This window comes from Mustela lutreola, chromosome 1 (genome assembly GCF_030435805.1).
Source record: "Mustela lutreola isolate mMusLut2 chromosome 1, mMusLut2.pri, whole genome shotgun sequence".
NCBI lineage: Eukaryota > Metazoa > Chordata > Mammalia > Carnivora > Mustelidae > Mustela > Mustela lutreola.
In genome coordinates this window covers 84036499-84108587 of record NC_081290.1, presented here as the reverse complement: position 1 = coordinate 84108587, position 72089 = coordinate 84036499, and positions in this window count along the sequence as shown.

Below are 72089 nucleotides of genomic sequence, written 5' to 3'. Positions count from 1 at the left end.
AGTGGTATTCCAAAAATGTAAATCCAGTGGCCAATAATGTGTTTTAATATTTTTAATAGCCCTAGGCTTTATAATAAATTTTTGTAGGGTGAGAGGGTTTTTTTTTTAATACATATGAGACTTTTCTCTTTAAAACCAGTCACTGTAATTTAATACTTAATGCCTGTAGACTATAAGTAGTAAGATTTAAAATTTAATTGATTATTTTTCATGTCCTTTGGAGAATATATTTTCAATTATTAACAGTGTAAAATATTGCCTACTCTTCCCCTCATTAACACATTCCATCAAAAATGCTAAGTCAAGCAGAGAAAGACAACTATCATATGATCTCCCTGATATGAGGAAGTGGTGATGCAACATGGAGGCTTAAGTGGGTAGAAGAATAAATGAAACAAGATGGGATTGGGAGGGAGACAAACCATAAGTGACTCTTAATCTCACAAAACAAACTGAGGGTTGCCGGGGGGAGGGGGTTGGGGAGAAGGGGGTGGGATTATGGACATTGGGGAGGGTATGTGATTTGGTGAGTGCTGTGAAGTGTGTAAACCTGGTGATTCACAGACCTGGGGATAAAAATATATGTATATAAAAAATATATGTTTATAAAAAATAAAAAATAAAAAAAAAAAAAATCATCAAAAAAAAAAAAAAAAAAAAAAAATGCTAAATGGGGACTCCTGTTAAAGTCTGATGTGATAAATCAAAATTTTATTGCCAGTTCTTTCCACAATCAGTCAGAATATCAGATTTTTTAGAACCAATTTAAAATGTAAATAATGAAATTAAATAATATTGAGGTACAAAGAGTTAAAATTTATATCTTTATTAAAACCAATATTATCCTAATGTTCTAAATCTTTTGGAGAATTTCTATGATATTACCCATAATATTATGCGTAGTAGAGATCCGTGACCTTCAGTAATCCACTGAAATTTCTACTTCTTATTATTCATAAGAGAAATTAGAAGAGTATTCCATAATTATAAAAGGGTTTTCTTTGCAAATATAAACCAATATGAAAATTAAGTGCTACTTTAAAAAATTATTTTAAGTCATTTTTCAGTTTTAAAAATGCCTGTTTAGTCCTATTAAATTCAAAACACATAATCTCTGTTTAGTGCAAAATTTTATTAAATGTTCATATTCTGAGTTAATTCAAAACCAATATACTCATACTTAATGTTGATTTGTTTAAGTTACACATCTATCCACAACTGCCTGATTTCAGATACTTAAAAATCTAGATCTATTTATAAAAGGAGATTATTTTTTGGTATGGGTTTACATTGTTCACTAGGGAAAAGAAAAGAAAAAATATGTTAATATTGTAGAGATTATGAATATGATGGCAATGTCATCACCAAGTGTTGTTTCTATATAAAGCTCTGTAATAGTGCCTATAACTTCATCATTTTCCCTTTTTAATTAAAATGGCATTTCTTCTTCCTACTTTGTATATTTCCTTTGGTCATCTGTATATTTTTTCATCCCAGTAAAAATTCTTTTGGTTTAGCTTTGTAGAATGGAAAATCTAAAAGTCAGATTAAAATTGCTAATCAAAAACAAAAACAAAAAAAAACACCTGCAATTTCAAGGGTACAGAATCTATTACATCACAGGATAGCATTTGTCCATTAGAATTCACTATCTCTGAAGCAATAAAATGCTTTTCTGCATTTTCTGAAGACACATGTCTAGAGATATGTATGTTAATCAAAGAGCTCTTTTTAATCTTTTTCTTTAAAATTAGTAGTCGAGTTGATTGCTTTTTGTAAATGAACTCAAAATTGCCTGACTTACGACCTCAATTACAACCAGTTTTAAATAAACAATTTCTTGACTCCATAGTTGAACTGGTAAAGGAAACTGTAGGTAAGATGCATGTGTGGTGGTGTGTTTCTCCTTAAAGTTTTTGGATTTCACATCAAGCAAAATGAGAGGGGCTAATAACGCCATAATTCAGAATTGAAAATTGTAAAATATAATGCATAGGTTTGTTTTATTGTGTTTTGCTTTTTGCCCCAGGTACTTAGTGGTCATAACCTTGAGTACATTGAAATATATAAAATCAAACTTTGAGTCTTGATAAGGAAAAAGAAGAAGATAGATCCTTAAGAAAATGTATTTGCTGTCATAGCTTGCATCGACTTTTATTTTTCTTTTAGTTTTTTAGAGATTTTTATTTATTTATTTGACACAGAGAGAGATCACAAGTAGGCAGAGCAGCAGTTGGATAGAAAAGAGGAAGCAGGCTCCCCGCTGAGCAGAGACCCCCCCCCCTTTAGGTGGGACTCAATTTCAGGACCCAGAGATCATGACCTGAGCTAAAGGCAGAGGCTTAACCCACTGAGCCACCCAGGCGCCCCTGCATCAACTTTTAGAAAGCAATGTGAACACAGTTCTATGCAGATGTCATTAAAGGAACTTGAAACAGAATTAGTTACTGTAAACTAAGTATAATCGATTCACTCACTCACTCATTTATTCATCCATTTATTCAACAGGTAAATTATTCAGTACTACCAAGTACCTGCTTCTATGCTAGGCAATCTATACAGCAGTGGAAAAGAAATATGTCTGCTATTCAGGAGCTTAAAGTCTAATATGGGAAACCAATATTAAACAAATAATGCTATAAATAAGTGTATAATTATGAGAAAGCCTGTCCTGGGAAATACTGGCCGCTGTGAAAGAACACAGACAGGAACATAAAGGCAATTTGCTCATTCTTTGGCTAACAGATCAAAGAAGGCCACCCCAGGAAGCAACATATAAACTAGGGCATTATAGAATGGTAGAAGGTAGTCAAGTAACAGTAAAGGAGAAAGAATGTCTTGTGCAGAACAACTCTTTAAAGGGCCCTATGGCATAAGAAGCTTGAAATCATTAAGCAACCTTAAGAAGTTGAGTGGAATACTAATATGTAAGGCACAGGGTATAAGAGGTTGAAGGTAAACCAAAAAAAAAAAAAAAAAAAAACCTGGAGAGAAAGGGAAAAAAGCAGTGGAGTGGGGGTGGGGCACAACAAATTATGCAGAACCCTGTTAAAGATTTTGAGTATTATACTAAGAGTCAAATAGAGGATGAGAAGATTTGTCTTTGAACTAAATCATTCTGTTTGTTCCACAGAAAATGGGTTATAGACTGGGATTATGAAGAAGACTAACTAGAAAGTTCCTGGGGGGTGCCTCACTGGCTCAGTCAGAAAAACATTCTACTCTTCATCTTGGGGTTGAGAATGCCAGCCCTATACTGGGTTCAGAGATACTTAAATAAATAAACAGAAAGAAAAGAAGGAGTGGAGGGGAGAGGAGAAAAGAGGAGAGAAGAGAGGAGAGGGAAAGGAAAGGAAAAAATAAAAGTGACAGGGAAGGAAAGGAAAGGAAAAAGGAAAGAAAAGGAAAGGAAGACAGCAGGCAGGAAGGAAGGAAAAAGGGAGGGAGGGGGGTTAGGAGGGTGTGGGTAAGAAAGGGAAAAAAAGAAAAAAGGGAAAACATAAGGAAAGGAAAGGAAGAAAGAAAGAAAGTGTCTGTAGTATCCAGGGAATAATTAATAATGGCCAAGACTTATAGTGTCAGCAGAGGAAGCAATTTGAGACACATTATGGATGTAGACTTGTCAGGACTTGCTAACTTAATAGACATGAGGAAAAGGAGAAATTAGGGCCAAGACTGAACCCATCCTAGTACAAATGAAAGTATTTATTAAGGTAGGAGATGTTGAAGGAGAAGCATATCTGAGATAGAAAATCAACACTGAATTATTGAGGTTGCAATGAACTTAATATATCTCTACAAAATTCCTATGTTGAAATCCTAATTCTCAAAGTCATGATATTAGGAAGTAGGGCCTTTGAGAGTTAATGCATCATGAAGGTAGAGCCCTCTTGAATGTGATTACTGCCCTTTAAAGAGGATCCAAGAGTGTGCTCTCAACCCTTCTGCCATGTAAAAATAAGAAAAAATAGCAGTCTGCAAAACCAGAACCTGTCAATGATGGCACCTTGACCACAGACTTCTAGTCTTCAATCTATAAGAAACACGTTTCTGTTTTTCATAAGCTACCCGGTCTTAGGTTACATTAGCTACAGTCAGACTGCTGTAACTACTCTGTTATAGCAGTCTGAACCTAATGAAGGCAGATATGCTTGTGAGACAATTGATTACTGAATTTAGGTAGGGAGTCAGTAGGATAAGCTGTCTGGAAATCAAGAGAAGTCTGTGCTTTGTTATAAACACACAAGTTGTGAAAACAAGGACAGTGGTTGTAATCACTGAGGTTTCTCCTCTAAAGCCAACAGAGGGAACAAATGTGCTGTACCTGCTATCACTTTGATTTTGACCCACTGAAACCCATTTTGGATTTCTGACTTTCAGATCTGTAGGATAATACATTCATGTGATTTCAAGCCACAAGCATAACATCTTACTTGTTCCCTCATTAATTGATGTTAAATAAAATACTTGACAAGTGCTCATTTTACATTTTTATGAAAGTTATGATTTTTTTTTTTTTTACTTTTTTGAAAGTAGATTTTAACAGAAGAAAAGTCATCAAAGGAGTTTCAGGAAAAAGAAATAGAAAAATAATAGCAGAGAGAGAATGGTGTTCTGGAAGCCAGAGAATAAGAAATACATGAAGTGTTAATTGTGCAAATACAACAAGCCGGTTGAGGATTTAGATGATTGATTGGGATATAACTAGTAGGAAGAGGGAAGTATTCGACTATAAGTTTTAAAAGAATTAATTTAATTAAGAAATCAATGGGACAAAAGGAAAAGAAGAAAAAAGAACCAGTGATTCTTATAAAATTTGGGTAAAGATGGAGAGAAAAAATACACACAGTGTAGCTAGTAAAGAAAGCAACATTGTGAGAAATAATCTCTTCTGGGTGTTAATAAAGGAGTTGGCAAAGAAGAAAAAGACAAGAGTTCAAAAATACAGGGAATATGGGGTGCCTGGGTGGCTCAGTGGGTTAAACCGTTGCCTTCGGCTCAGGTCATGATCTCGGGGTCCCGGGATCGAGTCCCGCATCAGGCTCTCTGTTCAGCAGGGAGCCTGCTTCCCTCTCTCTCTCTGCCTGCCTCTCCATCTACTTGTGATTTCTCTCTGTCAAATAAATAAATAAAGTCTTTAAAAAAAAAAATACAGGGAATAGGAGAGGGACGGGAATTGCTGAGGCATTGTCCTGAGAGGATGCTTAAAGCACAGCTGAAGAAACTTCATTGTGAAAGAGAAAGAAATTGTCTTCCACTTCAACAGAAAGGAAAGAAGAGAAGTAAACTAGAGGTTTTAAAGTGATTTTACAGCCAATAAAACGTGTTTCCTTATTGGCTTCTGAAACAAGATTTGACCTAGGACAATGGTAATAAAAGGACTCATGCTGAGAATGGGTGGGGATTTTAATAGAAAGTAAAACAAATACAAGGAAGGTGAATAAAATCACCACGAAGCATCACCGGGGAAGAAAACAAATTAAAAACTGTGTTAAAATCAGACCAATCAGGGTGCCTGGGTGGCTCAGTTGGTTAAGCGTCTTTCTGCCTTTGGCTGAGGTCATGATCCCAGAGTCCTGGGATGGAGCCTTGCATCAGGCTCCCTGCTCAGTGGGGAGCCCACTTCTCCCTCTCCCTCTGCCTGCTATTCACCTCTGCTTGTGCTCTCTATATTAAATAAATAAAAATCTTTAAAAAAATGAAATAAAAATAAAATCAGACAAATCTGCTTATCTCTCATATTCTCACATCTGCTCTTCATAATCTTATAAACGTGCAATGTTCTTCAGCATCTACTTATTTCAAATGTTTATTCAAGGTCTGATGTTCACTTTTTTAGGTTAAGCTTTTTTTTTATAGACTTTATTTTTTAGAGCAGTTTTGGTTCACAGTATGTTGAGCGAAAGCAGAGATTTCTCATCTACTTTCTGACCTCACACATGCATAGCCTTCCTTGTAATAACATGTATGTGTTGTGGTGGATATATAGCATTATAAATTTGTCCAAATCCATAGAATATACACCAGAAGTGAAACTTAATGGAAACCATAGACTTTGAGAGATAATGATGTGTCAGTGTGTATCATTAACTGTAACAGAGGTTTAACTTTTTAAAGGCAAATTATTTCTATAATATTCTCTCATTGACAGATCTTGAGAATCTTTCTCCAGATCCCCATCCCAGACCTACTGAACCAGAAGCCTCAGATTGGAGAGCCCAAGAAGCACCAGATGCATCTTTGCTAAGACAATTCTGAGAATCATACTCTGCCCCAACGGGGGTTTGTGAAAGAGCCCCAAACTTCCTCGCAACATATCTTGAAATGTCTAAGAAGGTCAAATTATAAAACTGAAAATATATGCTTCAGTTATAAACTTTTGGTTACCACAGTAATGTAAAAGGAAAATTTGGTCAGCTGTAATGATGTCAGTCCTACAGGCAGTGTCTTGGGTTCTTCAGCAGTTGGAGAGTCCTCACTCTCCATTTCCTTTTTCTTTACCTTTGGCTGTGCCACAAACTCACAGAGTCACTCCTGTGATCAGGCATATGCCGTAGTCCTAACTGCGTGAAAGAAGTCAAAGACAGGCACTGTATAATATCACTTTTATGTGAAATTGAAAAAGCCCAACTTGTAAAAAGAGAGTAAAATGGTGGTTACTAGGGGCTCTGGAGAGGGAGGATAGCACAGATGTTGTTTAAGGGTCTGAACTTACAAGGAATAGTAGTAAGTCAGTCCTAGAGATCGAATGCACAGTATAATGAACATAGACAATACTATTGTATTATAAACATCAAGTTTGCTAGCAGACTAGAACTTAATTATTCCAACCATTAAAAGAAACAATTTTGTGACAAGAAGTGCTATCACTATCACTATAATAGCAATCACATTACAGTACATAAATGTATCAATCAACATGTTGTATACCTTAAAGTTCCATAGTTTTATATGCCAAATCTATTTAAATATTTTAAAAAAAGAAAATGTTAGGAAACATAATTAAAAACAATGTGTATGGATTTAAATATAACAAAGATTTTTAACTACTTTAACTTCATTTTTTTCCTTTTTAATTTCTGAGATATCGCTTTTTTGTATATTTAGATTTTGAAAGACCTGCAATAAAGACAAACACATATACTTTTTCATATGGTAATGTGAAACTCTACTTCCATCTAGTCTAAGATGTTTCATGGTATTTTTTTCTGCTGCCATGTGATTCATCCATGGAAATCATTAGCATCTGAAATCACTTACTGTCTGCAGTATTTTCCAATATGACTACAGAATACTGAGTTACCTTTTAAGAAAAATAAACCCACCTATGGAATCCATCTACACAAAACCCATCACCTATTTCAGAATTTTAAAAAATACTACTTTAGCATGAACAATAGAAAATATGAAAGAAGGTATCTAGAAAGAACAAATATGAAAAATAAGCAAAGTGAAAAATATAAGCAGGGTGGTTTTAAAGACTGTTTTATTTAATCTTCAAATTCTGAATTCTTACAAAAATGACTATAGTTTTAAAATATTAATTAATGAAAAAATGTAAATAAAACTTCTATTTATAATCCAGATTATACTATTAGAAATTATATTAATTCTTTTTAAAATAAAACTACAGAAAATTAAACACTGTCCAAATGCTTAGATAATTATCAATACGAACTACCATCTCTTCAAGGATAAGGAAATCAGGTTCCGTAGTCTAAATTTCTAAAGCATTTCTACAGCCATGGTTCTCTGTGTGATAAAGAAGGCACATACACAATTTAAAGGATACATCAATTCAGTTCACAAATGAAACCAACTTGGTCTTTAGTCCCAGCTTCTTGGCTCTCTTCTCCCCTGCTGAACTAGTAGTACTAGCATACTGACAGCAACTTTAAGATATCCATTATTCAGACAATAAAACTAAGGTAGAGAGGAGTTTGGTAACTTGCCTCGGGTCACATAGCTTCTCTGAGAGGTTTTGGATCTAGACAGTTTAGTTCCAGAGATCACATTCTTAACCATTATACTCCACTGTTTTTCCTAAAGTATTAAGAAAGCTTAACTAGAGGGGGAGACACAAAGCAATTCAAAGGAATAAGTGCCAAGATTTCATATCATAGGGAAAAAGGTTCTCGGAACTCATAGCTCCTTTCTCTGAAAAAACCCTACCAGGGGCCAATTATAGCATATTAGACCTTCTACTCTGGGATAAGAGCCCCTGCTAGATTACTTGTGAGCATCAGACAAAAATAACAATGCTACTAATAATGCAGAGTCACTTCACTATGCCCAGGGCCTCTATAGGGTTTGGCACTTCCATGTAGCTATGGAAATCATAGTCTGCATGTTACTGCTCTATCACAAGTCTACCAATTAGAAATTTAGATTATTTTTCTAAAGAAAAATGTTCACAAGATTTTGATTTACAAACAGTGTATAAATAGGCACTTGCAAAGCTAGCTATGTGAAAGTCTTAAAAACTTCTGTGTTCTCAATGTTTAATAAAAAAAAAAAATCGGTTTAATTTTTTCTTTCCAGAAAAATCACTGCCTTGACTTAATTTGCACATTTTGTTAATCTAGTAAACATTTCTGTTTGAGTTTTGTTCATTTGTAAACTCGTTTAGTGAATTTATACTTGTCCTTTACTCATTTTATATTATCATATTCATACTTTTCTTATTAACTAATAGGATCCCTAATTACTAATGTCATGAGCTCTATATTTATCAGTTACCTTTTTAATTTGAATTATGGTAATTAGCTATACTTTAGTATTTTTGTGTACTCAAGTTTGTGAATTTTTTTCTTCAGGTATTAGGTATTAGAAAATCTGAGTATATAAATATTCAGTTATATTTTGTTCCAGTACATTTTATGTTCAGTTTTTCCATATAAATATTTAACTCATCTGGAACTCAGTTTGGTATAGGTGTGAGGTTGTTTCCAATTGGCTTCAACACCATTTATTCAATTATCCATTCTTTCCTCACTAGCTTGAAATGTCACCTCTATCATATACTAAAATTCCATATATAGCTGTTCTATTTCTGCATTTGTCTTCTGCTTCACAGATCTTTCTGTCCTGTCTGGCACAACCCCACTACATATTATTTTTATAGTTTAATAGTACATTTTACAATCTGGTGGGGGGCATTGCTCTTCTTTAAAAATAAAAGTTCTGGCTATTCATTAACTTTTTTCCAGATAAACTTTAGAATCATTTGACAAGTTCCAAAAAAAGTCCCACTTGGATTTTGATTAGAAATGTGTTAAGTTTATAGCTTAACTTGGAGAGAGTTGATTTCTTCCTCTCCAGAAACATCTCTCCCACCACTATTTCAAAAATTTTCCTATTCTGTTCCATAAAATCTGGCCATTTTCTTCAGATAGACATGCGTTTTTCTTGCTAAGTGTTTTCACATATGTCATATGTATTGTTATTATTCTTAAGGAACTATTTTCCTAATATATTTCCTCTTTATGTTTTATGTTTTCTAATAGATGTGTTAAAATGGAAAAAATACAGATTCTCAGCTTGTGTCTATTCTTGTCCTTGTTCTTTAATGGCCTCATGAACTTCCACAAATTCTAAGTACTTCTGGCCTTTCATTTATTTTCACGGGAAAAGAACCTACTTTGCCCCATTCCAGATATATCATGTATATTATAAGGCTCAAGTAAAATAACACTTGAGTAAACAAGTAAAATTGATAGCATACTATTATACAATATAATACTAAATTATATACATTGTGTATAAAGAAACACTAACTGTACCTCTAAAAAATAAAATTAAAAACCAACATTTAAAACCCAAATAATTGAAGTAAACTATTTGTATTGAGATTACTCAGAAGAATATTTATACATTCCACTTTCCTTTATATGTATGTTCAATGCTTTAAAAATGAATAATTTAAGAACTATAAAATAATTAAAAATAATAGGATTAATAATTTATACTAATATATTTTGTATCCATATTAGTCTAAAGGCATATCACAAAAACAGAAATCTTATGAATTCTCCAACTCTTCTAAAAATGGAACCAAAAATGGTATCACCAATAGAAATTCATTTGTTTTTATTTAATTTGAAAAGTCATAGTTTGTTTTTTCTTTTTTTAACTTAGATTACATATAGAATATACAAACATAAAAGACAAATGTGTCTCATCATTAAAAATGGCATTTTGTTACATGTAAGTCTAATAAACGTTAATTGTGCAATAACTTTATACTGATATAATGAACCACAGTTTGATATTCCTATGACAGTACAATCACATAAGTGATGTAAGCATTTAACTGCAAGTACACACATTACATATACACAAATAAAAATATCTTACAAAAATTCTAAACAACTCTATGGCTAATTTAAAGAACAAACTGAGTAGTAGTATCTTTTTAGATACATGAAAATGCTGCAAAATATGCAGACGCTCTGAGTTAAAACTAGTTTAAAACGGACAACTTATTAGAAAAGCTATAAGCCCATCTACTATTGAAGGGAATTGGTCCAATAATCAGGAAAAAAACAATTACCTTGAAAAAAAAAAAACCCTGCATTTTATTCTTTTGAGCTACATTGATGTGTAAAAATTTTAGTTTTTCTGTCTCCTTGAAACTAAAAGTACCTAACATCTCACTCAGTACATATCTATCTATATATATATAGATAGATATAGATAGATAGATAGATAGATTCCTACTTTCCTTGTTATTCAGGTTTATCCAATAATAAAAAGGCCACCAAGTACATACCAAGGCCATAAAAGTAGTATGTATTTTAACTGGGAACTTCATCTTGACCATGTAATATGTAGACTGTTGCCATACTTTTCACTGATCACACTCTTAATAATAATAATCATTAATTTTTCAAGGACACCATGATAAATTCTTTCCTCATTGCTATACAACACAAAGACAAACAAGAAACAGTTGATTTGAGGAGCTTGAATGACACATCATAAACATGAACTCTGAGGGGAAAAAAATTATGCTTGCAAAACACAGGCATCTTCAAAAAAAATCTCCTACCCAGTAATCCCAACTCCAACACACTATATCCAACCATACTGTTGCTCTGAAGACTGTTCCATACTAAAATTTCAGATCTGCCAATTAGATGGAAAGTGGCATTTTCCCATTTTTTACTTAATTCAATCAATGAAGAAAATTAATTTACATGAGGGAGGAAATTATTTGAATACCTAATACAATTTGTTATTGTCATTTTGTAGTAAATTTTTGGAGTGATCAAGCTTACAATTTTCTTTGATTTGAATAAACAGAATATTTCAAATATCTAGACTTTTTCATTCATTTGGCTATAGAAAAGTTTACTTCTTAGTCATTACTTCTCAATGTACTCTAAAGGCATAAAGAATTACTGAGTCTAACAATTTTACATAATTGAATCTATCTTATAACATATTCTATCTTTCAGATAAAGATGAATTTTCCTCATGTCTTAAAGTGTTTCTGAATTATGTAAAATTTTATTATGATGCCTTCAAAGGAGTCATAAAGCTTCGTCTGATAATCAAAATATGTATTATATTCACTGTGGGTACTTTGATATAATTATTCTCTGGACTCAGGACTGAAAGAATAATTTTACTTATTGAATTTTTACTCTAAAAAATTTGTCAAAATTTTAGTGTCTCATGAATCTTTCTTGTAAGTTTTTAGTCATTGAGAAATTTTAAGTGAAAAACAATTTTAAATTAAAATAAAAGGATCTGCAAGCAAGATGTGATAATACATCTAATTTAAAAGGGAATAATCATTACCAATTTAGCATCAAAAGAATTGTCAAACCAAAGGAGTTCCATATGGGCCATGTCATGGAGGGCTGAAAAAGATGTGGCACTTACCTCCCCCCTCTACCCAACTACAGAGGAAAATAAACAAATACTAGAATCTCAAAAGAACATGTGGATTTCCTCTAGAATCATGCCTCTACAAGTAGAATCAATACTATCAGAGTCTCTGAAAAGCATGGGGATTCATCTATAATCCATATTTTCACTACAGAACACTGAGGAAGCCACTTTCAACATGTCCATTCTGCTATCCACATGTGCTTACTCTTTTTAGAATTTATTGGATTGATTTGATCTATTCCAGCAGTGACTGTGGCCATGGGGAAGCTCTATTTCTCCTTCCTTCTGTTCTACTTTCCTCTCTAGTTTGTTCACAAAAAGTGTCTTAGGGAAGATTAAAACATAAATGTTTTTATACAGAAGTGGGCAAGCACTGAGAAGAAAAGACAAGAGAGTGGTAGAATTATGAAACCTGAGAATTCAACGAGTAAATTAAGTGACTCTAGAGTTCTATAAATCTAAGTTGTAAACTCCCCTAAATCTACTTAGTTACTGTAATATTGGGTGTGAGACTAAGTCTATCTGAATCTTAATTGTCTAATCTGTAAAATGGGTTGGTATACCTACCTATTAACATAGTTAGAAGGAATGAAACTATAACAAAATCCTTAATGTATAGTAAGTTTTTAATTAACAATGGTTTACCATGAAGTATTTTGGAGAAGGGGTTGTAAAACAGGAAGATAAAGATTTATCTATTTATAACACAGACCAAAACCAAATACTTAAGAACAGCTTAATTATAGTGTTTACATAGTAATATATAATGAAGCTATACCCAACTATATTTTCACAAAAAATATTTGAAGTTCTTAATTATCTTATTATATGCAAGGTAAAAAATAGTCTTGTATTTGTATAACATTTTCATGTTCAGGAGATTATAAAATAATTATAATAAAAATAAGTCAGAAGAATTATAGAAGCATATTATTTAAAATATTTTATTTTATTTATATTTATTTCATTTTGTGCCCGAGATTTATGCTGATAGGGGCTTTGGAAATTTTTAATTTATTAAAATAATTTATTCCACATATTAAGCAGATCCTCTAGACAGATAAAAGTAACATAAAATATGTGCTCAGGAAAAGCTGAGAAAGAGAAGATCTCACAAAGCAGAGTTAAAGTAGATATACCAGAATGTTAATTGACTGAATTTTAAACAGCCTAAAGCTTCATTATTCTCAATAATACCTGTTTGAGTACTTTGAGTTGCTGGTAATAGAAAATTCAATGCAAAACAATTTAATCAAATAAGAGGATTTAGTTTTGCATATTACTGAAACATCCTGAGGCTGGTTTCACATGGGATAAGATATAGATTCTAGGTCCACATCTCTACTATTTCTCACCTCTGCCTTCGTATATGAGCTTTGCTTTTAGATTGGCTTCTCTTGGGGTCATAGTATGATGTCATTAATAACTGTTTTCATAATTCCTCACTTACATCAAGAAAAGGGAGAGAAGAGATATCATCTCATAACAATCTAAAAAAACTTCCTGAGTGTTGCACTAATTAGATTACCACTATGTTAATTTCTGTGGCCAAGGGTTTATTATGTACTGGTTAGATGAAGTTTATGTTACATGAACTAATCCCTTAGGGTAAGATAGTCGAGTCCCCACTAGAGTTTGGGATGGGATCTACTGCTACCAAATTACATGGGTGCTACAAAGAATTAGAGTAAAAAAGATGATGGAAAGGCATGCACCATGGAGTAACCACTGTGTATAGGCCACAGGTGAAATATTTCATGAAAACCACAATTTTGTGACATAATGAAGAAACTGGATTATGATCAGGTATAAAACAAAATAAAATTATGATCAAGTATAAAATAAATTTTCATGATTCTATGCTGATACAAATAAATGGTATAGTTCAAGTTTTATTGAGTGTGCCAGATCCATAGGTGGCCATTATAATTAAAATTAGGAATATATAAGTGAAAAACCTTTTACTGTGGTGGTACAATTGATTTAATATAAACAGGTAATGTGAAAAAGCATTACTCATCTCATCAAAAAGCAAATTTCTTAGTAGCTATTTTCCCAAGGTTGTTTCCAGACAGAAAATAGGGTCTGTACAGAAAAACAAAATATGTTACTGACCCATTCCAATAAAAGTAGAGAAAATGATTTTATGAACTCAAAAAAGTCAAATCTCGGAATTTTTTTTTTAAGAGTATAAAGAGACTCATGATTGATTAAATAATAAGTTAAAGAGAGTAAAGAAAACAGGCAATAGTGTTCCCTAGGCTAGCACTTTTGGTCATTGTATAAATTTGTGTTTCTTAAAAAAGATTCTATTTATTTATTTTTTAGGGAGAAAGAGAGAGGACAAGCAGGGGAAGCAGCAGGCAGAGGGAAAAGTAGACTTTCCACTGAGCAGAGAGCTTGATGTGGGACTGGATCCCAGAACCTTGGGATCATGACCTGAGCCAAAAGCAAATGCTTTACTGACTGAGTCACCCAGGAGTCCCTAAATTTGTATTTTTAGAATGAATTGTCAGGGATGAGAAGAAAAATAGAAGTTGAATAAGTAAAGTACAGATAATTTTTCAGTTGGTGAAACTATTATGTATGATACTCTAATGATGGATACAAAACACCAGCAGGACAGAATGAAACTTCATGTACACAACTTCTATAAACAATCATTTAGGAGGTCAGGAGATCCCAGGATAGAATGTAAAATGTGACAAAAAAAAAAAAAAAACCTTTTTTATGAATGTATTAATTAATCTCCCCAAAGGGAGTGAGGGAGAATGTTGCTGGCCTAAGCAACTTTGGAAATATGTGAAGCCTGTAAGACTAAAGGCAAAAGAACCACACAGAGTACTATAAAGTTGTTTCCTACAGGGGTATGAGCTATCAATTCAGAAATCACTATAATGTGTATTGGAACTGAATAATTAAATAAGTGGGTGGTTGCTGGTGGAGACCAGGTTTCTTACTGTTGGAGTAGGAGGTTTCAGAGAATCAAGAGGAGGAGGTCAGAGTGATTTATGTGGCAGTGGTTTATGATTTATGTGGGGACATCAGTTAAACTGATATTTACCTTAGTATAAATACAGATTTACCTATAGGACTATTTATATATATGTTCTTGTATATGAATTAGTATACACACATATATTTACTTGCTCGGTCAGTGGAGAAGGCCTAGAAGCCATAAAATCGAAGTTGCAACAAGTACTTCTAGGGCCTAGTTTTTGGCTTCTAATTATATCTTCTAATAAAAAGAACCAAAGTTCACTGGGGAAACAGCTGATTCTAGGAACTGACACACAGCCAACTGAAAGAGTTCTCAGTGGTCAAAGCTGAAACAATCTGAAGAGCAAAATAAAGATGTATTGGATTATGATCAAATATAAATTAAATATCCATGATTCTATACTGATATAAATAAATGACTGGGGTACCTGGGTGGCTCAGTGGGTTAAAGCCTCTGCTTTCAGCTCAGGTCATGATCTCAGAGTCCTGGGATCAAGGCCCACATTGGGCTCTCTGCTCAGCAGGGAGCCTTCTCGCCCTTCTCTCTCTCTCTCTGCCTGCCTCTCTGCCTACTTGTGACTTCCTTCTCTGTGTCAAATAAATAAATAAAATTCTTAAAAATAAATAAATAAATAAATAAATAAATAAATAAATGACTGAATAAATAAGTATATGGGGGAGAATAGGCAAATATCCCATGCAGAATTCCAAATAGTTTCTGTAGTTAATTTACCCTCAGGAAGGCAGAACACAATGGCAATGTGGCCTGTACATAGAGTGTAGCAGGAGAGAAAACGAATACCACAGTGCAGCAATCTTACAAACCTTCCCTAGGTTATCAAGTTTGACACTATGATAAATCATGTTGATAGTTTATGGATCCTTGATATGGTGTCCTCACACCATATTTTTTCTCTGTGGTCTTCCTCCCCAAAACTTATAAACCCAGTCTAATCATAAGAGAACACTAACATAAAAGTACAAATAGAGGAAGTCCACAAAATACCTTACTAGTACTGTCCCTCCCCACATACACACATGCACAAAAATCTGTCAAGGTCATAGAAAAGGTCTGGAAAACTGTCACAGCCAAGAGTAGCTGAAGGCAAGGCAACAGGATGATGAATATAACATGGGATTCTTGATAGGATCCTGGAAGAGAAAAAATATGTGAGATAGAAATGAAAGAAGTTAGAATAAAGTATGGAATTTAAGAAATAATAATGTATCACTATTGGTATATTAATTGTGACAAATGTGTAATACTAGTGAAAAATGTTAATAATAAGGGAGAATGGATGTGGGATATATGTAATATTTTAACATTTCTTTCTGTCTATCTAAGTCTGTTCTAAAATTAAAAGTTCATTAATTTTTAAAAAGTCCTAGTAAAGTATGAAAATAGTGGACTTAAGTTTATGAAAGTTACCAATAAAAATCCTCCATAGAATATAATGATGAAAATGTCAGGTTCACTGTATTTAAAATTAGGAATGAGACAAAAAATGCCTTGTTCCTGTTCCAAGATTGTTGTAGAGGGTATAATTAGGGCATTAGAATGAGACCAAAAAATAAAATATATATGAATCACAAAGGAAGAAAAAAGTCATTCTCATTTTCTTTAAAAAAAAAAAAAAAAAGACTGTTATCAGGATCTGTTTTCAATATTGGAAGGCCTTCTTAATGGCTTAGATCATGAACATTTTGATTTACAACATTAGCTGGCATATAATCACTTGGAATACCTACATTTCAATTGCTGGAAAAAAAGAGAAAGCTTTCATATTTAATTGTTCAAAATGAATCAAAGTAGTCAGTACTTTCACTCTCCTTAAATGATTAAACCCTATAGTAATGAAAACTATTAAAATAAACACTAGGTGTGGGAATCCCCAACTGTATTGTGATTTTAATCACTTTCACTATTAGATAACTTGTTTTCAATGGACAGTCAACTCTAAATTTGCCTGAATATTTAAGACAAAATAACATTGTAGTAGTTATTGTGTATTTAAATGAACACACAAAAATATAGTTAACACTTGGTTTACTAACTCCTTTGGAATATATTTAACAAAGGAAAATTTTCCAGAAAGAGAATTTTATTGCTTTGCATACTGATTCTTTTAATTCTAATAATTTTTTAATTTTTTCTAAAAGGTAGAATTATCCACATTTTATTATTTGTTATGATTTAATATTTTCCTGTCTATTCAGGTTCTTCATTCAGAACATCACAGGTTATATATATATATATAGTTTTCTACACCCAGCTGCAGATGTGTATTTTTGCCACCAACTGTTCTAAATGACAGCTGAAGGCTATGCCTTTATATTAGTTTTTTTCTGTATGTTTTCTTCATATCTGGTTGTTATTTCACTCATAAACATTCAACAAGTATGTGTAATATGCCCACAACAAGCCAGGAATATTCTAGTACCATGGATATAGCAGCGAACAAACCAGACAATTCCGGTCCTCATAAAGTTTAGGTCTAATTATTTCATAGCATTCTCAGTGTTTCTATTTCTGCTAATTTCTCTCCTCTCCAACTGCAATATTGGCTATCCATTGTAAATTTATACAATTTCTTTTAAACGTGGTAATATCAGATTGTTAACCTCATTAGATCTGTAACCTTAATCTGATGCACAAGAAATTCTAAATCGATGGTCTCTGAATAGGAAATAATTATGTATATTTCTTTGAAGCTTAAATGTTTTGTCCACTAATTTCTGGCAGTGCCACTGTGTTTAAGTAAAAAAGGTAATTAGAACTCTGTAAGTAGGCTGGTATTAAACCTTAGACTACCACCAGATAGAAAAATATGAAACAACTCAATTTCCTGGTCAAGTAAAATTCTTTTCTGAAATTTACCCTTGTAAGCCTTCCCACATTCCGTTTACTCCTCTGTGGGGTTCTCCCCAATGCTGTTCTTACCCAAACATTTTCTACTGATCTTTTAAGATTCAGCACAGATACTACTTCTTCTGGAATGCCTTCTCTCATTTCACTAGGCAAATGCACTGCTCCCTCTTCTGGCCTCCTGTATGCACATTTATTGTAATACACAAAATAATGTTTGAATTTACTTGGATTTGTGGTTACACTTTTGACTCTGAGCTCCAAAAAATAGGATGATATGATATCCCTGCTTCCACTCTCTGGACATTTAAAGGTTAAGGCATGGAATGGGTTTCAAGAATCTTTGTAAGAGGGACACCTGAGTGGCTCAGACGGTTAAGTGTCCACCTTTGGCTCAGGTCAGATCTCAGGATCCTGGGATGGAGTCCCACATGGGGTTCATTGCTCGAAGGGGACCTTGTTTCTCCCTCTGTCTGCTGTTCCACAAGCTTGTGCACTTGCCCGTTCTCTCTTTGACAAGTAAATAAACAAAATGTTTAAAAAAAAAAAAAAGAATCTTGTTAGAGTTGTGTAGGGTAGTAATGAGGAATAAGAGCTCTTACGACCAGGTTCTTGGCTTGGCTCCACCACTCTGAGCTTGATACTCCCCTACCTCAGTCGTAAGGTCTAAAGCTTAGAGAATAATAGCTCCTATCTCTTAGAGTTATTTTATAACAAAAGAAATAATTGATCTAAAATATCTAACAGAGTGCTTTGGAGAGCTTCACTAATGTTAATGGTATTATTCTTTAACTAAGCTTACCATATTTGTTATGTAGTTAGTAAGACAACAATATTTACTGAGCCACCACTGCAGATAGAGAAATAAATTCCACGGGGAAAAATTAAAAGACCCAATTTCTGTCTGAGATGAGTTTATAAACCTATAGCTAACTACAGGCAACTGTTGTAAATGCTTTGTGCCTATCACTTGATAGCTAGGTAGATGTGCTAATTTATGTAAGATTTATAGAGTCTTACAAAATCTTATAAACAATCTATTTATATTATGTGCAAATATTTTTTGGAATGTGTTTAAATTAGAGGGATGGCGAAAGGAATCCATCAAAATCCTTGAGGAGAACACAGGCAGAAACCTCTTCGACCTCAGCCGCAGCAACATCTTCCTAGGAACAACGCAAAAGACAAGGGAAGCAAGGGCAAAAATGAACTATTGGGATTTCATCAAGATCAAAAGCTTTTGCACAGCAAAGGAAACAGTTAACAAAATCAAAAGACAACTGACAGAATGGGAGAAGATATTTGCAAACGACATATCAGATAAAGGACTAGTGTCCAAAATCTATAAAGAACTTAGCAAACTCAACACCCAAAGAACAAAGAATTCAATCAAGAAATGGGCAGAGGACATGAACTGACATTTCTGCAAAGAAGACATCCAGATAGCCAACAGACACATGAAAAAGTGCTCCATATCACTTAGCATCAGGGAAATACAAATCAAAACCACAATGAGATATCACCTCACACCAGTCAGAATGGCTAAAATCAACAAGTCAGGAAATGACAGATGCTGGCGAGGATGCGGAGAAAGGGGAACCCTCCTACACTGTTGGTGGGAATGCAAGCTGGTGCAGCCACTCTGGAAAACAGCATGGAGGTTCCTCAAAATGTTGAAAATAGAACTGCCCTATGACCCAGCAATTGCACTATTTGGGTATTTACCCTAAAGATACAAATGTAGTGATCCAAAGGGGCACGTGCACCCGAATGTTTATAGCAGCAATGTCCACAATAGCCAAACTATGGAAAGAACCTAGATGTCCATCAACAGATGAATGGATCAAGAAGATGTGGTATATATACACAATGGAATACTATGCAGCCATCAAAAGAAATGAAATCTTGCCATTTGCGACAACATGGATTGAACTAGAGCGTATCATGCTTAGCGAAATAAGTCAAGCAGAGAAAGACAACTATCATATGATCTCCCTGATATGAGGAAGAGGTGATGCAACATGGGGGCTTAAGTGGGTAGGAGAAGAATCAATGAAAGAAGATGGGATTGGGAGGGAGACAAACCATAAGTGACTCTTAATCTCACAAAACAAACTGAGGGTTGCTGGGGGGAGGGGGTTTGGGAGAAAGGGGTGGGATTATGGACATTGGGGAGGGTATGTGCTTTGGTGAGTGCTGTGAAGTGTGTAAACCTGGTTATTCACAGACCTGTATCCCTGGGGATAAAAAAATATGTTTATAAAAAATAAAAAATTAAAAAAAAATTAGAGGGATGTGTTTTGACAGGGAGAATTGGGGGAAAGCACTCTTCCAAATTTTCCCATTTAATATAAGGTAAAATTTGTATTTATTCTTAAGATGCTAAAATAAATAGAAAATTACTGGGTGCCTGGGTGGCTCAGTTGGTTGGCGACTGTCTTCAGCTCAGGTCATGATCCTGGAGTCCCAGGATCGAGTCCCACATTGGGCTCCCAGCTCCATGGGGAGTCTGCTTCTCCCTCTGATTTTCTCCCCTCTTGTGTTCTCTCTCACTCTCTCTCTCTCTCCCAAATAAATAAATAAAATCTTTCTTAAAAAATAGAAAATTGCTCACCTTAAGAATCATATATATTTGCTAGAATAAAGGGAATAGCTTAAGAGATTTAGTCCCTAGATAAAGTAAAAGCACGGGGAACTAATGTAAACATGATTCTACTTGAATTATCAGAATACTGATACACCGCTGAATTTTATTTTGCTTATGAAGAACCTAATGAAAAGACAAACTGTTTAATATTAGGAAAATCATGTCAATTAGTGGAACAAATTTTAAAAACAAAAGACCTTCAGTTTTAGAGTTAATTCTTAAATATTTAGTACTGAAGTTTTAATATTCTCGTACCAAATCTTCATTACAAATATTGTGAAACTGTGCTGCGGTGCTGAGAGCGCTTCCTTTTAAAAGAATAAAACCTGAAAGCTTTTAATTTATTGCTGAATTCAGTGTGCCAGCTAAATTTATCATAAACTTTTGAAAAAAATGAAATAATGGTTTACAATTGCATCTTCCCAGATGATGAAGCAGGTTTATAGCAAGAACCAGAAGTTGATCTCCCATCAGTCCTAATAATTCTTTCCATCACAATGTTTCTTATCAAGAAAAAAAAAAGCTGATTCCAAAATAATAATTGAGGCACAAGCCAGCCAAAGCTTTTCTGATCTTTTTAATGCAGAATCACTACATATCAAGAATTCAAGTCCAGTTGTCTAGGGCTTTAAAATAATGTGCAAAACATACTGCAGTCTCTGGGTTATGGTCCCATTCTCTGATGGCTGGCTGGAGATTTGGAAATCCTGGTCATGTTTATCTATTGCTGGTATCCCATTAGGAGTTCATAATCGGGACTTTGCAAGCGCCAACCAATCAAGCACAGTCATGAATCTGATGAAATGTGTGTGGAGAAAATCCCAGTCCCACAATTCCCTCCCTAAAAAGCTGAGGAGAATACATACTTTTCAACATTTTCCATTTTCCCTCAACATAGAGTTTGGGCAAAAGCAACAACGATGAAGAATAAGACAAGCATTGCCCTCAATGGGGCCTGTACACGCAGGGAAAGTTATGGTACTCCCACAGACAGACAGTGATGGCAGTTTTACTGCTCACTTACAGGAAGGATTGAAGGATAATAAAGACAAAAAAATATATATTACAATTTGCATAAACAGCAAAGAATGAAGAAGTAACCATGTTGTTTTTCCCAGATTTTAAAAGTTTCTGCCATTTAAATTTAAAATTTTGGTATTATTCAGGGTGCTTGCATGGCTCAATTGGTTAAGCATCAAACTCTTGATTTTGGCTCAGGTTATGATCTCAGGGTGGTGAGATTGAGCCCCCGCCTCAGACTCCATGCTGGGCGTAGAACCTGGTTAAGATTCTCTCTCCCTCTGTCCTTCCCCCTCACTCACATGCCCTCTCTCTCCTTCCCTCTCTCTCTTTCTTAAAAAAAGATAAATAAAGTAGTTTAAAATTTTTGGTGTCATCAATTGCACTAGAAAAAAATTTATTTATCTTTCAAGTTTTTATTTTAATTCTAGTTAGTTAACATGTAGTGTAATAGTAGTTTCAGAAATAGAATTTAGTGACTCATCACGCATGTATAACATCTAGTGCTCATCACAACCAGTGCCCTCCTTAATTCCCATCATATACTTAACCCATTCCCTACCACTCTCCCCACCTTCCAGTAACCCTGTTTGTTCTTTATTATTAAGAGGCTCTTCCATGGTTTGCCTCTCTCCTTTTTCTGTTCCCTATGTTTAACTGTCTTATTTCTTAAATTTCTGTTCCCTATGTTCAACTGTCTTATTTCTTCAATTTCTTAAATAAGAAATAAATTTCTTATTTCTTAAATTTCTTAAATTTCATATGAGTGAAATCATATGGTATTTGTCTTTCTCTGACTGACTAATTTTCTTAGCATAATACACTCTAGCTCCATACACATCATTGCACATGGCAAGATTTCATTCTTTTTGATGGCTTATATTCCATTATATATACATACCAGTTCTTCTTTATCCATTCATCAGTTGATGGACATTTGGGTTCTTTCCATAATTTAGCTATTGTGGACATTGCTGCTGTAAACATTGGAGTGCGTGTGCCCCTTTAAACCACTGTTTTTATATCCTTTGGATAAATACCTACTAGTGTAATTGCTGGGTGGGAGGGTAGTTTTATTTTTAACTTTTAGAGGAAACTCCACAATGTTTTCTAGTTGACTGCCACAGTTTGCATTCCAACCAACAGTGTAAGAAGGTTCCCCTTTGTACAAGAAACTTTAAAATCTAAACACAGGTAAAAGTACAGAGTGTAAGTCAAAAAGTCAATCCATTCTTTATTTCTTTTTTCATTAACTTGCCAGCAGCTGAAAAACTGCCTTCATTTTCTATACTATATTGGGATATAAGTCTATGTATACTACTATGTATACATTAACCATCATAAATTGTCTTAAGCTGACAGAATAAATTCTAAATACTTACATAAAGTGTGGCTTTAAATACTAATTTTCACTTAAAATATATTTCACATGCTTTTTATGGATCAAATGTACTTCACATGCTATTTTTCATGGGTCCTATATTGTAATCTGCATTTTTAAAAGAATATTTTTTTAAGTTTTGCCTATTGTTACAATATTTATGATAAAAGAGACAAAATGAAATTATTCATGGGACTTGGATATTGTAGTAAACTCATCAAGAGAACATGTTTTTGAAAACATACATAATAAAACACAGGGACACATATATAAAGTAGGGCATTTGAATTACATTAAAAGACAAATATAGAAACTTGCTAGTCTAGAAGCTATAATTTTAAAGGAAAGTGTGAATGTCTGGAAAACTCAAGAAGGTGCAGACAAGAGCTTTGATTGTTTGGACATTTGCTGTAAATGTTCCAAAATGTTCTTAGATAGCATCACCATCAAATTTTCTATGTATTTCATTGTAAATCTTATCTTCTACCATTGCTCAGAAAAATATGGAAGATCTCTAACCATGCAGCATAGAATTCTAACTTTAAAAATAATACAGTATATGTGCATTCATACTTATCTATTTACTATAGGAATAAATTCAAATTGGAAAATACTAATGGAGAGTCTCACCCACTTGTGCAAAGAAGAGTGCAAGTCCTTAGCTTCTGTGGGATCTGTCTGGCACTAGCCACAGTCTAATGGTCAAATCATCCCAGGCATTCAGTCTAGCACTACAGTCAAATCTGTATATCAAGGCTTATCAGTGAAACAATTACATCACAAGAAGAGAATTTTAAAAATATATGCTTAATTTAGTATATTACACTTTTCCTAAAGCAACAGTCAAGAAACAGTTTTAACTCAATGCATATTATTAAGTTAACTAAACTTGAACATAAATACTTACTAGATTCATATTTTGTACCATTCCAGTTTGGCTTCATACTGCAATAATGATCTTTGTTCTTAATTTATTTCTTTCAAGGAATGTGAAACTATCTAACTGAATTGATGAAGTAAACATCAATTTGAGTTTAGAGTCTGGGAAAATTATGTGCCCCAGTTATCCTGGGACTAACACAATGAAGAGGAAACATGGGCATTTCTTAGAAGATCAGCTTCAGAGTACTATAATTTTAGATAAATATTGTTCAGCTAAATGACTCATTTCTAGAATATAGTTGAGAGCCATTTCAAATGCCTTCTTCTTACTAGATAACTCATCTCTGTTAAAATAATGCATATGTAGGGCGCCTGGGTTGGGCATCCAACTGTTGGCTTCGGCCCCAGTCATGATCTCATGGGTCATGGAATTGAGCCCAAGTCTGGTTCTAAGCTCAATGGGGAGTTGGTTTGAAGTTTCTTTCCCTCTGCCCCTTGCCCCACCCTCTGTCTAAAATAAATAGATGAATCTTAAAAAAAAAAAAAAAGTGCATATGTATGGAAAGTCATCATCAGATGTTCATAGCATTCATTAGAAACTTAAAACAATTTTCTAGGTATATAGGTAATAAACCACTTAAATAGAACAGGTGAAGTCCATGGAATCTTTCAAGCTTTGGGATCCTGGTTTGCTGTTTATAGACTCCATTTTGCTTCCTTGTTTTTGCTTTTATTTTCATTTATCATTATTAGCAATATAACATCCAGTTTATAATATTCACAATATTTAAGTAACCCTTGAAACAATGCTCTGGCAGAAAAAAAGAAAATAAATTTAGAAATGTTCAAGTGCCTTCATTTTATAAATGCATAAATTATCGTGATAGCAACACATATAGCTAAGCTCTGTCTTTGCATCATTCCAGTTAAATAAATACTAAAACTGGGGAAAGCATGAGAGAAATCTATTTAACTCCATGTTGCTTGTGTTACTTGTCTTATTTTATTCTTCCTGGTGATTCTAGTGAAAGTATACAAGGAAACTAGCCTTAATCAGAAATATTAAAATAATAAATTAAAGATTATGTTAGGAATTTGTAAATTTAAACCAGGACATTTTTTTTTATATATAATGTAGAGCTGACCCTTGAACAACATGATTTGAACTATGCAGGTCCACTTACATGTGGGCTCCCCCCCCATCAAAAGATACAGTACAGCACTGTAAATGTATTTTCTCTTCCTTATGATTTTCTTAGTAACATTTTCTTTTCTCTAGCTTACTTCACTGTAAGAATATAGTATATAATACATGAACATACAAAATAAGTGTTAATCAACTATTTATGTAATCCATAAGGCTTATAGTCAACAGTTGGTTGTTAGTACTTAAGTTCTGGGGGGGCTCAAAGTTATAAATGAATTTCTGACCTGCAGGTGGTCAACCCCTTTTGCCCCCAAGTTGTTCATGGGTCAACTGTGTTTAGTTAATTCTGTGTATCATTACTCTGTGTTTTTAATTAATCTTACAATTAAGGGACAACAGAAAATGCTAAGACGATCAAAGAGTAAAATATATTCTTATTTCTACTGTTTTTCAACAATTCTATTTTGTGATTACCAAAGAACACTTAAAGCTACATATACAGGTATATTTCTTGAGTGGATAAATTTCAGAACAAAACTGTTATTATAAGTTAGAGTTATGCAACAAATTATTAACTTATTCCTACAAGTGTCTCAGCACATACTTCATCTAGAAACCCTAAAAAATATAATTTCTGAAGTTGATATATGCCATGAAGGAAAACTTTAAAAAGTAGACAATAAGATAGCTTTATATTTTACCTTATATTTTGCAACAGTATATAAAATATATTCATTAAATTCATTTGTGATATTACACTAATTGAAAAAACATATACTAAGTGTCATTAATGTGTCATATAGTGTCTTAAATATTAAAATAGTAACAATAAAAACATCACAATATTTATCAAGGCTTATTATCTATCAATATATACAAAGCCATGTATATAGATTATGTCATACAATTTCCATTACAACTCTTCAAGTTAAACCCTTAGTATTCTCTAAGAATCTGTGGCAATTTGCTGGAGATAACAACTTATAACTGGTGGAATTAAATTAAAGGTCAAATGGTTTTACTTTAAAGCATTATTTTTTAGCTTATTCATCACTACTTCAGGAAAAAATAAAAGGATGTATATCCTTACAATGCACTTACAAAGAATTAAAAAAACAAAGTAAGAAAATGTGACAACTTCTGCTAGAGAGGTTTACACAAGTTGCCACTTGAATACCTAAGAAGTTGCAAAGTTAGGAAAAGACTTCACGGAGAAGCCAATGAAGCCAATTATCAAAGCCAGTTTTAAAAGATAAATCACGTGTCCCAAATAAACACTAGGAGAAACAGAAAGTGTACTCCATGATGTGAAAATGTAGTAAGTCATGAAAGACATCTATGGTAAATGGATACTTCCTGTTACAAAATGGTAGTTTAAGTTCAAGCAGATGTGTCAAAATATCAAACTAATTGTGGATTACAAAAGATTTCACCACGAAATTTGTACCAATATCTCTTAATGTATCCAAAGCTCACATTCTGAAAAACAAACCCTGAAGTATAATATAACTATATTGTCCCCTAATAGACATTTTCTAATTGTATCTCATAACAAGTCATTGAAGTATATATTATGATTATCCTATTTTATAGATGAGAAAAATGAGGCTTTGAAAGTGTGTTACTTTTGCAAGACCACAGAACTTCTAGTATGATTGTCACCAAGTCTGTGCTCCTCACCACTATGCTATGCAGCAAAAAAAACAAACTGACAACAACAACAACAACGTCTATTTACATGAATGCAAAGTCTGTGTTACTTAGTCCCCCAACTAAGTCTTGCAGGAAATCAGAGGAAGTTTCTCTCCCATTTGAGTAGTCTTATGATTCAAAGTACAGCAAACTATAGTCCAAGGGTCAAATCCAGCTTGTCACCAATTTTTGTAAAGAAAGGATTTTCTGTAACACAACTACTCTCATTCTTTCACATATCTATGGCTGCTTTCACACTACCCCCAGCAATTAGGTAGTTGGAACAGATACCTTCTGGCCTGCAAAGCTTAAAATACTATCTGGCTCTTTATAGAAAATATTAGCTGACCTCTATAACTACTTGACTGACAAATATAGGGAAGTGGTAATATAAAAGTGTTTTGACAGGTGGAGGGTCTTTGCCATATATCAGCTCATAGATAGGTAGCATGCCAAGAAGAATGGGCTTACAGAACAGACATCCATTAAAGCAAGGAAATTAGGAAGGATGGAAATTAAACAGTTCATCCACAAACACTCAGAGGAACACCTTAATCAGGCCAAGGTGCCTATTGACCTTTAACTTCTTGAATGAAATGGACACCCTGATGTGGTTTTTTGACCATTTCTGTGTATGCATATCTTAAATCCTTTTATAAGGGTCTACAGTTGTTACTCTGCAGTTATTCATATAAACTCGAAGTGTACAGGATGTCAGGAAAGGAAGGTCCCCATTTCACTAGAGAGCTAATTATTTTCCAATTTTAAATAATATGTGGTTTTGTCGGAAAACTTTTCAGGTAGGTTTAGAATTAACTTACCCTCCATTTTAACTCAATCACATGGTTTTGGTCATTAGCTCTGATCACTGATTTGCACAGCAGTTAGCCCCTAGAAATAACCTGAAAAGTGAAATTCCAATGGAATATTGATTTTGATTTATAAGGTATATGTATCCAGTGGAATTTAAACATTACCAGCTTTAAAGAGAACTTAAGCTTAGATAATGAGTGTGTGTATGCATATAAACAACCTTCCACACACATACACACCAAGAAGTTCACATACCAAGAAGTTCCTCTACAATTTTTAGCATCCTACATTATTGGCACATTTCCAGTGAATTTTAAAAAGCAGCAGAAATTCCTAGTTGATGATACAGTTTCCCAAATCACTTCAAAGCTGTTCCCTCAGCCACTAGTTCTTAAGACATGAAAGAAGAGAGGGCACTTTTAATTTGAAGAATGGTCTATAAAGTTCATATGGGAGGGAGAGAGAATTTGCCAAAGTGATTAAGTCCATGTGTGAAGGACTAAGCAAACCCTTCAGGCATTCTGTCGCACGTTATTTTCACTTTTTTTTTTTTTTTCAATTTACACAACCATGTGGGTGGCCACATGTCTATTTGTTTTCCTTGTTTTTCAACAAGTGAAACTAGAGGTTGAGAAGGGGAGGTTAGAGGGGCATGTTTTTTAACTCATAGAAGTCATGGTTTTATTATTTTCAGATTGAGCCAATGTGCATTTGAACAAAGTACTCTCATTAGTTGAGCCCAGAAACATATGGTAATTGTGCCTACGAGGTTACTTTTGTGCAGCTTTTATATTTCTGAACATTTTATCTTTCATTTCTCTTATACAATGTTGCACTTAACATAGCTTGCATTCTAAAACAAACAGAATGAGAATACCAATCTTTACATGAGAATTTCATAGAGCGAAAAAAACAGAATCCTTATCATGTGATGCTAAAACTTTTGCTTCTAAAAAAGCATTCACATAACTTTTAAAATTTACATTACTTAAGAAAAAGTAAATAAGTTGTCTTTCGTGAATGGTCTTGCATTTTAAGTGTGATTAATAATGAAAAATTTGTGGAAGAAAATTTTGAGAATTTTGAGAATTCTGTGATGTATACATTATTAAGGTCCTGTGAGGTACTTAGTAGAAAAAAAATTGCCCTAAGAATTCAGCAATTGGAATAAAATGTATGAAAAATTTTTAACAAACTAGTATTTGGTGTCAGTGTGTTTCTCATTTTAAGGATCATATTTCAGTATAATTTTTACATGACTTTAATAATTCATTCTGGCAAGAAACTCCAACCAAGAATTTCCACTGTTTTATTCAGCTCAATTTCACTGTTACATCTATGTGAAAAAGAACAAACTGGGGTAGGGGAAACCATCTGAAAATAAAAGCCTACCATTCATCAATGTAAAATGGTGGTATACTACCTATCTCAATGCAATTTTTCCTTTTTTTTCTTAAGATTACTTATTTATTTATTTGACAGAGATCACAAGTAGGCAAAGAGGCAGGCAGAGAGAGAGAGGAGGAAGCAGGCTCACCGCTGAGCAGAGAGCCCGATGTGGGGCTCGATCCCAGGACCCTGAGATCATGAACTGAGCCGAAGGCAGAGGCTTAACCCACTGAGCCACCCAGGTGCCCCCAATTTTTGCTTTTGTACATGTATTACTTTCTTTGACCCTAGTGAGTTTCTCATAATTTTCTGTTTATGAAACAGTATCACAATCAGTCCTGCCAAGAGCCATCTTTTATTTTATGTTACTTTTCTCCTTCATTTCTCATCACAACTTTTACCTCCCCCTCCCACATATACCTTTTAATGTGCTTCATTAATTTTCTTGCATGTTCAGGTACCCTCACAAAAGACAGGTGTCCTGTGTACGTGCTATGTATTTTAATATATAGGGATAGTACTTTCCTATAATTATACTGGTTTCAAATTCTTACTCAAAAATAAATTTTGAGCATCAACCCAATTTTCTGTAGATATTTATACTTCAACTTTTTCTAATGGTTCAAAACATTTTGCATATATGCCCACTATATTTAATTTATGCTCCCATAATGATAAACACATGGGTTATCTTTAACTCCTCACTACCACAAAGAAGCTGTGTTGACATCCTTCATGCTTTTGACTTTATGGAACTATGCAAATAATTCTCTTGAAGATATGCTTAAAATTTCCATATTAATGCACAATTTCATTGTTTTATCAATTGCTCTAGAGAATGGCTATATTGTTTTACTCCTATAAGCAGATCATGGGGCTTGTTGCTTCCACACATCTATATAGTCACTTGGCATTATTTGACATGTTCATAGTTGCCAATCTGATGGATTTAAACTGAAAGACCTAAGTGTAAGACAGGAAACCACCCAAATCCTGAGAACACAGGCAACAACCTCTTTGATATCAGGCACAGCCACTTCTTACTAGACACATCTCTGGAGGCAAGAGAAACAAAAGCAAAAATGAACTATTGGGACTTCATCAATATGAAAACTTCTGCACAGTAAAGGAAACAGACAATAAAACTAAGAGGCCCTACACAGAATGGGAGAAGATATTGGCAAATGATATATCCAATAAAGCATTAGTATCCAAAATATATAAAAATTATCAAACTTGACACCCCCCCCAAAAAAATAATCCAGTTAAGAAATGTGGGGTGCCTGGGTTAAAGTCTCTGCCTTCAGCTCAGGTCATGGTCTCAGGGTCCTGGAATCAACCCCCACATCAGGCTTTCTGCTCAGTGGGGGCCTGCTTCCCCTTCTCTCTCTCTGCCTACTTGTGATCTCTCTGTGTCAAAATAAATAAAATTAAAAAAAAAAAAAAAAAGAAAAGAAATGAGCAAAAGACATGAGCAGACATTTTTCCAAAGAAGACATACAGATGGCTAAGAGACACATGGAAAGATGCTCAACCTCACTTATCATCAGGGAAATGCTAATCAAAACTACGATGAGATCCCACCTCACACTGGTCAGAATGGCCAAAATTAACAACACAGGAAACAGAAGATGTTGGTGAGGACATGGAGAAAGGCGAATGTTGGTGGGGATGCAAACTATGGAAAACAGTATGGAAATTCCTCAAAAAGTTAAAAACAGAACCACCCTATAATCCAGCAGGTGAACTACTAGGTATTTACCCAAAGGATAGAAAAATACTGATTCAAAGGGGCACATGCACTCTGATGTTTATAGCAATATTATTAACAATAGCCAGATTATAGAAAGAGCCCAAATGTTCATCAGCTGATAAATGGATAAAGAAGAGATGGTGTGTGTGTGTGTGTGTGTGTATATATATATATATTCTATAATGGAATATTACTCAGCCATCAAAAAAGAATGAAATCTTTCCATTTGCAAAGACATGGATAGAGCAACAAAGTGTTTTGTTAAGTGAAATGACTCAGTCAGAGAAACACAAATACCATAATTTCACTCATATGTGAAATATAATAAACCAAACAGATAAATATAGGGGAAGGAAGAAAAAGAAGAGGAAGACAAACCATAAGAGACTCTTAATTATAAGAGAACAAACTGAGGTTGCTGGAGGGGAGGTGGGCAAGAAGATGGGTGCTGGGGATTAAGGTAGGCACCTGTTGTGATGAGCACCGGGTGTAAGAGATGAATGTAAGAGGTGAATCATTAAATTCTACTCCTAATATGAATATTACACTATATGTTAACCAATTAAATAAATCAATTAAATAAAAACTTGAAACCAAAAATATAATTAATTATTAATTGATTAACTCACAATAGTGTGATTAAAAATCACCCATTTTTCTGTGATGATTAGCTAATTTATGTATTATTTTTTGTGAATTATCTATTCACATGCTTTGCCTATTTTTTTATTTGAGGTTTCTTAACTTTTCTTGTTATTGTTAATTTGCAGAAGTTCCCTTGTGCTTTCTAGATATTAAAACTATATTCATTATAAGTGCTCTCTAAATCCATCACTGATGTCCTTCAGAATACATTTAACATGGTCACATCCATAAGTTTTAATTTATACTTTGAACATTTTGTTTTAAGAAGACTTTCCCCACATCATAGGTACAGACATTCTTCTGTCTCTATGTGTACATGTGTATATCTATATGTGTATATATGTATGTGTACATGTGTATTTCTATAGTTTAATCCTACTGGGGTAGAGAACCCACTCTGTGTGATTTCACTCTTTTGAAACTTGTTGAAACATATTTTGCTCCCTAGCCTAAGGTTAATGTTTACAAATGTTTCATGTACACTTTAATATACTACAAAGCTAAAGTAATCAAAAGAGTATGGTACTGGCACAAAAATAGCTATGGGTCAATGGAATAGAATAGACAGCTGAGAAATAAACCCATGAATAAACTGTCAACTAATCCACAACAAATGAGGCAACAATACACAATGGGGAAAAGACAGTCTCTTCCATAAATGGTATTGAAAAAGCCACACATCTGCATAAAAAAGAATGAAACTGGACCAGTTTCTTTTTCTTTTTCTTTCCTTTTTCTTTCTTTCTTTCTTTTTCTTTAAACAGATTATTAATTTATATATTTGAGAGAAAGAGAGAGCCAGAGAGGAGGAGAGGGAGACGCAGACCCCCCACTGTACAGGGAGCCTGATATAGGGCTTCATTCTAGGACTGCAGGATCATGACCTGAGCCAAAGGCAAAAGTTTAACCAACTGAAAAACCCAAGTGTCCTGAAACTGGACCACTTTTTATATCACATACAAAAATAAGTTTGGAATAGATTAAACATCTAAATGTAAGACCTGAAACCATAAAACTGCTAAAAGAAAACATAGGGGGTACCTGGGTGGCTCAGTGGGTTAAATCTCTGCCTTTGGCTCAGGTCATGATTCTGGGGTCCTGAGATTGAGCCCCGCAACAGGCTCTCTGCTCAGCGGGGAGCCTGCTTCCTCCTCTCTGTCTGCCTGCCTCTGTGCCTACTTGTGATCTCTGTCTGTCAAATAAATAAAATCTTTAAAAACAAACAAACAAAAGAAAACACAGGGAGTAAATTCTTAGTCATCAGTATTAGCAATAAATTTGGGGGGAGCTCTGTCTTCTCAGGCAAAGGTAACAAAAACAAAAATAAGCAACTGAAACCACATCAACAAAAAGCTTTTGCACAACAAAGGAAATTATCAACAAAACCAAAAGGCAATCTACTAAATGGCTATAGATATTTGCAAATTATATATCTGAAAGACCTAGAAAGGACTCAGACAACTCAAGAACAAAAAACCCAAATAATACAGTTTAAATATGGGCAGAGAACATGGTAGACTTTTTTCCAAAAAAAGATATACAGATGGGGGCGCTTGGGGGGTTCAGTTAGTTAAGTAAGTATCTGTCTTTGGCTCAGGTCATGATCCCAGGGTCCTGCAATAGAGCCCTGTGTGCTTCTCTCTCCTCCCTGCTCGTGTTCACTTCGCTATCTCTTTTGCTATTTCTGTCTTTCTTAAATACAAATTAAATAAATAAATAAATAAATAAAATCTTTAAAGAAAAAGGACATACAGATGGCTAACAGACACATGACAAAATTCTCAAAATCACTAGTCACCATGGAAATGCAAATCAAAACCACAGTGAGATATCACATCACACCAATTAGAACAGCTAGTATCAAAAAAAAAAAAAAAAAAGAATAAAAGAAAGAAACCAAGAAATAACAAGTGTTATCAAGAATGTGGAGAAAAGACAAGCCTCATACCCTCATGCACTGCTGGTAGAAATGTCAATTGGTGCTACCACAATGGAAAACAGTATGGAAATTTCTCAAAAAAATAAAAAATAAAAACCCATAAAATTCAGCATTCCACTGCTGGGTATTTACCTGAAGAAAACAAGAAACACTAATTTGAAAGTATATATGCATCCCTATGTTTATTGCAACCTTATTTACAATTGCTAAGATATGGAAGCAACCAGCGTCCAATGATGGATGAATGGATAAAGAAGATGTGGTATAGATGGTATACATATATAATAGAACATTACTTATTCATAAAAAGAATAAACTCTTGCCATTTAAATAATGTGGATGGCCCAAGAAGGTACTATACTAAGTGAACTAAGTCAAACAAAAAAAGATAATTACTATATGATTTCTCTTATATGTAGAATCTAAAAAAAACAAAACAAATGAACCAATAAAACAGAAACAGACTCAGAGATTCAGCAAATCAACAGGTGGTTGCCAGACCTGTTGGGTCTGGGAGTGGGGTGGGGTGGGGGTGGGGAGATGAGTGAAATAAGGGAAAGAAATTAAGAGGTATGAGCTTCTTGTTATAATAAGTAATTCATGGGGATGTAAAATATAGCATAGGAAATATAGTCAGTAATATTATAATAAATTTGTATGGTGACAGATGGTAACTATATTTATTATGGTGAGCATAATGATTTTTTCTTTATCAATTTCCAGAGGTATATTAAAATCTCCCACTAAATGTGTGGCAATATATTTTTTAAATTCAATTCTTCTTTTTATAAAGATTTAGTTATTTATTTTATTATTTTTTAAAAGATTTATTTAATTTTTAGTTTAGAGAGAGAGAGAGAGTGGGAGAGGGGCAGGGAGAAAGAATCCTAAGCAGACACGGTGTTGAGCACAGAGCCCAATGAGGGGCTCAATCTCACCACCTTAACAGCATTACCTAAGCTGAAACTAAGAGTTGGATGCTTAACAAATTGTGCTACCCAGGTGCCCCTCCAATCCACTTATTTTTGCACATTTTAAGAATCTGTTATTGCATGCATATGTATTTTGAATTTTTACATCTTTCTGATGTTAGTCTTTAATCATTATGAAATACTCATTTTACTGATAAATATGGATTTCAGTCTTCCATATTACCATTTGCTTTCTGTTTATAATTCCTATCTTGTGTTGGCTTTTCTCTCATTTCATAGTTTATTTTGAATTGAATGTTTATTTTGGATTGAATTATTGTATTATTAGCCCCTTATTTCTTTTATAATTACTCTAGAAATTATATGTATTCAGGAATGCACTTATATTGAATATCCATGACTACTTAAATTAGTAACTTATTTCTTCCAGAAAAATGCAAGGATTTTGGAAGGCTTTAACTCTATGACTGTCCTCCTCCTCCTGACTTATTTACCTTTACTGTGATGTACTTGAACTATAAAAATGTTTTAAACCCATAATCCATTACTATTTTTAGAGAAGTCAAAATTTGCTTACATTTATCAATATATTTCCCTTTACTATTAGTTATCATTACTTCTTAATATTGGAGATTGCATCTAGGATTATTTGCCTTCTATCTGAAGGAACATGTTCTATTATCTTCTTACTGCAGGTCTAAATGTGAATCCTCACATTTTCTGTTTGTTTAAAAATATCTTTGGAGTAAACCAGAAGAGCATGAGTCCCACTCTAAAAATCCAGATCAACTGCAAAGTAAGTTTTCTTGACCTCATGAAAGAGATAATCACACTGAATCCAAAAAGCATGAATTCTACACATGTCAGGTCCCCTTGAGAAAAGAAAGAAAGCATGATGTGGCTCATCTGTGGCAAAGCAAGAACTGTAGCTGCCATACAAATGGGTAAGGAAAAATAAGCTGAAATTTTCATTGATCTCTCAAGTCTAAATATATGACCACAAATAGAACTGCAGGTTACCTCAGACTCAGACTGAAGTCACACTCACACTCAGCTTCCCATGAATTGTTCCTAGGTGTGCATATGAAAATGGGAGGCGATGAGCAGAGAAACCCTTGCTCAGTGGTGCAAGCACCAGTCAGAGCATGACCACTGCTGTGAGAAAAGCAAAAAACATCTCTGCTTAAACACAGGGAGCAAAAGTCCAAAACATGGGGAGAGGAGCAGAAATCCCTGCTGCTCCCACAGCACCAATAAGAACTCTTAATTTCTTGTTCATTTTTGAAGGATATTCTTCATTGACCAAGTTCACAATTATTTCCTACATCATTTTAAAAAGATAATTTTGTGATTTTTTTTGGCTTCTACTATTCTGTCAGTCTTATATTTGCTTCCTTTGACAGTAACTTCTCTTCTAAATTTTTAAAGTTGTATTGCTGTATTTGATGTTCAAAGTTTTACTCTATTTTTTAATCATTCTATTTTCTCCTATTTCTTAAAAAAGGATTTTTTAAGCTAAGTGTTCCATTAAGTATTGTCTTAACTTTAGTGCACAAAATTTTATAAGTAATATTTTATTGACATTCCATTCAAAGTACATCAAAATGTTATAAATAGTGCTCATTGTTTGTTTTTGTTTCCTGATCCGAGGGACTATTTTAGCTATTCATTATTGTTTCACTTTTATTGCAATATAATCAGATTCATAATACAAACATAATGTCAACACATTATAATATAAATGTCTACATATCATAATTTTTTTCCTTTTACATACATATAATTTCAATTTGCAGAAAATACATACACATAAATGAAGTGTAGTTCTAGTCATTTATTTTTTCAGGCATTGTCATCATGGATTCATTAGCAGAAATATTATAATCAAAAATTGCTAAATTGAACTGATTGACCTTGGCTGGTGTCGTTTCACTGTTTTAAAAGTATAAATAATCCTGAAAAACTAGTATTATTAACATCTTAAACTTCAGTCTCATCCAGTTCTTCCCACCACAACCAGTGTTTTATAATTATAAAGTAGTTCAAGTTATTTACATGCTCAAAACCTTTCAACATCAGCCCACTGCACACTATATAAAATCTAGATATCTACAAGGCCCTATATCATCTCGCCCTGCCATCTTCCCTCACCTATCACATATCCCTGTTGGATAGGCCAAGATCCTTTCCATTTCAGTGATTTTCTATTTGCTGGTCTTTCTAGACAAGTCCGTAAGACTTGCCATGGGAAGGTCCCTAGATCTTCCAAGGCAGTCCTCTTCTTCCAACTCAGGTTTCAGCTAAGCTGTCACCATCTCAAAGTAGCTTACCATGACTGCTCATTCTAAAACAGCTACCTGCACCTCCCACTATTCATTTTATCACAAACTTATTATTTTATTTTATTCACAGCATTTTTTACTATTTCAAATATTTGATCCTTTCCTTTATTCATTTAGTTACGTATCTTCCATCTCTACAATGTAATATATTTTAAAAAAAGGGTCATTCTGTCTGATGCCATAACAAATATATTTAATCTATTACAGAAAGTTGTGCTTAATAAATAATAAATGCTCTGCTAACCCTTTACATTTGTGAATATCCACAATTTTATTTTCTGCTCTGTATTGAGCATATTCTGTCTATATTTTCTGAGCATATCTGTCTATATTCCAGCTATATTAGACAGAATGTAATCAAATAATTATTACACCATTTCTTGAAACTCCATATGTTTCCAGTTATTTTTGTCCTGTCACTTTTCCTGATTTCCATCTGGAAATACTCCCTCATAGCGTTCTTCCCCAGTATAATAAAAATGCTTGCAATTCTTTAATGCCTACATGATAAACTCAGAACCCCATTTCTGCTTTTATGTTCTTCTTAGCATTGATTGGATATTTTACGTTATGAAGGAATTACTGTTATTTTTAGGTATGATAATAGAATTATGTTATGGTTTTTAAAAAGGATGAAGAATGGTTATCTCTTAGGAAACATACTGAATTATTTGTACATGAAGTTATATGATGGCTAATATTTGCTTCAAAACAATCCAGACATTATATGTGGGGGAACAAGATTGGCCCTATGGTGATAATAAATATCTTCATCCTACTTCTGTAAACATTTGTAACTTTTAATAATGAAACGAGAAAGTCTTCAAAGACTAATTCCATTTAACCTGACCAACCTGATTTTGAATACTAACCTGTACTTTACTCCCGCACATTAGCCTTTTCTGTGTTCTGTGTTTTTTAAAGATACACATTCATTTTTCTTTTAGCCACAATATGTTAGTTCATGACTTGTTGACAGGATTCAGCCTACCTGATGTGCAACTGCACGCTTCTATAGGATGCACTTGTACCTACATTTTAACAATTATTTAGCCAGTGTTTTAACACTTAACTAATTCTGTTTCTTGAACAAGTCTTTTTGGGGGGTATATCTGGATGCAGTTCAATAGAAAATAAATTGAATTCCAAACATTGCACAAATCATCTGTTAATATATTAATTGACCCAAATAAACTTTTATGAACACAAATAGTTTTGATGAGAAAAAAAAGTCTGTTATATAAACAGTATTCAAGTTATATATTGATTCTAAAATATTTTATGTAGAGAGGGTACATTTCTATGGGCTATGGGTTTTTGATAGTCTTATTGAGATGATATCATATATAAAATTACATATATTTAAGGTATACTATTGTATAAATTCTGTATATATTAGGGTATACAATTTGATGTTTTAATATGCATATACACTGTGAAATGATCAACACAATCACGTAATTAATTTATCTTTCATCTCTACATAGTTACCATTTGATTGTGTGTGTGTGCGTGTGTGTGTGTGTGTTAAGAAGATTTAAGATACATCCTCTTGACAAATGTCAAGTATACAGTACAATATTGTTAATTATCATTACATGATGTACATTAGATCTCCAAAAAATATTAATTCCACATAACTAAACTTTTGGTTTTACCCTCATACATACCACTGGAAAGCCTCTGGTAGCCACCATTCTACTCCCTGCTTTTATGAGTTCAACATTTTTAGATTCCATATTTAAGTGAGATCATGCATATTATCTTTCTGTGTCTGGCTTATTTCACTTAGTATAATGCCCTTCTAGTTCATCCATGTTGTCACAAATGGCCAGATTTCCTAACTTCAAACTTTTCTTGGACCGCTTCCTCAATTTTCTTAACCTTCATAGAACTGAAGAGAGTTAGGGCCTTGCTCTGGATTAGGCTTAGGCCAAATGAAATGTTGTGGCTGGTTTTACCTTCTAATCAGGCCACTAAAACTTTTTTTGTGTTGGCAAAAAAGGTATTTTGTTTTCTTAGCAATGGTGTATTCACTGAAGTACCACTTTTAATTTCCTTCAAGAACTTTTTGTGTGCATTTACAACTTGGCTATTTGGTGCAAAAGACTTAGTTTTCAGCCTGTCTTGGCTTTTGACCTGCTGCCTTCCTCACTAATGTTTAATGTTTTCTAGCTTTTGATTTAAAGTGAGATATGTGTAACTTGAAGACTTTGTTTCTTTTGAGCCAATTATAGGGCTATTAATTGATTTAATTTCAAATTTGTTGTGTCTTAGGGAATAAGGAGGGGCAGGAGAAAGGCAGGGAAATAGTTAGTTGGTGGGGCAGTCAGACACACATTTATCAAATAAGCTGACAAATTGTCCCATATAGGGGACAACTGTCCCATATAGGCATGGTTCATGGAGCCCCCCAAACAATTAAAATAGTAAAATCAAAGATCACTGATCACAGATCACCACAATAAATAATAATGGAAAAGTTTAAAATACTAGGAGAATTACCAAAATATGACACAGAGACATGAACTGAGCAAATATTTGTTTATATATTGAGGTGCTCTAACATTTGGTGCACATATGTTTAAATTATTTCTTCCAACTGAATTACCCATTTATCTTTAAGTAATAACTTGATTCTTGGGACAGTTTTGATTTAAAGTCTATTTCTTCTTACATAAGTATAGTCTACTTTGCTCTTCTTTGGTTTTTGAATGGAATATCTTTTTTTAATCTCCTTTCAGTTTCTGTGTACCCTTATATCGAAATTCAGTTTCTTGTGGACAGCATTTCATTGGATATTACCCACTCAACTACTCAATGACTTTTGATTGGAAAATTTAATCCTTTTGAAGAGACTGTTGATAAATGAAGATTTACTATTGCCATTTTGTTAATTGTTTTTGTCTGTTTTGCAATTCTTTTATTCCTCCCTTACTCTCTTCTTTTATTATTTGATGATTTTTTTAACACTTTGCCTTGATTCCTTTCTTTTTATCTTTTGTGTGTTCACTATGGTTCTTTCCTTCATGATTATTTGAGACTTGTGTAAGTTTTCTCATATTTTAACCATTTATTTTAATCTGATAACAATTTCAGTTTAATTGCATACAAAAACTCTGTTCTTTTACCACACCCCTCCACACTTTCTTGAGTGTGTTCCTGAAGTCAGAGTTTACTTCTTTATATATTATGCATCTGTTACCAAATTTTTGTGATTTTATTCTTTTTTAAAATTTTTTTATTTTAGTTATTCTTTTTTTTAAATTATTTTTTTAAGATTTTATTTATTTATTTGACAGAGAGAGATCACAAGTAGGCAGAGAGGCAGGCAGAGAGAGAGAGGAGGAAGCAGGCTCCCTGCTGAGCAGAGAGCCCGATGCGGGACTCGATCCCAGGACCCTGAGATCATGACCTGAGCCGAAGTCAGCGGCTTAACCCACTGAGCCACCCAGGCGCCCTATTTTAGTTATTCTTAAAATTTTCTTTTACCTTCTATATCAGAAATACAGCTAATTTTCATACCACATTACAATATTAAATTATTCTGCAATTGACTATATATCTACATTTACCACTGAGATTTATACTTTCTTATGCTTTCACATGGATGTTCAATGTGTCTTTTTTTCCCATTTGAATACATTCTTTAACCTTTTCTTATAAGTAAGGCAATCTAATGGTGACAAAGTTCCTCAGTTTTTATTCTGGGAAACATTTTATCTCCCTTCATTTTTAAAGGATAGCTTTGTATAATAAAGTTTTCTTTAGTTGACAATTTTTTTCTTTTGGTACTTTGAATATACCATTCCATTCTCTCCTGCCCTGCAACTTTTATATTGAAAAATCTACTGAAAATCTTGGAGAGGCTTCCCTTGTATGTAACAAGTTGCTTTCTCTTGTTGCTTTCAAAATTCTCTATCTTTGACTTTTGATAGTTTAATTATAGTGTGTCTTGTTGTTGATCTCTTTATATTCAACATCTTAGGGATTCCTGAATCTGGATATCTATTTCTTTCTCCAGATTAGGGAAGATTTTGGTTATTATTTTTTTTAAATAAGCCTTTGTATTCCTTTTTCTCTCTCTCCTCTTTCTAGGATGCCTATAGTGGGTATATTGGTTCCTTTGTTTGTGTCTTATTAAGCGTGTAAGTTTGCATCACTCTTTTAAATTCTTTTTTCTTTTTCTTCTTTGACTAGATAATTTCAAATGACCTACACTTGAGTTTACAGATTATTCTGCTTAAGTCTGCTATTGCACTACTTAGTTCAGGTTTATATTCTTCAGCTCCAGAATTTGATTTTTTCATGTTTTCTATTTTTGTTGTAGTTGTTGAACTTCCCATTTTTTTCTTATATTATTTCCTGATTTTATTAGATAATTTGTATTCCCTTATAGCTTGCTAAGCTTCTGTAGAACAATCATTTTGAAATCTTTGTCAAGCAACTCATGGATGGCCATTTCTTTGGTGTCAGTTCCTGTAAGTTTATTGTATTTTTTTGGTGGCATCATACCTTGTGATTTATTGTGTTCCTTATATCCTTGCACTGATACTTGCACATTTGAATAAGCCATCACCTCTTCCAGGTTTTACGTAGTAACTTCAATAATGAAAGATCTTCACCTGAAGGGAGGGCTACAAAGGAACTGACTAGGGGACGATATAGGATTCAATGGCACAATGTCTGGTGGCATACAGGTTTCTAAATGTGTGGTGTGTGGTAGCTCTGGGTCTTGGCGTCATAGTGACTTGGTGGCTCAGAGTGCTATGGTCTACAATGTCAGCAACTCTGTGACAGCTTGGTGGCAAAAGCAGTGTGGTACACAAGTTGGCTGTGGGGGTCCTCAGCAACCCCTCCGAGTTTACTGGTGAGCACACCTAGGTAGTTCAAAACCAGTGACATAAATATGTGTGTCTACTAAGGATAGCTGTGAACATGTGTTCAGTGGTGGGGACCAGCAGCTTGTATTTGGGCCAGGGCTGGTGGCAGGGACCGAGAAAAACTGTGAGTGCACATATGCTAGGCACAATGTTTCCTGTGACTGAGGCATCTGCGGTAGCATTAGGTGGACTGACTCCAGAAAGGTGGCATCTTAGGCAGCTATAGTTTGCAAAGGCAAAAAAAAAAAAAAAAAAAGTATAACTTTCACTGGTAGAATTGCAGAAAATACATGGTGGTTGCAATGGCTATTCACTGGCATTGGCAAAGGTTTACTAGCAAAAGCTACTGGGATTTCTGTAGAATAGGTTGCTGTGGTCCACAATGGTGAACACAGCAAAGTCTTCAGTGGTGAAAGCTACTGGATGTCCATCGCAGCCACGAGGGCTGTGAGGACCTCCGTGGCAAAATTTACTTGGGTTCTCTGTAGAGCAGGCCACTAGGCACCATGTTAAATCTGACATAAGGCTGACACTGATAGTCTCCACCCTTCTTTTTTTTAGCAGTTTCCAGACATCTCAGCTATGCCAATTTCCCCAGCAACTTAGGTGGGATAAATCAAAGCAGATTTTTTCAGGCAGTACCCCCACAAGAATAGGATTGGGGGTCATTATTTCTGCTATTCTCTTCCCTTGTTAGGAAAACTCATGGTGTTAAACTGTATCAGCATAGGGGATGGGATAATGCATGCAAAATGAAACTGTGCTTCTTACACTTTCTGTGTAGTATTCTTAGGGTTTTGTTTTGTTTCCTCCACTGTGTTGCTGCAGCTCCTTAACTGGACTCCTGAGCTTTCCCAGAGCTATTTTCATTCATGAACAGCCAACTGTTTTCCATGAAATGAAGGCTTAGATCTCTACTCTGCCATCTTGCTGATGCCATGATCTGCTCCTGAAGATGTGTGTGTAGCATTTTTAAAGTAATTCCAATGAATCTTAGCTAATTTTAGTGGCTATTTCCCATTCTTCTCAGGCCCTGCTAACAATAAATTATTTTAACTAACTGGAATCACACTGAAATCAGTTTTGATTGACAAAATAAAGTTTAAATTCATGTGTCATTCCTACTATATTCATATTAAAAGAACAAACTAAAAAGTCTATATTAAAATTTATAGAGTTGGTGTCTGTGTATTTCAGGAAGAGAACCACACTATCTACCAAATTCCCTTGATATAAACTCTAATAAAACTTAATAACTAATAAAGAAAACAAATTTTGTGTTCCATGCCTTTAGCAACACAGAACAAATTTACATTATAAAATAAACTAAAAAAATCAGTAATCTTCCTAGTATTCCTAAATATCTCTATATTTTGTGTTCTTCAGATGTTTGGACTTTTTAAGTCATGTGTTTTGTATCATATAAAAAATGACTAGGAATTTATTTCTTGGACTATTTTAGACTTAAAGATCATTTTGTGCTAATTCCATGTGTATTGTTTACTGCCACAATAATATTTGCTACTACATAATGAAGAGCCTTGACACAAAAACAATTAAAAAAATAAGAAAAATAAAATAAAAACCTAAAAAAATAAGAAAAATCTTTGGATTTTTTCCCATAATCATTCCAAAATGATTCCAATTACTTTGGAATCATTAAGCATAAAATCTAGAAAAGAAATGAGAAAATTAAGTTGTTAAGGTAAATTAATAGTGCTATTTCCTAATACATACTTTCAATATTTAATCTCTCAAATTATTATATTACACACGAATGCTTCTCTCTGTTTCATCAAGTTGAAGTGCTCTTGAAATCACTTAATGCACTGCTTCTCTGAATACTTTCAGATGCTTTCAATTTCTTTAATGAAAACATACTGAATCTAGTATTCCTCTAAATTGACAAGGGAGAAGCAAGGAAAATAGTGAAAAAGGAAAACAACCTGAAAGGAATTGGAAAAGCAAGGAAAATAGTGAAAAAGGAAAACAACATGAAAGGAGCTGGAATGAGATAAACAGGTTGAGGAAAGGAACAACATAGTTGAATATATGTAGATGTAGAATTTTATTATTTTTAAAGTACCTACTAAATTTCATGAGTATTATTTAGATTTTTCATCTTAAGTTTTGTTTCTCCTAAGATAGTGTGTTGCTGTATAGTAAGTACCTTTTGGTGAAAACTTTCTATTTGTATTTCTTTGGGAAATTTGAGCTTCTTAGTTTCACATACACTAGATAGTATGTTTGGATACAGACTGATGAAATCGCAGCAATTTATTAACTCTGATTCCTTGCACTATGCTTCCTTGCATGCCTGAAGATATGCCATACAACAAAGTAAATACACATGCATGACAGTCTCAAGGACAGATGCTTATTGGGGAAAATTGTTCAACATCCAAGCCCTTCACTATGCCCTAAAACACTGCTATATAAAACATAGTGTCAGGCGGATGGTGAAAGAAATGGATCAGCAGAACTCCACCAGCTGTGACATGTGGCATCAGGAGATGACTCTTTATCACTGTTGTGTTGAACTCCTGACACTGTTTTCTACTTTGGCTTAAAAATTTGATCCTTGTATCTCCGATCTTTCCTACTTGCAAGGGGTTTTCAAACTGCCAGATACTTTCATTGTGAGAAAATGCTGTGTTTTCAAATGAAATTGTCCTTAAGGGAAGACTGACCTGGGGAAACATTTTGTAAATTATGTAATGGAAAGAAAATGAACCATCAGGGAAACACTTTTTTTTTTTTAACTATCCCCTGCCCTATTGTGATAGTGATAGATTTTTTTCATGGTGGCATTACCTCCAGCGTAGGTTAGATTTACAATTATCTTTGAAGATAAATTTGAAATATGATTATTTGGGGGCAAGAAGGAAGGGTTTATATATTTGATTTATATTTTATTAACATTTATAATTCCTTATCACTATAACATAAATATGAATGATTCTTTAATAAGTGCATATTTACATAAATAAGTTGGATCTCTTGAAGTTGGTCTATATTTAGTATATGATGTACTTCTTACTGCAATATCTAATTATTTTATTAAATTAAAAATAATATGAAACAATTCTTATACATATCAGTTCTACAAATAAAACATTTCTTACTTTACAATTAATTATTGATTTGTAGTCAAGAATTTAGTGAAACTAAATCAGATTCAAATTCAATAGTCTCCTAAATTAGATATTTTATGTAGTTTCTAGTCATCATTTTTTCCCATACATCTTACATACCTTAATAAACTCTATGGAACAAAAATAGTTTGTTAGACCAGTTAATCCCAGTGAAAGAAGATGGGATTACATAAATTAAGAAAAGACATATCAGAACATGGAAGGATAATTTAGAAGTGCAAATCAAACAAAAATACATAAATAACTCCAGATCTGAGATGCTGCATAGTATTCATGTAGCCTCTAGAAATCTCATAAAGGCTACTTTTAATAACATAATATGCACTATCTCTAAAGCATTACATTGAAATTTTTAAAAAATCTCTTCTGTTTCTAATTAATGTTTTATTTTACACCACTATGCAGGATGATACTTGATTCACAAAATTAATAGAATATTTGCAGTTTTTATCACTAATAATTATATAAATACCAGAATTATATAAGTACCAGAATTCAATAAATACAAATAACTTATAATGAACAACTTCACATAAATGAACAGGCAAGCATATACTTTTTTGCTTAATACAAAATACAGTTTTTTCAAAGATAGTAGCAGTTAGAAACATGTGGCTATCATTAAAGAAATATGTATATTTAAATAATATGCTAAATAAATATTACTCAATTTACAGCTACTGATAAACATTTATACTTCAACTATAATTTATAAATTATATCCAAAGTATAAAAATGTGAGTTCAGAACCCCCTGTGAAAAAATTTTATAGACTAATAACAAAATATACAAAATCACAGTTCAAATCAAAATAGTTTTGACAAAATTATACCAACATCTATAATCTCTTTTTTAGACCATAATGGTATTGTAGAAGTTAGTAAATAAAGCAAAAGAGAGATGTATTATATCTTTTTATACATATGTACATTTTTATACATATATACATATGTGTATCTATAAAAAGGATTGCAAGAAAAAAGTACTATTAGATATAACACTTAACAAAGGCTTAATTCACACATGCTTTCTTAATAAAATCAAGACATTCAAAACATCAGTAGCATTTTTGACAGAACTAGAATAAATAATAATAAAATGTATATGGAACTACAAAAGACCTCAAGTAGCCAAAGCAGTCTTGAGAAAGAAAAGCAAAACTGGAGGGAGGTATCACAATCCCAGATTCTAAGAAATACTACAAAGCTACGGTAATCAAAACAGTATTGTACTGGCACAAAAGTGACCATCAATAAATGGAACAGAAGAGAGAGTCCAGAAATAAACTCACATATGGTCAATCTACAACAAACAAGGAAAGAATATATAATGGGGGAAAAGACAGTCTCCTCAATAAATGATGCTGAGAAAACTGGACAGTTACATGCAAAGATCAAACTGGACCACCTTTTCACACCAAATGCAAAAATAAAGATCTAAATATAAGACCTGAAGCCATAAAATTCCTATAAAACAACATATTCAGTAATTTCTTTGACCTCAGAATTAGCAATATTTTTCTAGCTATGTCTCCTGAGGGAAGGGAAACAAAAGCAAACATAAACTATTGGGCCTGTACTAAAATAAAAAGCAAAGGAAACAATCAACAAAACAAGAGACAACCTATTGAATGGAAAAATATATTCCCAAATGACATATCCCAAAACGGGTTAATATCCAAAATATATAAAGGACTTATACAACTCAACACTCAAAAATCAAACAATCCAATTAAAATATGGGCAGAAGACACAAACAAACATTTCTCCAGAGAAGACATACAGATGGCCAACAAACACATGAAAAGGTGCTCAACATCACTAATCATCAAAGAAATGCAAATCAAAGCTACAATGAAGTATCATCTTACACCTGTCACAATGGCTAGATTCAAAATGATGAGAAAAAACAAGTTTTGGTGAGGATGTGGAGAAAAATGAACCCTTGTACACTGTTATTAAGAATTTAAATCAGGTCACTGGGCCAAACAGTATGAAAGTTCCTCAAAATAGTAAAAATAGAAATATTATATGATCCAGTAATTCCATTATTGGAAAACAAAAACACTATAATTCAAAAAGATATAAGCACTCTATATTTATTGCAGCATTTTACAATAGCAAGATATGGAAGCAACATAAGTGTCCATCAACAGATGAATGGATAAATGTGTGGCATATATACACAATGGATTATTACTCAGCCATTAAGAAGGTGAAATTTTAGTACATGTAAAAACAATAAATCAAACAGAAAAAGACAAAAACCTTATGATTTCACTTACATGTGGACTCTAAAAAACAAAACAAATGTATAAACAAACAAAAAGCAGAAATAGACCCATAAATACAGAGGACAAATTGATGGTTGCCAAAGGAGAGGGGCTGGGGGGATTGGCAAAATGCATAAAAGGGGAGTGTGAAAAAACTTGTAAGTATTTTTTGATGATTATTCCTTGTATATTTAGCACAGAGGTGTAATTATAAAAGTATGGATTTAGTGTTAGAAAGACTGGAATCAGAGAAACTTATTTAGACTAAAGCTAAATTTACCTATTTGTAAAATGAATACAATGGTATCTGCCATACCTCCTTTAGCATTTTTCTAAAGATCAAATAAACCACTTCTAAGGAAGCACTATGTGAACTGTCAAATAATAAATATAAATTATTATTTTATTATCATATTCACTAATAATATAATAAAATATTTATGTTAATATAAACTCTGCCATTTACACATTACAAATGCTAGTTTGTTTCTGTAATTTTCAGTGCCTAGAAACACAGATCATAGAAATTATTTTCTTAATTACTGTAATATATTAATAACCCCCCTTAAAATTATACAGCACACCAGTATTAAGTAAATATTCTAATTCAATACAGTAAATGAGTATTTGTAATACATTAACCACTTAAGTATCTTTTTTCCCCATGGTATCACTTGGAATTCTCAGCTAATCGACGTATTTTTTTTTAAAGAAATAATATGTAGTTTTTACAGTTTATCAGTGCAGCATTCTTCTGTTGGGCCCATTTACTGGAAATCATGGAGTAGAGGGTGAAGAAAAGTTTAGACCTGGAACCACCATGAAGTATGATAGATTTAAAAATATTTGTTGTTTGGAGAGGGATCATTGCAAACTGAAAAAATTAACAATAAAATGGGTCCCTGGTAGAATTAAATTGAATCCTTCCTCAGGCTTTCCAAGATTCACATAGTTAAAGCTGTGCTAAAAAGAAGCTTACAATTCCAAAATTATAAAAAACCATAAGCAAAAGTCAGCAAGCACAACACCAACAGAATCAGGCCACCAAGAACTTCAAATAGTAATCCTTTCAGATGAAATATAAAATAAGTATATTTAAAATAATTAATAAAAACATAATAATCTTTTAAAAACATAGGAAAAAGGAATACCTCATAAAAAGATTGGAGATTTGGGAGCAAAATAGAAGCATAGCTTAGAGCACAGGGAGACAAATAAATAGATAATAAGAAAAAAGCATAAGGACAGAACAAAGAAATCCAAATAAGATTTTGAAAATGATACACTACACAGAATACAGAGGCAAACTTTGAAAAGATAATGGTTGAGACATCAACACATTTAAGAGACTTCTTAAATACTTCATGAAGCAACAAGAACTGAATAAATGAAAAAGAATCTAAAGCTAAATTTATAGTAGTAAAAACTATAGAACCTCCAAAGAAAGGAGCACTTAAAAGTAACTAAGGAGAAAAGACAAACTACTAAAAAGAATTATAAAAATAAAATGACTCTCATAGGACAGTAGAAGTCAGGAAAAAAAGTGGAATAATACATTCAAAGTGCTGGAAAATAATTTTTGACAATTAACATACCCTCAGAAAAATAATCAAGATGAGAATGAAATCAAGGTACTTACAGGTAAACAAAAATTGAGACAATTTGCCATTAGCAGAGTTACTCAAAGAACTACTAAAAAAGAACATATGACAAAGGAAACAAAAAAAGAACAATATTTAAAAAGAAAAAAAAATCCATATCACTCATTAATATAAATGTAGAACTCCAAAATAGCAATTTAAATTTCACACTATATCTAAAAATGGTAATTAAGGGGCACCTGGGTGGCTCAGTTGGTTAAGTGTCTGCCTTCAGCTAAGGTCATGATCCCAAGGTCCTGGGATAGAGCTCCACATTGGGTTCCCTGCTGAACAGGGAACCTGCTTCTCCCTCTGCCCCTACCCCTGCTGGTACTTGCTCTCATCTCTTTCTCTCTCTCTGTCAAGTAAGTAAATATGTCTTTTTAAAAAATGGTAATTAAAAATAACTACCTTGTCTTTATTTTAGGAATACAAAGACTGATTTTAAGATAGAAATTCTAGAAATGGCCTTTACAACACTGGAATAGTAAAAAAGGGAAACATGATTATCCCATTAAATATACTAAGACTTTGATAAAAATTAAACACTTATTCATAAAAATAACTCTTAGTAAACTAATAATATAGAAAAATACTTTAACTTAATAAATTTGATAAATTTGATAATCTTTCATAGTAAGAAACATTATAAGTTACCTTTTAAAAAAGGCACACTATTTCTGTTCAACATCATCATATACTGTAGGGATAAAACTCCACACCAGATTAACATATGTGAAGATAGAAAATGATCAAAGGTACTAAAAACAGAATAGGCAACATAAAGAACAAAGTATAAAGTGACAGACCTATATCTAATCATACCAGCAATTACATTAATTATAAATGGACTAAGTTTTCCAATTAATAAGAAAATTATCATGCTGGATTTAAAAAGCAAGACCCAGGATACCTGGGTATCTCAATTAATTAAGCCAACTCTTGGTTTTGGCTCATGTCATGGTCTCAGGGTCATGAGATCAAGCCCCTGTCGGACCCCTTTAAGCATGAAGTCGGCTTGAGATTCTTTTTTTTTTTTTTTTTTTTTTAATTTTTTATTTTTTATAAACATATATTTTTATCCCCAGGGGTACAGGTCTGTGAATCACCAGGTTTACACACTTCACAGCACTCACCAAATCACATACCCTCCCCAATGTCCATAATCCCACCCCCTTCTCCCAAACCCCCTCCCCCCGGCAACCCTCAGTTTGTTTTGTGAGATTAAGAGTCACTTATGTTTTGTCTCCCTCCCAATCCCATCTTGTTTCCTTTATTCTTCTTCTACCCACTTAAGCCTCCATGTTGCATCACCACTTCCTCATATCAGGGAGATCATATGATAGTTGTCTTTCTCTGCTTGACTTATTTCGCTAAGCATGATACGCTCTAGTTCCATCCATGTTGTTGCAAATGGCAAGATTTCATTTCTTTTGATGGCTGCATAGTATTCCATTGTGTATATATACCACATCTTCTTGATCCATTCATCTGTTGATGGACATCTAGGTTCTTTCCATAGTTTGGCTATTGTGGACATTGCTGCTATAAACATTCGGGTGCATGTGCCCCTTTGGATCACTACATTTGTATCTTTAGGGTAAATACCCAATAGTGCAATTGCTGGGTCATAGGGCAGTTCTATTTTCAACATTTTGAGGAACCTCCATGCTGTTTTCCAGAGTGGCTGCACCAGCTTGCATTCCCACCAACAGTGTAGGAGGGTTCCCCTTTCTCCGCATCCTCGCCAGCATCTGTCATTTCCTGACTTGTTGATTTTAGCCATTCTGACTGGTGTGAGGTGATATCTCATTGTGGTTTTGATTTGTATTTCCCTGATGCCGAGTGATATGGAGCACTTTTTCATGTGTCTGTTCGCCATCTGGATGTCTTCTTTGCAGAAATGTCTGTTCATGTCCTCTGCCCATTTCTTGATTGGATTATTTGTTCTTTGGGTGTTGAGTTTGCTAAGTTCTTTATAGATTCTGGACACTAGTCCTTTATCTGATATGTCATTTGCAAATATCTTCTCCCATTCTGTCAGTTGTCTTTTGATTTTGTTAACTGTTTCCTTTGCTGTGCAAAAGCTTTTGATCTTGATGAAATCCCAGTAGTTCATTTTTTCCCTTGCTTCCCTTGCCTTTTGCGTTGTTCCTAGGAAGATGTTGCTGCGGCAGAGGTCGAAGAGGTTGCTGCCCGTGTTTTCCTCAAGGATTTTGATGGATTCCTTTCGTACATTGAGGTCCTTCATCCATTTTGAGTCTATTTTTGTGTGTGGTGTAAGGGAATGGTCCAATTTCATTTTTCTGCATGTGGCTGTCCAATTTTCCCAGCACCATTTATTGAAAAGGCTGTCTTTTTTCCATTGGACATTCTTTCCTGCTTTGTCGAAGATTAGTTGACCATAGATTTGAGGGTCTATTTCTGGGCTCTCTATTCTGTTCCATTGATCTATGTGTCTGTTTTTGTGCCAGTACCATGCTGTCTTGATGATGACAGCTTTGTAATAGAGCCTGAAGTCCGGAATTGTGATGCCACCAACGTTGGCTTTCTTTTTCAATATCCCTTTGGCTATTCGAGGTCTTTTCTGGTTCCATATAAATTTTAGCATTATTTGTTCCATTTCTTTGAAAAAGATGGATGGTACTTTGATAGGAATTGCATTAAATGTGTAGATTGCTTTAGGTAGCATAGACATTTTCACAATATTTATTCTTCCAATCCAGGAGCATGGAACATTTTTCCATTTCTTTGTGTCTTCCTCAATTTCTTTCATGAGTACTTTATAGTTTTCTGAGTATAGATTCTGTGTCTCTTTGGTTAGGTTTATTCCTAGGTATCTTATGGTTTTGGATGCAATTGTAAATGGGATTGACTCCTTAATATCTCTTTCTTCTGTCTTGCTGTTGGTGTAGAGAAATGCAACTGATTTCTGTGCATTGATTTTATATCCTGACACTTTACTGAATTCCTGTATAAGTTCTAGCAGTTTTGGAGTGGAGTCTTTTGGGTTTTCCACATATAGTATCATATCATCTGCGAAGAGTGATAATTTGACTTCTTCTTTGCCGATTTGGATGCCTTTAATTTCCTTTTGTTGTCTGATTGCTGAGGCTAGGACCTCTAGTACGATGTTGAATAGCAGTGGTGATAATGGACATCCCTGCCGTGTTCCTGACCTTAGCGGAAAAGCTTTCAGTTTTTCTCCATTGAGAATGATATTTGCGGTGGGTTTTTCATAGATGGCTTTGATGATATTGAGGTATGTGCCCTCTATCCCTACACTTTGAAGAGTTTTGATCAGGAAGGGATGTTGTACTTTGTCAAATGCTTTTTCATCATCTATTGAGAGTATCCTATGGTTAGTGTTCTTTCTTTTATTGATGTGTTGTATCACATTGACTGATTTGCGGATGTTGAACCAACCTTGCAGCCCTGGAATAAATCCCACTTGGTCGTGGTGAATAATCCTTTTAATGTACTGTTGAATCCTATTGGCTAGTATTTTGTTGAGTATTTTCGCATCTGTGTTCATCAAGGATATCGGTCTATAGCTCTCTTTTTTGGTGGGATCCTTGTCTGGTTTTGGGATCAAGGTGATGCTGGCCTCATAAAATGAGTTTGGAAGTTTTCCTTCCATTTCTATTTTTTGGAACAGTTTCAGGAGAATAGGAATTAGTTCTTCTTTAAATGTTTGGTAGAATTCCCCCGGGAAGCCGTCTGGTCCTGGGCTTTTGTTTGTTTGGAGATTTTTAATGACTGTTTCAATCTCCTTACTGGTTATGTGTCTGTTCAGGCTTTCTATTTCTTCCTGGCTCAGTTGTGGTAGTTTATATGTTTCTAGGAATGCATCCATTTCTGCCAGATTGTCAAATTTATTGCCGTAGAGTTGCTCATAGTATGTTCTTATAATAGTTTGTATTTCTTTGGTGTTAGTTGTGATCTCTCCTCTTTCATTCATGATTTTATTTATTTGGGTCCTTTCTCTTTTCTTTTTGATAAGTCGGGCCAGGGGTTTATCAATTTTATTAATTCTTTCAAAGAACCAGCTCCTACTTTCGTTGATTTGTTCTATTGTTTTTTTGGTTTCTATTTCATTGATTTCTGCTCTGATCTTTATGATTTCTCTTCTCCTGCTGGGCTTAGGGTTTCTTTCTTGTTCTTTCTCCAGCTCCTTTAGGTGTAGGGTTAGGTTGTGTACCTGAGACCTTTCTTGTTTCTTGAGAAAGGCTTGTACCGCTATATATTTTCCTCTCAGGACTGCCTTTGTTGTGTCCCACAGATTTTGAACCGTTGTATTTTCATTATCATTTGTTTCCATGATTTTTTTCAATTCTTCTTTAATTTCCCGGTTGACCCATTCATTCTTTAGAAGGATACTGTTTAGTCTCCATGTATTTGGGTTCTTTCCAAACTTCCTTTTGTGGTTGAGTTCTAGCTTTAGACCAAATGACAGAGAATAAAGAAGCTGAGCAAAAGAGGGACAAACAGCTACTGGACCACGAGGGGAGAATTCGAGAGATAAGTGACACCATAAGACGAAACAACATTAGAATAATTTAGACCAAATGACAGAGAATAAAGAAGCTGAGCAAAAGAGGGACAAACAGCTACTGGACCACGAGGGGAGAATTCGAGAGATAAGTGACACCATAAGACGAAACAACATTAGCATAATTGGGATTCCAGAAGAAGAAGAAAGTGAGAGGGGAGCAGAAGGTATACTGGAGAGAATTATTGGGGAGAATTTCCCCAATATGGCAAAGGGAACGAGCATCAAAATTCAGGAGGTTCAGAGAACGCCCCTCAAAATCAATAAGAATAGGCCCACACCCCGTCACCTAATAGTAAAATTTACAAGTCTCAATGACAAAGAGAAAATCCTGAAAGCAGCCCGGGAAAAGAAGTCTGTAACATACAATGGTAAAAATATTAGATTGGCAGCTGACTTATCCACAGAGACCTGGCAGGCCAGAAAGAGCTGGCATGATATTTTCAGAGCACTAAACGAGAAAAACATGCAGCCAAGAATACTATATCCAGCTAGGCTATCATTGAAAATAGAAGGAGAGATTAAAAGCTTCCAGGACAAACAACAACTGAAAGAATTTGCAAATACCAAACCAGCTCTACAGGAAATCTTGAAAGGGGTCCTCTAAGCAAAGAGAGAGCCTACAAGTGGTAGATCAGAAAGGAACAGAGACCATATACAGTAACAGTCACCTTACAGGCAATACAATGGCACTAAATTCATATCTCTCAATAGTTACCCTGAATGTGAATGGGCTAAATGCCCCTGTCAAAAGACACAGGGTATCAGAATGGATAAAAAAACAAAACCCATCTATATGTTGCCTCCAAGAAACACATTTTAAGCCCGAAGACACCTCCAGATTTAAAGTGAGGGGGTGGAAAAGAATTTACCATGCTAATGGACATCAGAAGAAAGCAGGAGTGGCAATCCTTATATCAGATCAATTAGATTTTAAGCCAAAGACCATAATAAGAGATGAGGAAGGACACTATATCATACTCAAAGGGTCTGTCCAACAAGAAGATTTAACAATTTTAAATATCTATGCCCCCAATGTGGGAGCAGCCAACTATATAAACCAATTAATAACAAAATCAAAGAAACACATCAACAATAATACAATAATAGTAGGGGACTTTAACACTCCCCTCACTGAAATGGACAGGTCATCCAAGCAAAAGATCAGCAAGGAAATAAAGGCCTTAAACGACACACTGGACCAGATGGACATCACAGATATATTCAGAATATTTCATCCCAAAGCAACAGAATACACATTCTTCTCTAGTGCACATGGAACATTCTCCAGAATAGATCACATCCTCGGTCCTAAATCAGGACTCAACCGGTATCAAAAGATTGGGATCATTCCCTGCATATTTTCAGACCACAATGCTCTAAAGCTAGAACTCAACGGCTTGAGATTCTTTCCCTCTCCCTCTCACCCCTGCTCCCCCTGCTCATACTTTCTCTTTCTCTCTCAAATAAATAAATAAAATCTTAAAAAAAAAAAAAAAGAAGAAGACCCAACTAGGGCGCCTGGGTGGCTCAGTAGGTTAAGCCACTGCCTTCGGCTCAGGTCATGATCCCAGGGTCCTGGGATCGAGTCCTGCATCGGGCTCTCTGCTCAGCGGGGAGCCTGCTTCCCTCTCTCTCTCTCTGCCTGCCTCTCTGCCTGCCTCTCTGTCTACCGTGATCTCTCTCTGTCAAATAAATAAATAAAATATTAAAAAAAAAAGAAGACCCAACTATATGTTATGTGTCTTTTGATACAAAGGCACAAAAAAGTTAAAAATAAAAGGCTAGAAAAAGATAAAGTAAACAAAAAGTAAAGCTAAGAAGTCTGGAGTGTCAAAATAAACTCAGATAAAAAGAAACTTTATTATGAGAAGTACTACCAGATATTATAAAAGAATGTCCTGTAATAATAAAACACCAAAGTGCACATAACTAAACATGCAAACACACAAAACAATATAAATCTAACTTACAATTTAAATATATAAATACAAATATATAGAAAATATATATAATAAACTATATACATATGTGTATGTATGTATGTATGAATATAGTAAAGTACAAATATTGTGGTTGGTCACAATAACATTTATGATAGTGTTCATTGCCAGGATGAAGAGAAATGATGTAATGTGCAGGGTGGAAATATAAAAGGCTTTCATTTTATTTTATAATAATTAATTTATTGACCAAAGATCTGAGGCTGACGGAATTCTTTTCTCATCTTGGCTAAATCTCAAAAGCAATATTAGATTAAAAGAAATAGGTTTTAAAAGAATACATGGAATACAATATAATTCATGTGAAGTTATAAAACTTATAACATAATATCTGCATTCTTTATTAAATATACATATGTACAAAAAGTATGAAATGTTTGTCAAATTGTATATACCGAATCCAAAAGAGATTCCCTCTGGACAGGATAAATTTGAGAACAGGAAAAGGTACAAAGGTAATTTCAGTCATAAAAGCAATTGTTTATTCCTTAAAAATAATCCTAAAACATGCAAACTCTATATGCTATTCAGATGTCACCAGCCTAGAAAAGAACGCATGAGCACTCAACATATTATTTCCTATACTTTTCAATTTGCTTGTGGTATGTGTGTGTGCTTCTATTGTATTAGAATGAAAGGTAAAAACTAGTTTCACATTTCAACTCTGTCAAGTCCTCACCAGGAATAGTGCAGGCCACATGAACCTATTTTCTAGCTTCTGGGACAATTTGCATTTCTGTTTTGCTAGCCTCATGATCAAACAAAACATCATTAAGATTGAGAATAAACTAGAAAAACTATCCAAGGCCCATCGATGCTCCAAATATATGTTTTCATCATCTAAAAATGCAAAACATCTGTTTGTGGTTCCATTTCTTCTAAGCATCAAAATCATTACCATATCTAATGCAGTTATTAACTTTAAAGTAATCACCTCCTACAAAAAAGCCCAAGCATGACTTCTCTGGCAAATAAGTTAAAAAATTCTATTCAGTTGTTTCCAAAGCAAAATAGTTTGCTGTTCAGTTCATACTGCTAATTATTATCCTCATGATAATGGAAAAATCACATTACAGGAAAGAAGAAATCCCAGAATCACCATTATCCTGAGTAATTGAATTAGATAAAAATCAAATGTGCTAACAAATCAAGGAAGACTTCGACTGTAATATTATTAAATATTATTGATTAATAATATTTTTGTCAGTTATTAGGGTATTGTCATACCAATATCATATTGCCAGTATTAATGATACATAATTACTCCAATTCTGCTATTTGTCATTTACCTTATTCTAGAATTCAAAAATGATTCTGTAACTACATTTATCAATATTTTCTTTCTTTTAGGAAAAAAAAAAACTTCTTACCCACTTAAGAACTTCCTTCCCATAAGGTCAAAAACATTTCTGCTTTATTTTCTTCAAAAACATTTACAGTATCATGCACTCATTGCCTTATTTATTTATACACTTTTATCTTTAATGCATCTGGTGCTTATCTTTTACATGTATGAATGATTTGGGTAGGTGTTGGGAGACAAATCTCCATAGGTCTCTCATATCTGCATGTCATGTGAGCAAAGCAGTAACTTTACTTTGTCCCAGACTATCATCAAGAATGCTAGCATAGTGAATAGTCTTGGCATATGAAGATAATGCTTCTGTACAAAGCAAAGGACAAGCATGCTTACTGCCCATTATAAAATAAATTCCTTAAGAAATGGATCCCTCAGGCGCCTGGGTGGCTCGGTGGGTTGGGCTGCTGCATTCGGCTCGGGTCATGATCTCAGGGTCCTGGGGTCCAGTCCCGCATCGGGCTCTCTGCTCAGCAGGGAACCTGCTTCCTTCTCTCACTCTCTCTGCCTGCCTCTCTGCCTACTTGTGATCTCTGTCTGTCAAATAAATAAATAAAATCTTAAAAAAAAAATCTAGAAATGGATCCCTCTCTGTAATGTAGCCCACTTTATGGCACATGACCTTTTGCCTTCTTTGTGGAAACCTGTGAGAAATGGACACTGGGGAAGTGACACAAGAAATGACAATACTCTGGCCACTACCATTGAAATGAATAATAGATGCACTTCATCTCCGACCCCAATGTGTCCAAAGTCACTGAGGATACTGGATGTGACATTTCTAAGCTCCCATCTATGGGAGTCTAGAGAACATGAGCAGAATGATGTTAGAAGAGAATAGACTTAATAGCTCTATATTCAAATGAAATGCATATCTAAATAATGTAATTTATATTGACTTTGAATTCATTTCTAGAACAGAAGTAAAATGGAAAATTGAATAGGTAAGTTTCCTTCTCAAAATATTATCTATTACTCTGGTCACATCTTTTCCCTAATTTCTGCTTCTAATAGGACATTGGTAAAAGGCTTTGGAAAATTAGAATGACTACATCTTTCAATTATATCCCATTGTGCCTTGATTATATAGATGCTGCCTATTTAGAGGGTATTAATTTTTTTATTTTTTATTTAAAGGGTATTAAATCTTTATCTTTGTCTCTACCATGCACCAATATTTATTTTGATTCTGCCTTTGAAAATTTAAATGTGCTGAGATGACCAGTAACTGGACAATATTTGTGACCAAGAATTCAAAATTCCAATCCAAGAAGGAGTATTCTTGAGAAACTTCTGAGTAAAGACAACATATAGTAATGGAAAAAAGAGTAATAATCTTAATTCTAGTGTGTGCTACCACAAATGTAGGAGTTCATACGACATACGTAACTAATCTTGTTTTTAAAGAGGGAGAGCCAAAAGCCATTTTAAATCATCAAAAATTGATGGCCAGCCATGAACTAAGAATCCAAGCAGAAAACATGGCAAAAACTGACCTAATTTTTGTTCAAAGAAGAAACAAGATTTCTAGAGGTTTTTTTTTAATCCTTTAATCACTGTCTTCCTGCACATCCCACTTCTTGGGAGTTGAGGAAGTTGAAACTTATTTTAACTGGGCAACAGAGTTAGGAGGGAAATTTTATAGGAAGCTAATTAAAATTATAAACATACAGTAGAAATCTGGGTATAACTGGTTCTACACATCATAGCCAAACACAACAAGGAAAGCTAAAGATTTTTCCTTTACTTTAAGAGTAGGGGATGAAGAAAGTTGAGACAAAGAGACCTCATGGAGGCAAAAACAAGCATATGGAAAAAGTTACTTAAAACATAAATGCCAAACTATACCAGAATGTTCAACAAGCAACTTATTTTTGCAGTCAAAGACCAGAGAAACAGGAATGTAAATGAAACAAAAAAATGAAGATGAGAAAAACAAAATCAAGTCAAATGAGCGTTTTGAATGCTTAACTCTTACATTTATGTAGAAGGAGAATTCTTTGACTTAGCAAAACTAAATTAAATCTTCAATAATTTTAAAAACATCCTATGCATCATAAAATCCAGTGTACTGACTGACAGTATTTGAAGTGTGACTGCAAACATAGTGTCTTAAAGATTTGCATGGCTTACTAGATGAATTAAAAATAAATACAGTTTTGATTCCTAAATCTTCAGTGCTGGTAAGTATTTTAGTGTGCATCTTGATTGATTTTTTTTTAAATTTACATAAATAAAATGTACTCTTTATGGATCGTTTTATATAGTTCTATGGCTTTGACAAATGCAAAAAGCTGAGTAACCACCAACAGAGTCACAAAGCAGAATATATCCATTACTCCAAAAATTCCTTCATGACATCCTTTTGTCATCAACCTGGGAGTGTTTTGTTTGTTTGATTTGGTTTGGTTTTTTTAAATTAACATATAACGTATTATTTGCTTCAGGGGTACAGGTCTGTGAATCATCAGGCTTACACATTTCATAGCATTCACCATGGCACATACCCTCCCCAACGTCCATAACCCAGTCACCCTATCCCTCCCCCTGCCACCCTCCAGCAACCCTCAGCTTGTTTCCTGAGATTAAGAGTCTCTTATGGTTTATGTTCCTCCTCAGTCCCATATTGTTTCACTTGGGAGTGTTTTTGAAACTATACTAACCCACTTGTGTAGTTGTGTAGCTGGCCCTATTTCTAAATATTTCAATTGTGTAAGAAAATAACATCCTTTTTTTTTTAAGTTTGGGTCATGCTGTTTGCCCCTTGGATCTAAAAAAATTCCTAACTGATGTGAAACACAGAGAAGAATAATAAATTAAGATTATTTAGCCAACAAAAGAGGTTTTGAAAAATGAAATTTATCTTTGTGTACTGAAAGAACATTTGATAGCCTCAGGTAGCAGAACTGAGATCAAAATTTGAATAGGTCTTAAAGAAAAAGTAGAATATAAATCTAGGATTTTGTGAGAATAATTAGAACATCCTTTGGAATTTGGATCTAAAGTATGTACCTTCTAAGATTAATGACCTATGATTTATAATTCTACGAAGAAATGATAAAAGAAGTATAAAAGGAGAATTTAAAAGACTGAGTGAATAAGAAGTTCTCATACAAATAGCAAGTATCAAGGTGACTGAACACCATGGAAAAAATATGCACAATATCAGAAAAAGTTAAGAGAAAGAATCAACAAGGGAATATGAGGACAGCATGGTTGAAATAGTCCTGATATTTGTAGTTGTGAAACCTAGACTTCAATTTCATTTTTCCTATAACCTTTACTATGTATTTATATGACAATGAACAAATTATTTAAGTCTTCTGGTATCCCAACCGAAATGTTAATAATAATAATAAAATTCTTATTTACTTCGTGTAGTTTACTTCAAGACCAAATAAGATAACCCATTTGATAGAATATTTTTGAATTTGAAGCTTTTTCACAAACATATTATTTTTTCTTATACCTTTATTATAATAAGTGGAATTTAAAGAATGGCTTAAATATACAATATTGGAAATAGAAATATGTACCAAAAGCTTGGAATAACTATCAAGATAGAAAACAAATTTTTGTTTGTTGTGTACAGGAATAAAAGAATTTTTTAAAAACTAAGGTTAGTTTTAAATGTATGTATAATGGTCTTTTTGTGCAGTCCAGGTTTGAGTGGAATTACACCACAGTGTTCAGTTCATCTTTCCACTATTCTCCCCAAATCCCCATTAGTCCCACCAGTATAAGATGGTATCAAACATCTCGGGAGGTTCACTTATATCCATCTTCCCTAAGAGCCAGGGTAGATTTTCACATAATAGAAGAAAACTCTCCAGTTGGATGAGAATGTCCCTGGTAGTGAGAAGACTGTTCGTAGGTGAATGACAAGTCCCAGAGCTATGCTCCAATCACAGCTATCATTCTTCTTGGAGACAAAAGAAACTTAAACATTTGGAAGAAGAATCTCCCTTCTCAACTAGGGAACTTAATCGTCTGAAAATATGTTAATAAAAGTCTATTAGCAAACCAGAGAGGAGGTTTGGTGTTCTATACCTGGGATTGTTTTCTATTCCGTGGCAAAATGAATAGGGTATTTTGTTTGCATTGGAGTGACATGAAACATGAATATCAGGAAAACTCATTAAAACTCTAGGTCAGAGAATACATATAATACTGTAGCTGAGCAACTATACAGATTTATACATCCAGGAAAAGGTAAATTGAGACAGGATATGTGATGAAAAATATATGTGCATCCTCAAGAGTTGTACACAGAATCACTAGCAAACACACACACACACACACACACACACACACATATCCAGGCTTCCCTAGAATATATTTAGAAAAATGATGATGTTATAAAAGGCAACTATCCAAAAGGCCTAAAAAAAGGAATTTTATAACTCATGAATCTAACATTGTGACACTGTAGTAACAGACATACAGGTTTTGATGAAGAAAATATAGAAGAAATCTATCACTAAGAGGCACAGAAAGCACAAATAATTAGACACTAACAAAATATAACAAAGCAAACTAAAACAGAGGTGTGGGGGGTGGGGTGAGCCTGGTGGTGGGTATTATGGAGGGCACATATTACATGGAGTACTGGGTGTGGTGTGTAAACAATGAATTTTGGAACACTGAAAAGAAATAATAAAAGAAAAGAAAGAAAAAATACATAAGTCAAACACTTAAATACAGTCACCTACTCAATGTTCCAGTACCCTTCCCATATAACACTCACGTGCCCATGCATGCAGCTAGAGGTACAGGATCATCAATTTTGAGTAAAATAATAATGTGGTAGTGACATATTGCAGAACACATTCAAAAATAAGTTTTATTTTGTTTTGTTTAACTATAGAAGTTGTATATTTGTTTGCAAACACAATACATTCTAGTGACTTTACTGATTTGCTCAGATTTTACTTGAAAGTGTTGAAATTCACTATTTATTGAAACTCTGCTCAGTAGGCCAAGTCGGCCCTGAGACCAAAGAAAACAGACATATCTGACTTCTGTCGATCTGTAGAACAAATGGGAAAAAGAGGCCCTTATTTCCTGATTTCCCCAGCACCAAACCAAAAATATTAAAACAGTTTCACAAATGGTTAGAACTCAAATTGTCTCAATGTCAGCAACCTATATGTACTCCAGAGATTACTCTGGTGCATGTGACAAACGTGCTTATGATCAAGTTCTTCCCATCACTACTTTGCTGGCTATCTTTGCTAATGTTCTTCCAGGAAGAGCAAAGGAAAAATTCCAGTCATCTGGAACTGGCATCATCTGGGAGCACTGAAAGACTCTGACAGAGTCAAAGCCACGACTTTCTGCAAGAATGACTGGTATGAAATCAGAGTTAGTGTTACCCCTGTTTCATTCAGTGTAGGGAACTGTATCTTTTAGTTACTCCCAACTCTCTCACTGGTATCTGAGCATAGACACCAGCCAAGGAGAAAGTCTATTCATTGCCATTCTTCCACTTAGCATATAAGGCTTGGTCCAGAAATAGTTTGTCATCATCTTCTTCATTATTACTGTTATTGATTATTGTCTTGCTGACAGATTCCTCAAAACTACCTTTCTTCCTCTATGTCAGTTTCCCAGCTATGACCAAAGAATGAAGTCTTTTCCAAGAGGTTCCTCAATGCAGTGAAATGACCTGGATCAAACAGTTCTCCAAGTTGATCCCATTCCTTTCATTAGAGAATGGTATTTAGAAACCAAAATGTGGAAGCTAACTTGTCTCATTGCTACTGAGGTTTTATTGCTTTTTAGTGAGCAAAGCTAGGGAACATAATGTATATCCATATACAGATAGTCCCAAATTTATAATGGTTTGACATGATTTTTCTCAACTTTATGACATTGTGAAAATGACAGGCATTCAGTAGCAATCACACTTCGAGTTTTGAATTTTGGTCTTTTCCTAGGTTAGCGACATGTGGTATGACACTCTCTCTCACAATGCTGAGCAGTGGCAGCCACCCAGTTACAAGGCAACCATGTGATCACAAGGGTAAACAACCAGATAACATACATTATATATTCATATAATGTTTTTCATTTTCAGTATTATTCAAAGAAATCACTCAGTATTCAATAAATCACATAAATATTCAACATTTTGTATAAAATAGGTGTTCTGTTAGATGATTTTGCCCAACTGTAGATTAACATAAGCACGCTAAGCAGGTTTAAGGTAGGCTAGACTAAGCTACTATGTTTGGTAGGTTAGGTGTATTAAATACATTTTGACTTAGGATACTTTCAATTTATGATGGATTTATAACAATGTAACTCCATCATAAACTGAAGATGATCTATTGATCTATTTACATATCTCTGTCAATATTTCTAGACACACATATCTGATTCCAATCTAACCCCACAAAGTTGATTCTAGTATTTTCCTTTCCATTTGTAACTTGTTTCTCTGAGAAAAGTTGGCAAAGTTGGGCAAAATCATCTAACAGAACACCTATTTTATACAAAATGTTGAATATTTATGTGATTTATTGAATACTGAGTGATTTCTTTTAATAATACTGAAAATGAAACTTTAGTTTTCACTATCCACGATATGTTTGAATTCAGAATTGCTAATCCATAATCTTATGAAGAAAAATTTACCAATTATAGAACCATATTTGTATACATTCATTTTTAATCTTTGGCTTTAAAGTATCAAGCCAAATTGCTGTTTTGTGAAGTTAATTAGGTTACATTTTTCTTCCCTAACCCCTTTGTGTAATTATCTATAATATTACATTTATTATTTATTATTTTTATTATAGTTTCAATTCACCTCATAACCTGCTTCATTTTAGTTCTTTATTTGTATTTCACATATGTGAAATACAACCAATGTACTAAAAGTCAAACTAAGCAAAGCATATGCTTGGAATATCTCTCCTTCATCATTACTTCCATATCATTCTCTCCTTCCCATTTTTTCCACCTATTTCAGCCATCTTTAACCAATCTCATCAATTTTTGGATTAAACTTCCTGTATTTATTTTTGTCAAATAATCATGTATCTTTTGTTTTTCAGAAGCTAGGATTTTTATTTAATAATTAAACCTATTTAATTTTTCTATTTTTCTATTCTCTAGCTCCTTAATTTCAGCTTTTATCTCTGTTGTTTTCTTTTTGTGCTTTCTTTTGACTTACACCATTATTATTAAAATTTTTAATTGAGTAATTACTTTGTAATATTTCATTTTACTATTAAAGTATTTCATGGTTGGAATTTTTTAATGCACCCCATATATTCTGTACTTTTAAAAAACACTATAATTTGTATCTTTCCTTTAACTTATTAGTTTAATAAGCATTTTTCACATTTCTAGGCTAAAGAACTTTATTGGTTTATGATTTTATTAAAAATTTCTAGTGTTTTATTGTGATTAAGGATCATTGCTTATAATATTTCTATTTTATGGGATTTACTGAAGTTTCTGTGTGTATATGTGAGTGCGACCTAATACATGTACATTTAGGTAATGTTACATAGACATACATAGACAAATACAGAGGTATTCTCTTATAAAGGTATAAAGCTTGATATATATCCACAGAATTTACCTTACTGATTATGTTTTTTAGTAATTCCATCTTCTTATTTTGGATGCATTTAATCTAAAAGGGGGAAAGCAGACCCTGATAACCAGAAACTCAATTTCAGTGTTGTAGCTCTCCTAGTATTCTCATCTAGGCCTATTGTTCCACTGTTGGACAAAACAACCTGATTCCTGACAAGGTCACTTTGTGACTGTGAAGAAAACAAAAAAAAGGACTATTTCCTAATTTGCCTAAGCACAGACTTAAAAAGAAAGTCATAATATAAGCCATAGATGGTAAATATTTCTCTTTCCAGTGAATATGAATGGTTTCTGCCCTTTTACCAGTTACTGCTGTAGCTTAACTCCTACTGCCCTCCTTCTAGATAAGATTTATCATTACAATAAACTATAATAAAATACAAATAGAATTACCTCCACTTCCTGATAATATTCTTCTACAAACTCTTCCCATATCATCTAAATAAGCTCCAATTTTAAAGTAAGTCTTTTCTAGTAACCCCTTATTTACATACTGTATGTTTCCCCATGGTGTGCAGTTTTCCCCAATGCAATGAGCATTAACTCAATTTACTAAGCTACAGGTTTTACCGGCGGTCTTTGACAGGAGGGCTTCACTTGCCTTATTCTAAGAGTAGTATGTTAAAGTCTCATATCGTCTGTTTCTATCTCTGTATTTTGTTTCATAGAAGTGGTTGCTATGTTATTGGATGCATAAATATTTGTGTCATAACATCATTGTGATTTGTGATTTTTAATACAAGTGCCCTTATTGCCTTAAATAATTTTTGGCTTGTGTGCTTTATATCTGCTGAAAATAGAATTGTTATCCTGTTATCTCAGTGAGTCTTTCTTCATGAGCTAAATTGAATTCTTTTTTTTCTTTTAGTGAGTTAAATATATATAACTGTTATTTGATTTAACTTTGTCATAATATTTTATAAATACTGTGTATTATGCTTGTTATATTTCTTTCTCTACAAGATAAATACATCTATATACACACTAACAGTATACACACACAGTATTAGGAAGGTTTGACTTTATGTTCTGGTGGATATATTTGTACACATATATTTTTGATGTCCTTAATCCACTGTTTCCTTATTTTACCTTTTATCTTTTACTGTCTAGTTTGTCAGCTTTTAATGGGATCCTTAATTTCCATCTGTTGCCCATCCAGCAATAAATGAGCTTATTGTACTTTCATTTTGTCTTTCCCTAATTCCCTATTTTTAAGCTGTACTTTTCTACTTTGTTACAAGTAATATTTTCCCATTATTATTTCATCTTCATTTTTTATTTTAAACTTTGATGTGTATGTCCATATGTGTCTGTGTGTATGTGAGTGTATAGTCTTTTACTGTAGTATACTCCAATTTAATGTAGTATTAAAGGATGAAACTCATCTGCTAGTATATTTTAAAAGAAAAATTCATGTATATGTAGAACTTTTTATGTTTTGTATGTCAAAAAATTTTCTAGAGCGTTGATGCTTTAAAGATAGGTTTAAGATAAAAATCCTTTAACATATTTTTGAGTTTTTAAAAAAAAATTCCTTCCCCATTGCTGCCTTGCTTTGTATGATGCTTTTGAAAAATCACGACACCAGTTTAACTCTTTAGCTCTTTTTAATATTTGATTTTTACTTTATCTTTGAAATATAATAATTTTATAAGAATACATACTGGAGTTGAACATTCCAACTTGATTTTCCTATGTACTTTATAGGAATTTCTCATTTGTAGATTCAGGGGTTATTTTTATTTCTGGAATTTTTTTTTTTAGATTATACTTTTAAATATGAGTTCTTATAAATTATTCTATTCTCTTTTTCTTCACAGATACCAATTTTATAAATGCTATCCTTCCTTTCTGTATCTTCAATTTTCACTACTTTTTCTCTTATGTAAACTAACTTCCTAAGTAAGTAAATAAATACTATTTCCTTTATCACATTTACATTCTCTCAATTATTTCTTCCCTAATTTAAATGTTCTCCTCACTTCTTCCATTTATGATTTATTTGGCCTGTAGTTTTAAAATTTCTGATTCAAAATAGTTCTTTATATCCCTAAATATTTGTTCCAATATATTTCATTCAGTTTGGAATGTTGTCTTATAAGTTTCCTCTGTTTCATAATTTTAGGGTGGGAGTAAAATTTTAATCAATTGGATGTGTAGGATCACATTTTGTGATTTTTTTGTGAGAACTCTGTATGCATCTAGTTATTAGCTTCTTATGACACTGGTGAAAGGATTCCTAGTTCAATAACATCCTCTTCTATCAATCCAAATATTTAACTGGATTTTTTTTTCTGACAAAGAGTAAAGTTGTGTATATTTCAATTATTTGGTTTGTTTTTATTTTGCAGGACCCAAGTTTCTCCCTTTGCTGCTTTTTCTCTTTGACACCTGGTTTCTAAAGAATGCTTTTCCCCTCCTATTTGTCTTTTATCTTTATAGAAAGCTATGCATCTTAGTCTATTGTTTATATCATTAATATTTTGAAGTCCTTTTTCTGTAGCTTGTCTTCGACTCACCAAGACATTTTAAAAATATTTTCATACTGGGGTGCCTGGGTGGGTCAGCAGTTTAAGCATCCAACTCTAAGTTTCAGCACAGGTCAAGATCTGAGGGTGCTGAGATCCCCCTCAAATGGGGCTCTGCACTTGCAAAGTCAGCTTGGGATTCTCTTTCCCTTTCCTTCTGCCCCTCCTGCTCCTGCTCTCTCTCTCTCAAATAAATAAATAAATCTTTTAAAAAAATTCATACTGAGGATGGGCTCTTTCTGATGATGGTTTCAAATCAGCTACAAGCCTGTGTCTGGCCCCATGTTCCCCATCCCTCACAATTAATCTCATTCAGTCTCATTCCTTGACTCCCACTACCACTTCTGCATGAGACCACTGGGATTTGGTTTTCTTTATCTACAGTTATATTAAAGTTTGGGCATTCTGTCTTCAAGCTATGCTAAAAATGCAATTTTTTGTAATTTTACTTTTTTCTTAATGTTATTCTATACTATTTTGGAAGAAATATTGGGAGATGCATAACTTGACTGCCCCTATTTTCTTGAATATTTATATTTCTAGTTTAATCCTTGAAAGTCTATGATGACTTGCATGTAGAGAAAAATTTTGAGAAAGGATAAGACATATTTACCAATTGGAAGTTACTGGTATACTTAACTGATGACAAATTATAATGAAATACATTTCTTTTTTTTTTTAAGATTTTATTTATTTATTTGTCAGAGAGAGAGAGAGAGAGCGAGCACAGGCAGACAGAGTGGCAGGCAGATGCAGAGGGAGAAGCAGGCTCCCTGCCGAGCAGGAGCCTGATGTGGGACTCGGTCCCAGGACACTGGGATCATGACCTGAGCCAAAGGCAACTGCTTAACCAAATGAGCCACCCAGGTGTCCCATGAAATACATTTCAGTAGGATTTCTTAATACTTTGCTTTCAGCTTAATAAATGTTTATTATTATAATTATCATTATTAGTTGTTGTTCTTGTTGTTAATATGGCTAATTTCTTTGGCATATACGTTGGTTCCTACCAGTATTAAAGATGGTGCACTGCCAGGGGAGGAGTCAAGATGGTGGAGAGGTAGCAGGCTGAGACTACTTCAGCTAGCAGGAGATCAGCTAAGTAGCTTATCTAAAGATTGCAAACACCTGCAAATCCATCGGCAGATTGAAGAGAAGAAGAACAGCAACTCAAGAAATAGAAAAAAAAACACTTTCTGAAAGGTAGGACTGGCGGAGAAGTGAATCCAAAGCGACAGGAAGATAGACCCCGCAGGGAGGGGCCGGCTCCTGGCAAGCGGTGGAGCAACGGAGCACAAAATCAGGACTTTTAAAAGTCTGTTGCACTGAGGGACGTTGCTCCAGAGGCTAAATCGGGGCGAAGCCCACGTGGGGTCAGCATGCCCTCAGGTCCCACAAGGTCACAGAAGGATCGGGGGTGTCTGAGTGTCGCAGAGCTTGCGGGTATTGGAAGAGGAAAGCCAGCTACAGAGACAAGGCTGACAGTAAGCTCTTGAAGTTACCTTGAACCGGCGACAGGCTCAGTGAGCTCAGAGCGCGGCCAGAGGTCAGGCAGACAGGGAGTTACTGGGCGCATTTCTCTGAGGGCGCACTGAGGAGTGGGGCCTCGGGCTCTCGGCTACTCCGGGCTGGAGACCAGGAGGCCGCCATTTGTATTCCCATCCTCCGGAACTCTACGGAAAGCGCTCAGGGAACAAAAGCTCCTGAAAGCAAACCCGAGTGGATTACTCAGCCCGGTGCCTGGTAAGGGCGGTGCAATTCCGCCTGGGGCAAAGACACTTGAGAATCATTACACCAGGCCCCTCCCCTAGAAGATCCACAAGAAATCCATCCGAGACCAAGTTCACCTACCAAGGAGTGCAGTTTCAATACCAAGTAGAGCAGCAGAATTCCAGAGGAGGAGAAAGCAAAGCACAGAACTAATGGCGTTGTCCCTGTGATTTTTTAGTCTTGCAGTTAATTTAATTTTTTCCTTTTTCATTTTTTTTCTCTTCTTCTGCTAAATTTTTTTTAACTTTTACCCTTTTCCTTTTTAACGTTTTTTAACTAGTTTATCTAATATATATATTTTTTTCTTTTTTATACTTTTCTTTATTTGTTTTCTTTTTTTAATTCTTTTCTTTTCTTTTCTTTTCTTTCTTTCTTTTTGAACCACTTTTCATCCCCTTTCTCCACCCTCATGATTTGGGATCTCTTCTGATTTGGTTAAAGCATATTTTCCTGGGTTGTTGCCACCCTTTTAGTATTTTACTTGCTCCTTCATATACTCTTATCTGGACACAATGACAAGACGGAAAAATTCAACACAAAAAAAAAGAACAAGAGGCAGTACCAAAGGCTAGGGACCCAATCAATACAGACATTGGTAATATGTCAGATCTAGAGTTCAGAATGACAATTCTCAAGGTTCTAGCCGGGCTCGAAAAAGGCATGGAAGATATTAGAGAAATCCTCTCGGGAGATATAAAAGCCCCTTCTGGAGAAATAAAAGAACTAAAATCTAAACAAGTTGAAATCAAAAAAGCTATTAATGAGGTGCAATAAAAAATGGAGGCTCTCACTGCTAGGATAAATGACGCAGAAGAAAGAATTAGTGATATAGAAGACCAAATAACAGACAATAAAGAAGCTGAGCTAAAGAGGGACAAACAGATACTGGACCACGAGGGGAGAATTCGAGAGATAAGTGACACCATGACATGAAACAACATTAGAATAACTGGGATTCCAGAAGAAGAAGAAAGAGAGAGGGGAGCAGTAGGTACACTGGAGAGAATTATTGGGGAGAATTTCCCCAATATGGCAAAGGGAACGAGCATCAAAATTCAGGAGGATCAGAGAACGCCTCTCAAAATCAATAAGAATAGGCCCACACCCCGTCACCTAATAGTAAAATTTACAAGCCTTAGTGACAAGGAGAAAATCCTGAAAGCAGCATGGGAAAAGAAGTCTGTAACATAAATGGTAAAAATATTAGATTGGCCGCAGACTTGTCGACAGAGACCTGGCAGGCAAGAAAGAACTGGCCTGATATATTCAGAGCACTAAACAAGAAAAACATGCAGCCAAGAATACTATATCCAGCTAGGCTATCATTGAAAATAGAAGGAGAGATTAAATGCTTCCAGGACAAATAAAAACTGAAAGAGTTTGCAAACACCAAACCAGCTCTACAGGATATAGTGAAAGGGGTCCTCTAAGCAAAGAGAGAGCCTACAAGTGGTAGACCAGAAAAAAACACAGACAGTAACAGTCACCTTACAGGCAATACAATGGCACTAAATTCATATCTCTCAATAGTTACCCTTAATGTTAATGGGCTAAATGCCCCAATCAAAAGACACAGGGTATCAGAATGGATAAAAAATTAAAAAACCCATCTATATGTTGCCTACAAGAAACACATTTTAAACCCAAAGACACCTCCAGATTTAAAGTGAGAGGGTGGAAAAGAATTTACCATGCTAATGGACATAAGAAGAAAGCAGGAGTGGCAATCCTTATATCAGATTAATTCAATTTTTAGCCAAAGACTATAATAAGAGAGGAAGAAGGACACTATATCATACTCAAAGGGTCTGTCCAACAAGAAGATCTAACAATTTTAAATATCTATGCCCCCAACATGGGAGCAGCCAACTATAAAAACCAACTAATGACAAAATCAAAGAAACACATCAACAATAATACAATAATAGTAGGGAACTTTAACACTCCCCTCACTGAAATGGACAGATAATCCAAGCAAAAGATCAACAAGGAAATAAAGGCCTTAAACGACACACTGAACCAGATGGACATCACTGATATATTCAGAACATTTCATCCCAAAGCAACAGAATACATATTCTTCTCTAGTGCACATGGAACATTCTCCAGAATAGATCACATCCTCGATCCTAAATCAGGACTCAACTGGTATCAAAAGATTGGGATCATTCCCTGCATTTTTCAACCACAATGCTCTGAAGCTAGAACTCAACCATAAGAGGAAGTTTGGAAAGAACCTAAATATATTGAGACTAAACAGCATCCTTCTAAAGAATGAATGGGTCAACCAGGATATCAAAGAAGAATAGAAAAAAATCATGGAAACAAATGATAATGAAAACACAACAGTTCAAAACCTGTGGGACACAGCAAAGGCAGTCCTGAGAGGAAAATATATAGTGGTACAAGCCTTTCTCAAGAAAAAAGAAAGGTCTCAGGTACACAACCTAACCCTACACCTAAAGGACCTGGAGAAAGAACAAGAAAGAAACCCTAAGCCCAGCAGGAGAAGAGAAATCATAAAGATCAGAGCAGAAATCAATGAAATAGAACCAAAAAAAACAATAGAACAAATCAACGAAACTAGGAGCTTGTTCTTTGAAAGAATTTAAAAAATTGATAAACCCCTGGCCAGAGTTATCAAAAAGAAAAGAGAAAGGACCCAAATAAATAAAATCATGAATGAAAGAGGAGAGATCACAACTAACACCAAAGAAATACAAACTATTATAAGAACATACTATGAGCAACTCTACGCCAACAAATTTGACAATCTGGAAGAAATGGAGGCATTCCTAGAAACATATAAACTATCACAACTGAACCAGGAAGAAATAGAAAGCCTGAACAGACCCATAACCAGACCCAAAAGCCCAGGGCCAGGATAGCTTCCTGGGGGAATTCTACCAAACATTTAAAGAAGAACTAATTCCTATTCTCCTGAAATTGTTCCAAAAAATAGAAATGGAAGGAAAACTTCCATACTCATTTTATGAGGCCAGCATCATCTTGATCCCAAAACCAGACAAGAATCCCATCAAAAAAGAGAGCTATAGACCAATATCCTTGATGAACACAGATGCAAAAATTCTCACCAAAATACTAGCCAATAGGATTCAACAGTACATTAAAAGGATTATTCACCACGACCAAGTGGGATTTATTCCAGGGCTGCAAGGTTGGTTCAACATCCACAAATCAGTCAATGTGATACAACACATTAATAAAAGAAAGAACAAGAACCATATGATACTCTCAATAGATGCTGAAAAAGCATTTGACAAAGTACAGCATCCCTTCCTGATCAAAACTCTTCAAAGTGCAGGGATAGAGGGCACATACCTCAATATCATCAAAGCCATCTATGAAAACCCACCACAAATATCATTCTCAATGGAGAAAAACTGAAAAGTTTTCCGCTAAGGTCAGGAACACAGCAGGGATGTCCATTATCACCACTGCTATTCAACAGAGTAATAGAAGTCCTAGCCTCAGCAATCAGACAACAAAAGGAAATTAAAAGCATTCAAATCAGCAAAGAAGAGGTCAAACTATCACTCTTCACAGATGATATGATACTATATGTGGAAAACCCAAAAGACTCCACTCCAAAACTGCTAGAACTTATACAGGAATTCAGTAAAGTGTCAAGATATAAAATCAATGCACAGAAATCATTTGCATTTCTCTACACCAACAACAAGACAGAAAAGAGAGAAATTAAGGAGTCAATCCTATTTACAACTGCACCCAAAACTTTAAGATACCTAGGAATAAACCTAACCAAAGAGGCTAAGAATCTATACTCAGAAAACTATAAAGTACTCATGAAAGAAATTGAGGAAGACACAAAGAAATGGAAAAATGTTCCATGATCCTGGATTGGAAGAATAAATATTGTGAATGTTTATGCTACCTAAAGCAATGGACACATTTAATGCAATTCCTATCAAAGTACCATCCATCTTT